The 72,089-nt window shown below is 36.3% G+C and overlaps 1 protein-coding gene across 1 annotated transcript; it reads right to left on the bottom strand.

Moving 5' to 3' along the window:
* Positions 1 to 14,166: 14,166 nt before the first annotated feature.
* Positions 14,167 to 38,667, bottom strand: ZSWIM2 (zinc finger SWIM-type containing 2). The gene is given in 11 exon segments (XM_036255070.1): positions 14,167 to 14,215; positions 14,217 to 14,311; positions 14,313 to 14,939; positions 16,485 to 16,638; positions 19,560 to 19,669; positions 20,069 to 20,153; positions 24,196 to 24,447; positions 25,444 to 25,651; positions 35,411 to 35,451; positions 36,974 to 37,050; positions 38,503 to 38,667. Coding segments are annotated over 11 exon segments (1,863 nt in total).
* Positions 38,668 to 72,089: the final 33,422 nt, after the last annotated feature.

The following is a 72,089-nucleotide window of genomic DNA, read 5'->3' as shown; positions in this document are numbered from 1 at the left end:
CATTTTTATACACCAACGATGAACTATCAGAAAGAAAACTAAGAAAGCAATTCCATTTACAATTGCACTAAAAAAACATAAAGCAAACTTGTAATAAATTTAACCAAGCATGTAAAATACCAGTACTTGGAAAATTACAAAACACTGAAGAAAGAAACTGAAGATGATACAAATAAATAAACATGTATACCATGTTCATGGATAGAATTAATTAATATTATTAAAATATTCATACTACCCAAAGCCATCTATATAGATTCTATACATTTCCTGTCAATTTTACCAATCTCTATTTCACAGAACTAGAAAAAATACTCCAAAAATTTATATGGAACCACAAAAGACCTCAAATACCAACAGCAATCTTGAGAAAGAAGAAAGTTAAAGGAATCATGCTACCTCATACCAAATTATATGACAAGACCATAGAAATCAAAACAGCATGGTACTGGCATAAAAACAGACATATAAATCAGTGGGACAGAATAGAGAGCCCAGAAATAAACCCATGCCTCTATGGTCAATTAATATTTGACAAAGGAGGCAACAACATACAATGGAGTAAAAGATAATTCATTTAATAAATGGTGTTGGTAAAATTGGACAGATACATGGAAAAGAAAAGAAACTAGACCACTTTTTCCATTATACACAAGAATGAACTCAAATGGATTAAAGACTTAAATCATAGACTTAAAACCATAAAAATCCTAGAAGAAAGCATAGGCATGAAATCTCAGACATTTATCATAGCAATAATTTTTTTCTGATATATCTCCTCAGACAAGAAAAACAAAAGAAAAAAAATCAACAAATGGCACTACATTAAACTAAACCATCAACAAAATGAAAAGACAACCCACTGAATGGGAGAACAAATTTTTCAATGATACATCTGATAAGGGGTTAATACCCAAAATTTATGAACAGCTTATAAAACTCAACACCAAAATTACAAACAATCCAATTAATAAATGTACAAAGAAAAAGAATAGACACTTCTCCAAAGAGGACATATAGTTAGCCAAGAGACATATGAAGAGATGCTCAATGTTACTACTCATCAGAGAAATATAAATTAAAACCACAATAAGATTATCACCTCACACCTGTCAGATGGCCATCATCAATAAATCAACAAACAACAAGTGTTGGCGAGGATGTGGAGAAAAGGGAACCCTTGGGTACTATTGTACTATTGGGAATGCAAAGTGGTGCAGCCACTGTGGAAAGCAGTATGGAATTACCTCAAAAAATTAAAAATGGAACTGCCTTATGACCCAGCAATTCCACTTCTGGGAATTTATCTGAAGAGACTCAAAACACTAATTTTAAAGAATATATGCACCCCTATGTTCATAGAAATGCTATTTACAACAGACAAGATTTGGAAGCAGCCCAAGTGTCCATCAGTAAAGAGTGGATAAAAAAGTGGTGGTACATTTACACAATGTAATGCTTCTTGGCATAAAAATGAAGGACATCTTACCCTTGGGACTGCATGAATGGACCTTAGTATTATGCTAAGTGAAATAAGCCAGTCAGAGAAAGACAATTACCATAAAATTTCACTTATATGTGGAATCTAATGAACAAAATAAACTAACAAACAAAATAGAAACAGACTCATAAATACAGAGAACAGATTGCCTTCTATCAGAAAGGATAGGGGTGGAAAGCTGGCTGAAAAAGGTGAAGGGATTAAGAAAAAAACAAAACAAAACACAACCGCATAGACACAGACAACAGTATGGTGATTATCAGTGGGAAAGGGGGTTGGAGGAAGTGGAAGAGGGGAGAAGGGGAGAAAACTGATGATAGAAGGAGACTGGATTTGGGGTGGTAAAAATACAATAAAATATATAGGTGATGTATTACAGAATTGTACACCTGGAACCTATATAATTTTATTAACCAATGTCATTCCAATAAATTCAGTGACGAGAAAATATTTTAAAAAAAGATAATTATGGAACACCAAAATATATAGAGTCATTAGTAATAGTCCTAGAAGTGGAAAGAGGCAACAACACAAGAATAGTAGGAGCCTTTACAAGCCCACTTATACCAATGAATAGATCAGTCTAACAGAAGGTGAATAAGAAAACTTTGGCCTAAGTCACACATTAAACAGATGATCTTAATAGATATTTCGAGAACTTTTCACCCCAAAGTAATAGAATAAATATAGTTCTCAAGGGCACATGAAACATTCTCAAAGATAAACCACATGTTGGGACCCAAAACAAGTCTCAATAAATTTAAATAGAAATCATAAACAGAAGAATACAAATCAGTTCTAGTACCATAATTTATTTTCAAAATCCATGCCTCATATATATGGCTTCATTATTTCATTTTGAAGTAATTATATAATTATCATTATAAAAACTGAAATAATTAGGATCAAGGTATTTTAATAATTTTCATTTTTCTTCAAAATAACTAATTTTATGAAAATTTGCATTGAAACCATAACCTTACTGTTTTATTCTATTTTTCTTCTGTAATAAACATTTAGAATCTTAGCACTTTCAAATCAGTATCCATAATAATGAGAAAAACTAGTAAAGAAGAAAATTGTTATTTTAATTTTATTTATTTTTTATTCCTCACTCGAGGATATTTTTCTATTTATCTTCAGATAGTGTGGGAGGGAGGGAGAGGGAGAGGAAGAGAAAGAAACATCGATGTGAGAGAGACACACTGATTGATGCCTCCCACACGACCCAGCCAGGGCCAGATGGACCACAACCGAGGTACTTGCCCTTGACTAGAATCAAACCCGGGACTCATTGGTCCGCAGGCCGATGTTCTTAACTGCTGAGCCAAACCGACCAGGGCATTATTTTTATTTTAAATAATCAGTAATGTGGTTACGTGAAACTTTGAAAGAACAACTATTGTATTTTAGTTTATAAATTGTAAAAACAACTTTTTTATTATTTTGCACATTTCTCTTAAAGTTGTAACTTATATTTTGGAAAGGAGGAATTTTTGTCAGTAGACCTTGATTGTCTTATTCAGATACTATTGAAATATTACTGAAACATACTTCTATCTCATTACTGACATTTTTCAAATAAAAGCAACTACTTAAAATATTTAATTTTCTCTGCTACTTTGCTCCTTTGTACTATAAAGATGATATACTAGCATATGACTACTATATTAAAGTTGTGTTTAAACACAATTTGATCTTTACTGTTACATCTTACAGTACTTATTCTCAGGATTTCAATTTTTTGGACAGGCATACATCTTAGAGATGTGTTTTGATTATGAAACAGATGGCCACAAAGCAGAACAATTTATTTACAAACTGAAATCCAACTTTCAAACACTAGAGTCTCTCCAGTGATTTAAACCTTTGCCATACGCCAAATTGTCTTTTATATGAATAAATGTTTTCTAGTCAAGCTTGATGAATGCTGACTCAGCCCCCAGAGAGATCAGTCACTTTCCCAATAATAGTGACATTTTAACTTAAAAAAATGATTTTCCTCTTCAAAGAACACATTGCACTGAAGTAGAACTTATTTCACAGCAGCCGTCACTTAGAAAAAAGCAGTTCTATCAGTTTTTAATCTTCTAATTGCTTTTGGAACTATTCCTGCAAACATGTACCTCTGAATATTTCATTATAATGGCTTCTTGGAATAAAATATTTACCACCATATGTACAAGCAGCACACATTATATATGTAGAAATCAATGATGATACTACTTTAAAGGTGTTCGCTCAGTATAATCCTTACTCTGTAAATGTTATTTATATAACACCATTGTTAAGAACAATATTTTGCCTATATAAACACCAGAAAATATTCTTTAAAAAATATTTTTTCAATCCTCATTTGAGGATATGTTCTTATTGATGTTAGAAAGCATGGAAGGGAGAAGGAAAGAGAGAGAAATATCAATGTGAGAGAGAAACATCGATAAACTGCCTCCTGTATGCACAATTTGGGTATGTGCCCTGACCAGGAATCAAACCTGTGACCTTTTGGTGTACTGGACAATGCCCCAACCAACTGAGCCACACCAGCCAGGGCTCCAGAAAATATGTTTTAGCCAAAAAAAAGTGTTTAAAATGGAATAATAGTATAATACTCCCTCACTAGAGAGAGAGAGAGAGAGAGAGAGAGAGAGAGAGAGAGAGAGAGACAGGAAGAGAGAGAGAGAGAGAGAGAGACAGGAAGAGACAGGAAGAGAGAGAAAGAGAACATCAGACTAGAAGCAAGGTAATGTGCATTTTTCCCTCAAATTCTGGCCCCTTATTTTGGATGAAACATTAAAACCCTTTAAACTTCATTCTTCTCATAAAGAAAACATGATCTCCAAAAATTCTTTCAGCTCTTAAACTCTGACGAAGGGCTAAGGGAAATTAAGAGAACACGGACCTTTATGCCATATGATTGGGCCTTGTGAATTTGCCCCTGATAAACTGAGGGTAAGGAGCACCAAGTGCTGAAACTCACCTCCACCTGTGGGTCTCTCCACCTGGCCACAGGGACTAATGCTCTCAACGCTCTGCCTCCAACTCCCTTTGCTTGGTCACTTTTCAAATTAAGTCCTGTCTTGTTTCCTCTTATTCTTAGCTCTACGCTACTTTGTATGTTCTTTCTTCTCCCCTAACAACTTGCTTTTTCACCCAACACACACTCCTACATTCTTCCTCTGGACTTCTCATTTCGCTACCATGAGTGCCCTACGCCTGAGACTTTTCATAAACTACTTCACTGCCTGCCTCCCCTCTTGCCTTAACCTCTGTTCCTCCACTTGCCTGCACCCGTCCGAAAAGCATGTATTTTCTCATACTGTCCTTACAGAATGAGCAGGATTGAGGGGTGGGATCAATTTTCCTTGTACTCCATGTTGCCATTTTCAGGTCACCGCTGCCAACATTCTTATAAAAATGCCAGTTCCCTCGAGGGGCTTGCCATTTCTTTATGCCTCTCCCTTTATGCCCCCTCCTCTGTAGACAATGTAGACACTCTCTCCCTGAGGATTTGGCAACAGGTTTGCCAACTTCTTCGTAACTCCTGCTGAAGAACATGAATGTCTGTGAGGCCCACCCACCTCCGGAATCTCTCCAGCCATTGCTTTCTCTGGCCCAAACTTCTCGTGCTGCAGCGCGCCTGCCTAAGCACCCTTGTTTGACCAATCTTTGTCCTCTGATTTGTTTACTCATTTATTTTGCCTGGTGTCAGCCTTCTCCTATATTTTCTTCTAATCTAGTCTAGATTTTGAATCTATCTCCTTGTTGTCTACCTGTTGAGGCCCCAAACTTTCTCATTCATGTTCCTTTCATTAAAACTGCCTACCCAAATGCCAACCATAAATGAATTCAACTCTCCAATTCTCCATGGTTGCACATAGATTGCTTTGTGCAGCTAAAAATCATCCAAATAAGTTGGATTGGTAACATCATACAAATTCAGAGCCAACAAACTTAAATGAACCTTAAAACTGCCTGGATTTCCATCAAATTCCACTACTCAGTTCACTTTCCATATCCCTGAAGAAAATAAGTTTCTTTAATCCTTTTCCAAAGACCTCAAGACCTCTATTCACTCTCTGCTGACCCAGCCTGTACCGTCACCACCTCTTGCCAGCCAAGATTCAAACCTGCCTACATCTGTAAGACTCCCCCTTCTTCCTCCTGTTTTAGAAGATGTGTCCCTGGATCCTGTCCCACCACATGTGCTCTAGATCCTTCTGTTGTTATCAATTCACACATACACCAGCTTACAGTGACATTTAAACATGTTCAAGTCTCAGTTTTTAAAAAATCCCTGAAACAAGCATCCCCTTCCAACTATTTTTCTCTCTCCTCTCATCCATCATCTCCTTTCTAGAGTTACGTATGCTCCGTGTTTCCACACCCTCCCCTGCATTCTCTCCTCAACCCATCCAATCTGGACTTTGCTCCCACCACTCCACTAAAACTCTCCTAGCTAAGGTCATGGAGGCACCCACGATCTTCAGTTGTGATCTTACTTGACCAATTCCTACAAGTTGATTACATTTTCTTTCTTTCATTTTCTAACACCACGTTTAAAAATATCCCCCTCCTATATGGCCACTTGTCTCCTTAATTCAATAGTGCAACATATAATGTAGAACATCCTATAAGCCAAGCACTATATGCTGAGGATATAACAATGAACAAGACAACAAAGTCCTTGCCCCCAAGTATCTTATGTTTTAAGGGACTAAATAATTCCATTTCATCTTGAAAAGAGTTATGAAGAGGGTAGAATAGTTCAATATTGTTAAATCCCAAATTAAAACAGTTCTCACTCTTTCTTGACCACATTCGCTAGCACCTTCTCCTGAGTTTTCAATGTTAAAGCTCTTCAGATTTCTGTCCAATGCCCTCTATTCTGTATTCACTCCTTGGTTGATATTATTTATTCACATGGCTTCTGTGAACATGCTTATGACCCCTAAATTTATACTTTCACTCAAAATCTCTTGGGAGCTCAAAACTTACATTTGTGTGCTCACCTCAAGGATGCAGGCTGCTGGAGTGTCCGCTCTTTTGTTGCTGTACCATCTGGCTTCCTAAGTCCTGTGGCTGGGAAGAGAGACTGGGTGGTGCAGGGGTTTTTCACCATGTCTGGCTGCAAGTGACGTTTACTTTTTCTCACATTTCACTCACCTGAGCTGGTCACAGAGCTCTACCTGACTACAAGGGGCTGGGAGGTTTAGTTTCCCAAATGCCCAGAAAAAACCCCAAAACTCAAATATTGGTTCCTTCACCCAAGTAATATGTACCACATAATGACTCATTTTAGACTTCCTTTTTTCTCTTTTCTCTTACCATTTACCTCCTCAATGTTTCCTTAATTTAATAATATTCTCCATCTATACTTAAACAGGAGATGTGTTGTCCAGATCAGCCAAGGAAGAACTTGTGGCTACAGCTTCTGGTGGGCATGTGATCGACAGACAGGCTGCAGGTGCGGGCTGCTTCCTCCCGCCTCAGCTGCGGAGCTGCCTGTGCCCAAACACACCCTCCCTGGGATGGCCACACCCCAGCACTGACCGTGTCATAGGATACGGCCAAGGATTTAAAGTTCTACTTCTCCTTCTGCCAATTTTGGTTTTCTTTTCCAGGGAAGGGACTTGGGTGAGGAAAGATGATGAACAAAACATCAACATACAGTGATACCTCGGTTCTCGAACGCCTCGGATTTCGACCAAATCGGTATTCGACCAGGAGATTCGAGAAACTTTTGTCTTGGAATCCGAACAAATATTTGGAACTCGAACTTCCGAGATGAGCCGAGTTGAGCCGAATGGCGTTCATTCGGCCCAGCGCGCCTTGCTTGCGTCGTCAGTGTGAGTGCAGAGAGAGAGTCACGCTTTGTGGAGAGAGTCACGCTTTACACTGAATTTAACCCTTAGACATACTGTACACTTTTATTTCTTGTTGAGACTTATGTTTTTCTACATATTATATACAAATTAGGCCAGTAAATAGGCATTTTCTGGGGCTTGGAACGAATTAATCCAGTTTCCATTATTTCCTATTGGTTTCATTGCTTCGGTTCTCGAACAATTTGGTTCTTGACCGTCCTCCTGGAACGAATTATGTTCGAGAACCGAGGTATCACTGTATAAATAAAGACAGGATCAGGCTCCTTCTCTGCACAGGTGTTAATGCTTAATAAATAGCTTGCACACCAAATTCTGTGGAAGCCTCTGCTTTTGAGACAAAGAATCTATACCTGTTAGTAATGGGAGGGGTCTGAGAAAGTAGGTGATAAATTGGGACTTGGAAGATGGATCACATTCAGTCCAGGTGGCAATGAGGACCCTGTTATTGGTAAGTGAAACACAGACATCTCCAGGCATAACATGTATGTCCAACTACTAAAACTCTCTTCATTGGTGAGTTAGGAGGATATACTACTGGGGGAGGGGAGTATACATTAGCTGGTGTAAAGTATCAGAACTTTGAGAAGTATAGGGAAAGCTATAAGGACAATGGGAATGGATGGATATTGTTGAAACCATTGCTATTCTAGGAAAAGATCATGAAAAGGTGTGGGCAATTGAACACCAAGCAAGACAGCCAAGAGACCTTCATGATAGCTTATAAAAACACTCTCCTAGCCCTGGCCAGTTTGGCTCAGCGGTTAGAGCGTCGGCCTGCGGTCTGGAGAGACCCGGGTTCGGTTCCCGCTGAGGGCACGTACCTCGGTTGCAGTTTGTCCCCGGCCCTGGTTGGTCGTGCGGGTGGCAGCCACTCAATGTGTCCCTTTCACGTCGATGTTTCTCTCTTTCTCTCCCTTCCTCTCTCTCCCTCCCACTCTATCTGTACAAAAAATATCCTCGGGTGAGGATTAAAAATAAATAAATAAATAAATAAAGCCAGAATCCTCTTTAAAAAAAACAAAAAAAACAAAACACTCTCCTATGGTAGGAAGGCAGAGGAAACTAAGGACCAGGAGTTAATGGAGTGGTAAAGCTCCAGTTAAGGTCAAATGCCTGATCAAGGCAGGTTAGTCATAACACGATCAGGGCCTTTTAGGGAAAAATTGGAATCCTAATATTTGGGAAAAGAACATCTGAGTGTATGACCTTGAACATTTCGAACCCCCAGCTCTTCTGAACTCTCTGAAAATGCAGAATTGAATCATCCCTTCTCCTTAAAGGCTAGCTTGCCTACCCTCTTGCTTGAAGGTGCTGCAGAGTCCTCTTCCGAAAAATCATGTGCCCCCCTTCAGGACCTGCATTACCTTCTGTTATGGCAGGTAGGTATATAATTAGCTTAAGTCACAGCATAACTCAGCCAGGGATATGCTTTTACCAATAAGGCCTAATATACTAAAGAAGCTGCAAGACCTAGTTATTGTAATTGGCAGGTACTGGGAGAGACCTGTGAGTGTGAATTCTGAGAGTGCTTAATCAAGGGGACCAGAAAATATGATTGGGCAAGGGAGTGTTTATGGACTTGGGAGTATTCTAATGATATTTGATTTAATTGCTGTTTGAGAACATGGATGTTGAGAACCATGCAGATGATGGTGTATGCTATTGAGATGACTCTTAGAGACATGGAAAAGCAATGGCCCATGCTAAGTGAAGTTGAAATACCAGAATTCCACAGTAGGTAGTATACCAAGAGATTAAAAAACCCATGGAAGCCAGTGTGCTGGAGTGAATATACTTTGGAGGCCAGGAGCCCCACCAGATGATTATGTCCCATGGGAAGGCCTGTGAAGTTCACCATTTACCAAAGCCGTACGCAGTGTTCTGCCATGAGGCACCAGAGTCACTAGCGCTTCAGTGGTGGCTCTCTTCTGTAACCCAGGGCTGAGGGTAGAGAAGATGTTATTACTAGGCTCTGTGATAGCCATGAGGATGATTGGACCAAGTAAAAATTAGGTGTAGGACTTAATTGCCAAAATCTGAATGAATGAAATTATAGTAATAAGTGGCAAGGTCAGAGTAGCAACCAGGAAGCCTGAACAAAGAAATGGAGATAGCTGCCCTGGCCGGTTTGGCTCAGCGGTTAGAGTGTCGGCCTGCGGTCCTGAGAGACCCGGGTTTGGTTCCCGCTAAGGGCGCGTACCTCGGTTGCAGTTTGTCCCCGGCCCTGGTTGGTTGTGCGGGTGGCAGCCACTCGATGTGTTCCTTTCTCACGTCGACGTTTCTCTCTCTCTCTCTGTTCCTCTCTCTCCCACTCTACCTGAACAAAAAATGTCCTCGGGTGAGGATAAAAAAAGAAAAAAAAGAAAAAAAAGAAAGAAATGGAGATAGCTAATCAGAGTGTCACTAGGGGCATAACAGATGGGAACCCAACAAGGGTATTCCATGACCAGAAGGCCAAGGGAAATTGTCTTAATTAAAATTCACAATCCAGTGCCAAGTTTCTGGACCCAAGGTAGTTTTTCAGAGCCACAATACATGTACCGAAGAAGTGGTCAAGTCCCCAATAGGAAGGAAATTGCAATAACACAGCAAATATACTCAGTAATGATTTCTCCACCGCTTCCCCCAAAATAATTTACTTGGGTAAATATTAGAGTGGCCAATATCTCAATATTCCCAGAACTAAGGGGTTTCTTGGAACATGGACCTTTTTTTTTTAATTGGGAAAGTCTTGAGTAAACTGGGATAAGTTGGACACCCTAATACTACCTGTTGGGGAAAGGAGACTAGTCAAACATTTCAGGGACTGTTGGACATAGTCTGAATTGATAGTAATACCCAGAACGTTGAAGCATGATGATGGTCCCTCTATTAGAATTGGGGCCTTTGGGGGCCAGGTAATAAGTGAAGTCCTGAGAAACATCTGGCTTGCGATGGGTCCTCTATTTCTTCAGATCCACCCAGCAATTATTTCCCCAGTCCCTGAAATCATAATTGAGGAAACCATACTATATAATTAGTATAAGTCCAACACTGAATCTGTGGGATATGGGTAATCAAACCTACACTAAAGCTTCTAAAACCATTCCCCAAACTCAGACAAGAAATAAATCTAAAATAATATTGCATCCTAAGGGACGTGGTAGAAATTAGTGCCACCCTAAAGAATCTAGAGGATGCAGGGCTATTGGTCCCTATCAGACTGTCATTTAATTCACCATGTGGCCCTTGAAAAAACCAGAAGGATCTTGGAAAGACAACAGCAGACTGTTGCCATCACAAACTCAATGAAGTAGTACTTCCAATTGCAGTGGCTGTCAGATGTGATGTTTTTGCTATAGGAGATCAACATGCCCTCAGGTACCTGATATAAAGCTATCGATATAGTGAATGCATCCTTTCTATTTCAGTGAGAAAAAGAGAACCATTAAGAGTTCCCATTCACATGGATAAGGCAATAATACACATTTATATTTTTGTTGTAGGGCTACGTTAACTCTCCTGTCCTCTGAAACCTACAGAAAGTTATTACATGGATTCACTACAATAATGCTGTTATGTTAATTGGGTCAGCTAAGCAAAAAATTGCTATCAGGCTTCTTGGTAAGATGCATGTGCTCCCTAGGTTGGGAGATCAACCCACAAAGATTCAGGTACTTCTCATTAATAAAATTTCTAGGTTTCCTGTGGACAGAGGCATGCCAGGATATCAACTCTATAATAAAAGACAAATGATCACATCTGCACTTTCCACAATAAAAAATGAAGCTTACCACGTGGTTAGTATCTTTGAGTTATGGAGGCAGCGTGATTCACTATTCCACACCTGGAAATATTGCTGTACCTGTGTGCTGGATGACATTATGGCTGCCAGCTTGGGTGGGACCTAGAGCAGAAAAGACCTCTGTTGTGGTCTAAACATGGTGTAAGAAGCTCTGCAAGACCTTGTGGTATTAGAGGTAATGGGTAAAATGACCTGCAGAGCTTGTGGCGAGCCCAACTGGGGGAATCACATGTGCATTCTTGAGGTTAAGGAGCATGAAATTTTTTTTTTTTTTAAATAACTCATGCCCTGATTGAGAGGGACCCACTGACCATGGGAATACCAATTGATTGATCATGTATCCACAAATGCCTATCAAGAGCTGGGGTCTGTCAGATCCATCACATCATAAAGTTGGTTGTGCCCAGCAGCAATTCATCATAATATGGAAATGGTATATCCTGCACGAGCAGTGTCAGAAAGCAAGACACATGAGCAGAGAGCCTAAATCTCCATCTTATTTACCAAACTTAGATTAATGTTGAACAATTGCCCCTCTTTCGGCTAATACCTATGATCGACTGAGCTTAGTTTCTGATCAGGTCAGCTGAGTCTGTGGGTGCAAATTGAAAATGCATGGCCAACTACCCTGTAACCTCACCAGAAGTGGCCTTAAAAGACAGTTGTGAGAGAAAATTTTCCCAATGGGTGGAGCTTTTGTCAGTGACTCCACTCAAATGTCCATCCACACCTAACCTGCTTGTCAGCAATTTTTCAATTTATCTTTTTTTCTAGGCTCCTGACCAGCCTGCCAGGTCATTCACCACTGCCCTTGAGTCTGTATTACGTAATCTCAGGCCATTTTTTCTTCCTCATAAATAGGATGGTCTTTATTTTTAGAAATCAGGCACCTTTTGTGAAATTTATTTTGTCTAATGAATAACAAACCAAATAACTATTTAACTTCCCCCGCACTGAGTCACCTACTTCATATCATCTACTCTTTCTGGGTAAAGCTTGCTCAGAAATTGTTACTCTACTAGTTAATATCTACTCTCCTTTTGCAATCATGGGTGGAATATTTTATTTATAGTATACTACTGTAATAATAAAACTCAAGTAGAATTATTAATAACTTTGACTAGTATAGGAATAGTGTCTATATCTTTCTTTTAGCTGAAAAATAAAATTTACAGCATTACTGTTTTTCTTTATCAGCATCCCAATGTATTATTGTTCTTTTATAGCTCTTTCATGCTTTGCTTTCCAAAGCATTTTCCTTTTTTTTTTTAATCCTCACCCAAGGACACTTTTTTGCATTTATCTTCAGACAGAGTGGGAGGGAAAGAGGGAGAGAGAGAGAGAAAGAGAAACATCGATGTGAGACAGACACATCAACTGTTTGCCACCCACACAACTCCAACCAGGGCCAGGGTCAAACCACAACCCAGGTACATGCCCTTATCAGGAACCGAACCCGGGACTCTCTGGTCCACAGGCCAACCATCTAACCGCTGAGCCAAACCGGCCAGGGCTCCAAAGTATTTTCTATCCTTTTTTGAAGAATTCTTTTAAAAAGAAAAGCACAGTATTGATTAGAAGATAAATAATATTTGATTAATTGGGAAATTATTTTGCAGTTTCCTTCACTCCACCTAACAACAAACAACAACAACAACAACAACAACAATAAATAGGCTGATAAAATTCTGTATTGCTTCTCTGGCCGGTTTGGCTCAGCGATTAGAGTGTCAGCCTGCAGTCCAGAGAGACTCCGGTTCGGTTCCCGCTAAGGGCATGTACTTTGGTTGCAGTTTGTCCCCGGCCCTGGTTGGGTCGTGCGGGTGGCAGCCACTCGATGTGTACCTTTCATATCGATGTTTTGCTCGCGCTCTCTCTCTTCTTCCGCTCTATTTGAACAAAAAATGAAAGAAAAAAAAAAGTCCTTGGGTGAGGATTAAAAAAAAATATCCTGGATTGCTGACAAATATATTTTGCTCTCCAATTATACATCAGAAATTAGCCCAACTTCCCATTCATTTTAAAAATGCAGCTCATGTTCTAATTAACTCTTAGTTACTGTTTCTGAACTACATTTTAGCAATTATTTTCTATTTGTGATTAATCTTAATTAATTAATCTTTTCATTAAATTCAAATGCTACTTTCAAAGAACTTTCTCTGCTTGCTATCTTCATGATTTATTTTATAGAATTATGTATATTTCATTACCACCATGTGAGTTTTTCCTTGTCATAGATAATAAAAAGCAACAAAATTATCAATGTTTAAAAAAAAATTTGAAAAGCTACTGAGCAATAGAATTAAAATAATAAAATAACAATTTAAGTGTTATATTTTTCAAGCAAACATTTTAAAACAATGGTTAATTATTTTGGAAATAGAGTTGGTTTTTAAAAATAAATATTTTAATATTGATTATATCAAGAAATTTGGTAGTACTGAAACACTTATAAATGTGCATAGCATATAGTATTATAGGCATATTTTAATTTTATTTAATGTATAAGAAAACTACTTTAAGGAAATAAAAAAGAAAACTACCATCTGGATTTTCTTACAGGTTTGTGGTGATTACTGCTATAAGAAAATGCAAAAATTATACAAGTACGTGGAAAGAATCTCATTATATGTTATCAACTGGAATGTTTGAAAACAGTGATTCCATACAAGAAAAATCTGTTTCCTTAATTTAAGTAATAATAATAATTTTAATCAGTGTAAAATCAGATATAAAAGTTCAAAAATTATTCATAATTCATAACATCCTGAACATACTCATCAAGACACCTAATACTTTGAGTCTTATAAAGGGCTAATTTCCTTTAAGTGTAGTTAGTTATTCATAGACAAGTAGGCAAAATGACAACAGAAAATTTTATATTCATCTGTAAAGAGTATACAGTGTTTTTTTATGTTCTACAAATAAAATATTTTATGTTCAATATCCAAATATTAAAAAATTCTGATGTTAGTCGAAGTATATTTTCATAACTAAACTCCTTCCAACATTGAAGATGGCTCAGGACTTTTTTATTTAAGGGTGAGACATAGGCGTTCTTGATAGATGATGACATTTATGTCTAATTTTCCCCATACAATTATCATGCATTTTAGACAAACTAAATTTAGTTGTACTTCCAGTTGTCCTGGAAGTATTTGATCTCTGGTTTTCCTCTCATTTTAGTATCAAGAATCTTCTTTAGATTGTGGTTAACATGTTTATAGTGTTTGGTCATCTTCTGGCTTTGACCAGTATCATTGATAGGTGGGCTTTCCGTTCCAGTGGGACCTATAATATTCTTGTGAGTAATAGAAGGAAGAAATGTTTGAGATGATATTTTCTTAAAGGATCCATTGGGTAAATCGTGAAAATACCTGGGGAAATGTTGCCTAATTTTATATTCGTAGATTAATTTTCTTGAATTTAAATCATCTAATTTGATAGAGTATAGATCATCTGTTGTTATTTTCTGGTTGATATCTGCAGAACTTTGAGGTGTATTCAACTTTTCAGAATTACACTGATGGATGCTAGGCAAAATTCCAAGTCTATTTTGTTTTAAAACTAATCCAGTACCAGGAATAAAAAGTCCTCGTTCTTCCTGTTTTGACAAATGAGTGCTCTCGGTGTTTGAAATAGAGGGATGTACACGTCCATTAACTGCTGTTTCTTTCCAGATTAAAGGATTATATATAACTTGTCCATCAACAGGGCATGAATTGCACTTGTGGAATAACCAACTGTCAATACATTTCCTATGAAACTTAAAAAAAAAGGTTATAAGTTAATTATCTTGTTTATAATGTATATTATCTATGTAAAATTTCCCATTTCATTATCGTTACCATTAAAACTAGAAAAAAATGAAAGGTATTCTAACTTAGCAAGTTTTAAGAAAATATTTTGAAGAGGTTCTTTTAAAAATGTAATTGGGCCCAGCCGGTGTGGCTCAGTGGTTGAGTGTTGACCCATGCACCAAGAGGTCATCGGTTCGATTCCTGGTCAGGGCACATGTTCATGTTGTGGACTTGATCCCTAGTTGGGGGCATGCAGGAGGCAGCCAATCGATGTTCTCTCTCATCAATGTTTCTCTCTCTCTCTCTCTCTCCCTTTCTCTCTATAGAAATCAATAAAGAAAAAACATTTTTTAAATGTAATTGGTTATGAGTTATATGTTTCTTGAAAATAAAACAGAAAACTATTATAAATGTGACATAGTTTATATTTTTATAAAATATAATATACCTATATTATTATGTCCATTTTCAACATTAAAATGGAAAGCCTACTATGTATATTATTTTTGTAATTTTGTTTAAAACTATTTATTCAAGCCATTAATTTTATTGTTTCCAATGAATGCAAAATTTTAAATAATAAAAAAGTCATAACCAATAAGAGTTGAAAATTGATCTGATAATGGTAAGATACAAAATTAATCACATTCTTGGGAAGAAAAAGACATTTCAAGTAAGGATGCCGCTACAGCTATAAATGTTTATTTATTGAAACAATTTTGTTTCACCAATTTGTACTTCTTACTCCCTTCACCTTTTTCATCTAGTCCTCCAACCTCCTCCTCTCTGGCAACTATTAGTCTGTTCTCTGTATCTGTGAGTGTGTTTCTATATTGGCAGTTACAAAATAGACACAGGGATATAAAGTACAGCATAGGGAATATAGGCAATAATACTGCGATGACTATGTATGTTGCCAGGAAGGTACTGGAAACATCGATGGGGAGCACTTTGTGAAGTATATGATTGTCTAACCACTATGCTGTACACCTGAACCTAATACAAGTAATACTGAATGTAAACTGTAACTGAACAATAAAATTAAAAAAAGAAACAAGTTTATTTCAGAAAAAAACTTGTTACCAACTACATACACAGTGATCAAGCAACATTAGACTTTGATTCCAGTGAGCTCATTTAAAATAATAATTAACTATGTCAAATCAAGCATATGTTTCATCCAAAGAAACCCGAAAATACATTAAAAAGTTAGTATTCTATAAGCTTTCCCTTTTTACAGATAACTAAAGTAGATAAAAGAGTCTTACTTTAAGGGTCATTTTATCTTTCCTAGGTAGTATATACAGATATAAGACCTAATCAATAGGAATCCATTCTTTGGGGGCAAAGCTGCCTTTTCAATAATCTCTACCACAGCTCCTCTACACAAACTGCTCAATTCAAACATCTGCACATAATACAACTAAAAAAATGAAAGGAGAGACTTTGTCACTTTATTTGTGAAAACTGGCCCTACAGGGAAAGCCAAAGTAAACTGATGTGACTTTTACCTTGTGACGACATGGGAGCAATCTTGCATACTGACCAAGGCAAAATGCCTTCAAACAAAGACGACACTGGTAGCCTGGACCAAGCAGCTTACTATTCTTTGTGATCACTAAGAGAGGCAGCGACTTTATCACATGTTTTGGTGTATAAACCTGGCTGAATGAGAATAAACAGAGACATGAGTGTTCATATCAGGAAGTAATCAATAGCACAGGTAATAACCTCCATATAAATAATGCAAATAAACACAACGTTTTCTTGAAATGAAGATAATAAATCTCATACATTATAAAGTTAAAAAAATCTATTGTATTGATCCTGAACAAGATGGAGCGAATTTTAACATCAACTTCATAAAAATGTAGTCACTTCAAATAAAAATATTAACCTGAAACTTTTGATTTGTGCTTTCTGATGTCAATGAAACCAGAACAAATTTTGATGAGAACCATATACTCAAATTATTTTAGTCTGAGCCAATATTTAGGCTTTTTTAAAGAAAAATACAACCCTATTTACTCTGCATCTGGTAGGAAGTAAGGTGCACAGTAAGCACATTAAATATTCCAGGCCACTATGATAAATTGGTAGGTCATTATCTATGAGGAAACTTATTTCCTTATAGGGCATATGCTTACTACATTAGTATTATTAGACCATGTTTATGTGACTCTAAAAATACCAAGTCCATTTTTGTACTCAAAGTCACAACCAATATAACTAAAATCATACAATGTAAATTAACTACTATTTGATGCCATTAGCAACTGAAAAACCATAAAGCAGACATTTAAAAACAAAGGCATGGAAGCATGGAACAGAGAAACAGATCTCAGAGAAGAGAGGGGTGAGGGAATGGGAAGAGATTAACCAAATAATTTATGTGCCTATATGCACAACCCATGGACACAGACAATAGTGTGGTGAAGGCCTGGGGTAAGGTGAGGGCTGGGCGGAGGGGGAATAGGGTGGGGAATGGGGGACATCTGTAATACTGTCAACAGTAAAAATAAACAAACATACATATAAATAAATAAAATAAAAACAAAAGCCTGGTTAAAAGGTTAGATGCATTTGTATTATTCAAAAGCCGTTTAGAACAAACTTCAAATATATTCTTCAGAAAAGCTTATACTTCTCATTACTCTACAGATACACTTTAATCATGCTACAGAAACTGTTTTTACCAAAGTCGTATAATTGTCAACTAAAAAAAGTTAACCTATATATTTTTATTATTTTAGATTGTTAACCACTCTTTTTAATCTTGAAACTCCTTTTATTACACTTTCTCAGTCTAGAACGTCTGTCTACATCTAATGTTCTCTGGCCTCCCCCCACAAATCTCCTAAACCTTTAGTTATATAATTTATCATTCTAATAGGTCGAAGTGTGATACCTAGCCAGGGCTAAGGGAATAGGAGATAGAGTGCCTTTGGATAGGCTTATTTTATACTTATAGGCATAAAATGCTCCACAAGAGCTATGGTCTTCAAAGCGTGTGAAGTACCCACAGGGCTAAATATTCACTGAGTTGAATACATATATTCTCACACACACACACACACACACACATATTCAACCCAGTAAATATACACACACACACACACACACACACACACACACACACACACACAAGTACAAATTTTGTTTGGTTAATTCACTGAAATTATATTTTAAAAATTATTTCGATTTTATCCTATCCTTTAAAAATGATCTTTTGTATATATTTAACAATGTACTTAATATGTTAAAAAACAACAACTTTAATCTTTAATTTTTTTAATTGATAAGGAGTATGACAAAAGGTCTGGAGGTCTGGCCATTCGTAAATAGTCCGATCTGTGTTCTGAAATACGATCTGTGCGCTCAGCACTCTTCCTCAAGGAGGATGGAGTAGAGGGGGAATGAGGCAGAAGGGACTTCCTTGTCCTTAGAGGCCAATTACTTCAAAGAAAAATTTCAAATCCCCCTGTATTTTTAAAATATAATTTATCAGTTTTAACTTTATATTTATTAAGATGATCATTTAATCACTGAGGAAACTGCTGTTTCCCTAATACCTAGTACAATCTCTGGCAGAATTAATAATAATCAGACATTTTAAAAATATTTACTATGTGTATTAACTCATTTCATACTCACAAAACTCCTGTGAGGCTGGTTTTATAATTATCCTCATTTTAAAGATGAAGAAAATGTGGCAGAGAGAAGTGATGTCATACTGTTATAATAATCTGGTTATTATTGAACAGGAAAGGAACAAAGGGAAGACCAGATAACATAGGCATGCCATTTATACAGCTTTGCCAAGAAGCTGCAATTAACACTCTTCAGGTCTACTCCTCACAGATCCAAGATTGAAGATTGCTGGGGGAAGGGTCTGGGAGAAGTGGGAGGCCTCTACCTGTCAGTCACACCTGGGAACAAGTGGCATAGCCACTGCAAGAATGCAAAATCTGACATACGTAGTCTGAACAAGGGAAGTTCCCTCTCTTGTCTCTTGGTTCTCTTGGCCCTCTTGGGACTCCTGTTGCAGGGGGACCGCTCCCCTACATTTGCCCACATGGCCCACGGCCATGTAGACTCCACACAAGGGACTAATGGACTGCAGCCAGCCTGATGCTGAACTGGACCCGGCTTCAACATGGGAAGGAAACTCTGGACCCTGGCCCTACTTTTGGCTTTGCTAAAGCTCCAGCTACCCCTCTTTCAGGTCTGGCTTAAGAAAACTGGGACTTTACAACCCAAGAAATATAACTCCACACAAATAAAGTCTTTTAGCAAATCTGATTCTCCAGTGGGAGTCTCTGAAAATGCTTATTCTAGTGGTACCCCAAGAGTGGCAGGGAAATTTGACCCACTCATTCCTCTGCAACAGTTGTACCAGGATTAGATTTAAGCAATCTGACTCCAGAGCCTTGCTCTTCACTTGCATACCATAATGTCGCCTAGTATATAAAAAGTGCTCAATGCACGTTTATTGAATAAAGGAATGAATAAAACTTATCAAACTTAAAAATTATATAAAACATCACAAGTCCTACAAGAAATGTAAATTTCACTGAGAATCTCACCTTTGCTTTTCTTGAAAATGTGGTTTTTCTTCTATGTCATTGTTACTATCTATATATTTTACAATTTCATCTGATCTTTTTTCTAGTGATTTCCATCTTTGATTTCTCTTCTGTAATAGGTAAAAGGTAAATGTTACTTTGCAAATCATAAAAATTTTTATTTTGTGGATTAAAATTAATAGGCTGCATATCATTAACAATGTGATAAGTCAATTTGTAATGTTGAGATCTTTTTAAAAATGAATTTTAAAATTTGATAACTGCCCTTATAATTTATGTATAATGTTATCACATTTGTTATTGTGTTGGATTTTATAAATTACAAATATAAGAACTGATTGCTTTGTATATCCCTATAAAAAAGAGTTCTCCAAAAAGTATGGTCTTTAGGTTCTGTTAAAACTCATTTACCTTTACTCCAGAATTATCTATTCTTATTATTCTTTGATTTATTTTACTTAAATTTACAGTCGGACAAACACTATAAAAATTCAAGATGGATACTATACCTCACGAAATGTAAATGAATGAGACAGATGGCAGCAGCTATCAAAACATTCCTGGCATAAGTGATATTCTATGCACTGGGTACACCTAAAAATGCAAAACATAAAAGAAAAAAATCCAATTATTTTGATAGTTTTGGATGAAAAGTTCTGGCCAAAATTTCCTGGGAACTATGCAGATATGATACTCTGACCGGGGACCGAACCCGCAACCTGGGCATGCGCCCTGACCTGGAATTGAACCAGTGACCTTTTGGTGCATGGAACAATGCTCAACCAACTGAGCCATGCAGGCCAGGGTTATGCAGATATGATAAAGCCAATCTTAAATGTCTTACCTTTTATTAGTTTCCTATTGCTACTGTAAAAAGCTACACAAATTTAGCAGCTTAAACAGTACCTATTTATTATTTTATTCTTTTAAAGATAGAAGTCTGACATGGTTCTTAATGGACCAAAATCAATGGGTTCACATCACTGCATTTTTCGGATGTTCTAGAGAAATGTCTTTCCTTGTCCTTTCCATCTTCTAGAGGATGTGCATCTTCCTTAGTTTACCTTGGGCCCTTTCCTCCATCTATAAAGCAAGCAATGCAGCATCTCTCTGTGTCTTTCTTCCATAGTCATATTTCCCTCTGACTCTTGTCTGTTTTCCTCTTTCACTTTTAATTGGGCCCAGGCAATCCAGGGTAATCTCTTTATTCCAAGGTCAGCTGACTAGCAACCGTATTTCCATTTGCAGTCTTAATTGCCCTATAACGTAAGCTAACATACAGGTTCGAGGCATAAGAATGTAGACATATTTTGCCTACCACACATCCCTTCCATGTCTCCCTGGAGAACCTTAGCTTTCATTATCTCTTTCTCTAAATTGCCACAAAATCTACAGCTTTTTAGATATTCTCATTCGATTGTCCAGTGTTTTCCAGTTGTTTCATAAGTACTAGAGTTATACTTAGCAGAATACTTCTTGAAAACAAGAATTGTATTATATTCTCTCTCCTTACAAACTGGTAAAAGGCATATATATATATAAAGTTTTCAATAAAATCTACTGACAAATTTATTAGTATTATTTTTAAGTTTTATTTATTAATTTATTGGTAATTTTACCCGAGGATATTTTTTTCATTGACTTCTAGATAAAATGGAAGGAGGGAGGGAGGGAGAGAGAGAGAGAGAAACATCAATGTGAGAGAGACACATCGATTGGATGACTCCCACACCACCTCAACCGGAGCCGGGGAATGAACCTGCAACCCAGGTATGTGCCTTTGACTGGGAATTGAATCCGAGACCCTTTGGTCCACAGGCAGACACTCTAACTGCTGAGCCAAACTGGCCAGGAAGCTATTGACACATTTAAAATGAACTTCTTTCCTCAAAAGCTCAATCTCAAATTTATAGCATTTATAAAAATTTTGCCACAGCAGAGAATTTTAATTTACTTGTAGCAGTATTCACCAATAAAGTAATATTCTGAGCAAATAAACTTATTTTCTTAAGTTACCTAAGATTTAGAAGACTATTTCTATAAGAAACCTGGGGAAATATGTCCTTCAGACATATTAGAAGCAGCAAGTACTAATTATTCATCATCACTATTTATACATACAGGGAAGCATATTAATAATTTAAATTAATCAGAGCAATGGTGCAATTAATTCAATATATCAAATTATGCTGGGGTAGCAAAAGTTAGGCATTTCTATATTATCATACATCTATGATATTTTGGAATTACACTTCTTTAAAGATAAGTATCTATATTATATAACTGTTAGAAGGAACTGAAAAGTTTTCCAGTTTATCTCGTCTCCTATTCAATCCATTCCAAAAACTACTAGTAATAATTTTTTAGGCCAATGACTGAAATGTTAATATTTGAGGCAATAGAAGGTGGTGAATTAAAAATGTTAGAAATTCGTCCTGGCCGGTTTGGCTCAGCAGTTAAAGCGTCGGCCTGCGGTCCTGAGAGACCCGGGTTCGGTTCCCGCTAAGGGCGCGTACCTCGGTTGCAGTTTGTCCCCGGCCCTGGTTGGTCGTGTGGGTGGCAGCCACTTGATGTGTCCCTTTCACATCGATGTTTCTTTCTCCCTCTCCTCCCTCCCTCCCACTGTATCTGAACAAAATATCAAAAAAATGTCCTTGGGTGAGGATAAAAAAAAGTTAGAAATTCATTCATTAATTTGTGAAAGAGGATTGATATAGAGTTTGTGAGCCAAACCCATGGAGAAATTATTCTCAAAGGAGAGTGTAAAGCAGCAGACAAGGAGCAGAACAGTGGAGATATCTGTATTGCAGGGTAGTAGGAAGAACCATCTATGAGAACAGAAAGAGCAGTCAGAAAGCTCAGAGTGACAGAGGAGTACAGAATCATTAACAAAAGACTCAAAAGCAAAATTTAAAAGTATCTACCAAAAACCACCCATTAACCATTTGAGGAATACATGACCAGAAGGACTGAGACTTTTACATTGTGGCTTTTCTATGTCCTTATCCCTTACAGTTATTCCTCTCAACTCCTTTCCACCTGTAACCTTAGCTTCTTATTGTTCTTATCCACTCTTCTTGAAATAATTTAAGTCACCCAAATAAAGGCTGCTAATACCATATATCAAGTCTTTCATTTTTCTAGGACCCTTTCTAACCAACATTCCCCAAACTAGCTGAACACTTCCTGCTAAACCTTTATAAACATTCTGCCCTTCTTCCTCAAGTGAAAATGCTCCTTTGGAGCCTTCTCAGGCCAGCTGTTTTCCAATAAGGACTTAAAAAAAATTTTTTTTTTCTTTATTGATTTTAGAGAGAGAGGAAGGGAGAGGGAGAGAATGACAGAAACATCGATGAGAGAGAACATCGATTGGCTGCCTCCTGCATGCCCCCCAATGGGGATTGGCCCCACAACCTGGGTATGTGCCCTGATCAGGAATCAAACCAGTGACCTCTTGGTGCGTGTGTCGACGCTCAACCACTGAGTCACACTGGTTGGGCAGGACTTTTTTTTTAATATAGATTTTAAAAAGAGGGGAAGAGAAGGAGAGAAAGAAACATCCATGTGAGAGCAGAACATTGATCGGCTGCCTCCTGCACAGTCCCCCACCAGGTATCAAGCCTGCAACCCTGGTATATGCCCAACCCGGAATGGAACCAGTAACCTTTGATGCACAGGACAGTGCTCGACCAAGCCACACCAGCCAGGGCAAGGACGTTTGCTAATGGAGCTCTAGCTAATTTTCTTCTATGTGACACATAGAGAAAACAAATGACTAAAAGAGTTCAAAGGAGAAAAGTTGAGGGGGATAAAAACATTTTTATAATTTTATCAGGAGGTTTAAAAATATATTAATTGGACTGATAATGTAATTTCAGGAAGACTAAAAAAATAAGCTTATTTTTAATAAACTGATGCATTTTAGCAAAGAATTTAAGGTTGAAATAAAATATTTTCTTCTTAATAGACAGGTAACCCAAAATTTTAATTAAGAAAGCACAATTTCCCAAGCAGATCAATTAACTGATGTTTTATGTGGCAACTGTGAGAAAGTTTGGGGATTACTAATGAAAGTATTAGAAACTTTTTTTTTATTAGTAAGTATCTTGTTGTTGAGGTATAAGAGGCAAAGAAAACAAACAAACAAACTAATGTACTTGCTGCAAATTTGAAATAGGGGAACTTGATTAACTATTCAATTTAGTCATTATTCCTCTGGCTCAATCCTAGGAGTGTTTGGCAATGATCTCAATGGTGGTTCAAGGGAAGTTAAAGAGGGTGAGAAGCCCATCTAGCAGGGCTCTGAGCATGGAACTTCATTTAGGACAAATTAACAAAGCCTGTGTCCAGAATTTCCAAGACAGAATACTACTTCAGGTTCTCAATCTAGACTGGAGTGAAAGCCAATACTCGTGTCAGTGAACAAAATAAAACAACGGAAGTTCTGAGGTACTGGATTGACATGCATAGGACTCACCAGTCTGGAAATCCTAAAGCAACACCCACCACTTAAGGAAAACACACTGTATAAAGGAGGAAAGGAAGAAGGCTGGCTAGATGACCGGTACTCTAATGCACAAAGTTTCCTCAAGTAAAAAAGAAAATACTTGTTCACAATTTTACTGATGACACTTACTTATAACACTTTCCCTCAATTGGAAATTGTTTACAGTTATTACAGGGAATTCCAAGTTGTCTGTCCAGTCGCTCTTTCTCAGCTATAGTCACAAGTTTGTTAGAGTTTTTGAATTCCTCCAAAATAAGTTTTAATGGTGCAAAGTCTTCCCTACATAGAGGACATTTCAGCATAGGAGTGTCTGATATTGTATCCTGATAATTAGCTAAGATCTTCATGCATTTTATATGAACATTATTGCCACAGCCAAATCTGTTAGAAATAGAATTAGATTACAGTTTACATATAGAAAGTTATATATTTATATAAATAAAATTTTCTCTGCTACCATCTTTGTTTCCTATAAAAATATATTCTGATTTTCCATACATACATAAACACATACCCATCTTCTCTTATCTGTCTAATCTATCATCTTTTATTTAATTTAGTACATCAGAATTCCAAGCAAACTCCCCACTTTCCAATGAAATGGTGGTAAAATATTTTGCAGTATTAAAATATTTTTTATTTTAAAAATGAGAATGTATATAGTCTTAACAACAACTAAAGGGAACATTATAACAGTAATTATTACTTTTGAAATAAAAAGCATCACTGAGAGCAGGGGCATCATGTTATTTTTCTAGAAATCACACAATATGTGGTAGTATCCAATAAATACCTTCTTAGAGAAATAATATTTTTGGAAATAGTTAATACATTTCAAATATACAAAAGCAGTCAGATGAAAAACTACAATGTGGATACAAAGTTTGTCAAATGAGCAGAAGGAAAAAAAAATAAAAAAGTTCAATAGCAAATGGTTGCCCAAATTTTCCAAGTCCAACTGCCTTGAAGAATAGTTGATAATGACACTCTCAATAAACATTTGTGTGAAATTATGAATTCTTTAGGTTTAAAAATAGAGCTCTGAAACACCGAAAAGAATTTTTATTATTTAAAATAAAATAATCTTTACCTTTAAAAAACGCTTTGTAACTACTCTAAACCATGGCACTTATTCATGTGTTAAAAAATATAAAATTACTCTAATAAACTTAAAGTAAAAAGGGGAATATAGAACTAGATTTTAATTTTCACCCTTTAAAATGTAGCCCAGAAATATTTCAATAAGAACAGAACCTCTCACAACATATATGTTAGGAAACAAAAGAGAACCAATGAAACAATTGTTTCATAATGAATCAATTACAAACATATTAAATTAGAATGTTTTCATAAGGTTTTGATGTAAAAAAAAATCACCTGCAAAAGGTGACAGGAAGCTTTTTCTCTAAAAGTACTTCTTGACAGATAGAGCAAATATCATCTGAACAAATTGCCTTCTGTTCAATGTATCCGTCTTCAATATGTGAATTTTTGTCATTTGTTGGTTTTTGGGGAATTTGAACTTGATCTATTCCCCGAAGCAAGTCATTAATTTCTCCTTCCACGAGACCTAACTGCAAGGCATCTAGTGAAACATCCCAAAGTATTAAAATTTAGTAGCAAATTAGAGATAAAAAAAAAAATGTAACAACTTGTGCTGAAAGCATTTTCTTTCAAATGTCAGAAAGACAGTTTTGGTTAAATTATTACACTCACCTTTACCACTTTTTAATATTCCTTTCAGAGCCAAATGGTCAGAGAAGAGTCACTTATAAAAAGAATGGAAGTTATCTTACTAAAAGATTCAGTGCAACTAGTGCATTAAAAGGGTTTTTGATTAATTTTGTGATAGTGTTCATCCTTGGATTGTTGTTGTAATTATGTCTTACATTTTGATCTGTTCACTTTTCCATAAACAAGTACTTTATCAACATTCAGGAATATTTAAAGAAATGGGGCATAGGTACATAAAGGGGACATAGGGGTATCTGAGTAATATCAATGTAATTAGTATTTGTTAAATGAATAAATAACAGAACAAGACTCAGTGAATTGTGCCTGTGTTTTATATCCCTAGAAGAGTGTTTTGGTAACCACATCTTTCCCAGTTTTGGAAACTAACTATCCCTCAGGACAATCTATTAGAAGCTATATTGACTGTACCCGTGGGATGTGTATTCTTTGAATTCTGAAACTTCTCCATCCTGCTGGGCTGATAGGAGATTACATTCTAAGTGCATATAGTTTTGATCAGGGCATCCTAGATTCCTTTATTCCCTGGGCCATCCCTATGCTTCTTTCCGTTTCCCTCTCCTAAACATGCTGTAATTTAAATGCCAACTGCCATTAGTCCTCTTGCGTTCTGATATTCATTTTATACATTCTTTAATACATACAGATTAAAATTATTTACAAGATCATGAAAAAGCTCTATTTCCTGAAAGCTCAAACACGGAAAACACCAGTTACATTTCAATCCAGCAATCTCTGTTCCTTGTGTGAGGTGGGTGGCAGGTGGAATGAAGGAGGTATGATACTTTAATTAACCATCACTTTGGAGGATGAGGGCTATATGTCATAGAGACACAGCAATATCTGCTCCTTAAATAAATGAGAAGGAAAATGAAGAACAAAAGACTGTGCTTTTGGGTACAAAGTTTCTATGAGTCAGAAGAAATACTGAAACATAAAATTTACAAGAGAAGCTGGCCATACATTGTTCTATGTGATCTAACATGAATTAGAGGGGGAGAAAAGGAGGAACAAACTCTTCTGACATTAATTTGGAAAAATTAATGTATGAGACTATGAAAAAAAATATTCATAGAGAAAAGCAAGGCAGCTAGCTTTATCAGATATCACAATGTATTACAAAAACAATAAATAATAGAATTCACTAAATAATGGCCATTATGAAACAAGGATGAAAAGAAGCACTATTCAGTAATTGTTATTGAGATAACTGGGTAGCAATATGGAGAATATTTAATTAATTCAAGCCAAATACCAATCTCCAACTTATCCCAACACAACTACACATGGATGCCATAATAAAGAATGAAAATAAAATACAAAATAAGTAAAAAAAACTTGCAAAAGACTATCAAATCTATGGAAGAAGGACAACTTTCAAAGTATTGAAGCAGTACACATGGAGAGTAAAACTGGTCAGATTTAATAATTAAAAAAATACATATGTATAATAAAAATTATTGTATTAGGAAAATATTTGCAAAGAGGAGTAATCTCTATATTTAGAAAGAGTTTGTAGTTTTATCCCAATAAATAGCCAAAGTTCGCACAATTTACACATTAAGCACAAATAGTAAAAAAGGCAATGGAGGACATTCAACTTCATTAATATCAAAGAAAGGGTGGGTTAAAACAAAAATGAGGTGCAGACACAGAACAAAACCTAATGAATAACCACTGGACCAGATACAGTTGAAAGGACAGGAATTAGGGATTCTAAAAATACTACAAGCATATCTCTTTCATCAAAAATTAGCTTGGTCCACTACTCTTTATGATGCTGAGAAATATGATCACTAGCCCATGGCCACTGTGTCTTCATTTCCTTAATACCACTTGACTCCTCAAGCAGTAACCTCTCTTTCTTTTCCTTTATATTGATCTTCCTTTTAGAAACCTAGAGATACTTTAATTAGGGATTCTGAACTGTGTGATATCTCTGAAAAATAGAAGATACTATGACTGCCATCCCAGTTTGCCTCCCATCTTTTTTCAAACACCAACAGTAGCAGGCTGAGTTGTGAGGTGGCACAGGTATAAAGTATAAAAAATATATTCTAATGGTGTTGAAGAGAACAATATGATGACTGGGAAAAACTGTTGTCAGTGAACAAATGTTTTTTAAAATGTCTGAAATTCAGAAAAGATAGAAATGAGTTTTGAAATGAGACAATGGGTAAAATCAGCCTAAAATATGTTACCGGAGAGTGAGGAATTATCTGTCTAGTGGAACCTCCAAGGGCCCCTTAAGTTTGAATTAGATGATGACCAAGTGTAGGAAAGGAAAATGAAGTTGAAACAAGAGAGACAATAAAGATCCTTTATGGGACAAAAAATCAGAAACAAACAAAAAATCCCTAATGAATAAGCAATAAATAAATAGAATGTTATGTTTTATTTGCGTATGCTATTTTGTTTTGCATTTATAAAAGTTATTTCAAGCCGCTCTAAATCTTCTATGTTAGATGTATGGGACAATGAAAATAATTTTTTAATTTAATTTACTAGGTATGACTAGATTACTATGAACCTTGTATCTGGAATTTTTCCCCACTTTGTGGTAATTTTTTTTCACTACTATAGAAATATCATTAACTTTTAAAAATATTTCTATGTATCTTTAATTATTTTCTCTGGAGACTTAAATATGTTGTTTATGTCTTTCATTATATGCTAAGTAACATGGTTAACTGTAGCCCCCCCCCAAAAAAAAACTAGCAGAAAATTGATATATTACTGAAATTGTAAATCAGCAAAAGTATTTTAAGGCCAACTTGGCAATACATATGACTAGCATACTTAAAAGTATTAATACTTAAAAAAACAAAACAAACAAAAAATTCCCAAACTTAGATACAGAGAACAGAGTGGTGGTTGCCAAAGGTAGAGGCTGGGAGGTGAAAGTAATGGTGAAAACAGTCAAAAGGTACAAACTTCCAGTTATAAAATAGATAAGTTATGGTGATTATAGCGAATAATATTATATTTATATATGAAAGTTGCTAAGAGAGTATATCTTAAAAGTTCTCATCAAAAGGAAAAAACTGTAACTCTGTGTGGTGACAAATGTTATCTAGACTTCTCGTAATTATTTTGCAATATTACAAATATTGAATCATTATGTTGTACACCCAAAATTAATATAATGTTAAATGTCAATTATACCTCAATGAAAATGAATACTTTTACTCCAAGATCCTTTTAATAAGATTTTAGACTAGAGAAATAATTGAAAGAAGAAAAAGCTTCATTTACAAAGAAAATAACAGGTAGAAACAAAAAACAGAACACAGAATTCCCACAGACTATTAGGTATACACAAAAACAAAGTCAAAAAGAAAAACAGAAAAAAACGTTTATTATATATTTGTGGTGGGAATTTTAAAAACTTTCCTTTAATACTATTTTTATTTTACCTATAAATACTTAATTTAAAAAAGGAACAAATGGCATTTATAGACATTTAGAAAAAACTACCAGGTGATAAACCCAAGTTTTGCTGGGAAATAACTTGTTGGGTAAAGGAAAAGAATATTCAGTGTTCAAAAACTGATACAAATTCCTGTGTAGTCATCTTTGTAGGTCTTCAAAAATAAGAATGAGTCTCAAGTTTCTGACATGCAACACTAGGGTGCAAATACTTGTTCCAGATTTTTTTTAGAAAAGAATCTATGAATGATTTTCAAAACACTCCTCCTTATTTACCAGTAACCATATCTTCTACACTTATGTATATACTTTGCATAATTCTAATGAATAACTATTTATAGCTTTCTTTAAATTACCTTAATTTTCATGTATGTTTGTTCTAGTTTTCATTTAAATGATAAATTTCAAGGTCATTAAGACTTCTACCCTCTTTGAATACTTGTCCACAAAGAATTTTCTCATTGCTGCCTAATTAAAACTTCTTTTAAATATAGGAGATATGAAGCATTTTCTATTTTAGAAGGAAGTATACATTTTCAAAATTAATATATAGAATTAATTTTAAACATTCAAAAACCCTCCTACTGTGCACTGGTATTTATAAAAAGAATAAGACATGGTTTCTGCTTTCAAGAAGTACAAAGGGCCCTGGCCGGTTTGGCTCAGTGGTTAGAGCCTGCGGTCTGGAGAGACCCGGGTTCGGTTCCCGCTAAGGGCACGTACTTCGGTTGCAGTTTGTCCCCGGCCCTGGTTGGTCGTGCGGGTGGCAGCCACTCGATGTGTCCCTTCACGTCGATGTTTCTCACTCTCTCTCCCTTCCTCTCTCTCCCTCCCACTCTATTTGTAAAAAAAAAAAAAAAAATGGAAGAAGTACAAAGGATCATAAAATATAAATACATTGATTTATATGAAATTGCTATTTTTATAGATGAAAAATGTCTAAATATTCACAATTCTTATGCTTCAATCTATAAAAACCATTTAGTAGAGCTTCTGAATAATATGCAGTACAATAAATATTTGTTAGCCATTAGCCATATGTGGCTAATGAGCACTTGACATGTATGACTGTGTATGACATGTAAGGCTAGTATGACTAAAAAACTGAATTTTTAATTTTGTTTTGTTAAATGTAAATAGATAATTGATCATCTATGGTTGTTGGAAAATTTATAAGTACATTTGTAACAATTTGGGTATTATGTGAATCTATTTTTCTTTTCTTTTTTTTTTTATCCTCACCCGAGGACATTTTTCCATTTGTTGTTCAGATAGAGTGGGAGGGAGAGAGAGGAAGAGAGAGAGAGAGAAACATCGACGTGAAGGGACACATCGAGTGGCTGCCACCCGCACGACCAACCAGGGTCGGGGACAAACTGCAACCAAGGTATGTGCCCTTAGCGGGAACCGAACCTGGGTCTCTGTGTACCGCAGGCCGACGCTCCAACCGCTGAGCCAAACCGGCCAGGGCGTGAATCTATTTTTCAAGTGAATATCTTATGAAGTGTAAATGTAGATCTCAAGTATTTCCAATGAAAACATAGTGTCTGAATTGACATGTTGTAAGTGTAAAGTACACACTAGATTTTGAAGACAGTATGAAAAAAACATTAAAATATTTCATAATGTCTATATTGATTACATGATAATATTTTAATGTCTGGGTTAAAATAAAAATGTTACTAAAATTAATATCCCATTTCTTTTCAAAATAATATATATATGGTTACTAGAAAATTACATATGTGGCTCACATTATATTAATCTTGGACAGGCTTACCATGAAAGGCTTGTGAAAATGCTATGGAGAATAGTGTAGAGAACAACTGACACTTTGGAGAGGACATGAACATTTAACTTCAGATGGATAAAATGGAGAAACAGAGGGAAAAAATAATATGTATGAAATCATTGTGTATGAAGGGAGTAGGAGAGAGTATGAAGTGGAGAGTGACATTTCAGAAAGAACTTTTTGTCTATAGTACGAAGGAGGAAGCAACAAAGTGAAGGTGCTGGAAACAAGGAGGGCACAAAGAATAATACTAAGGGCTGATGAAGGCCGAACGAACAACGGTGGGACTGAGGATGGAAAGATAAGAACACCACTGAGAAGTATGTAGCATGTCAACATAAACAGCATTTGTTTATGACAGAAGTACAAAATATATAAGAGAAGAAGATGGGAGAGAAAAAATCAAGGATAATCCCAAGGTGTCTGGCTTTGGAGATGAAGAAAAAGGAAAATTATGTGAGATAGGGATGCAAGAGGGAAATCTAGTAGTTAGAATGCCTCTGGGACCTCAAAAATTGAGCTGCCCAGAAGGCAGCTAGAAATACCAGTCTGTTGACAAGATGTGGAAATCAGTGATTACTATGGTAACAGCTGGAGACATAAAAATAGGAGACATTTCTAGGAGACTGTGTAGAGTGAGAAGCGTATAAAAGACACTGAAAAGATACAAATAAGTGGAAGCATATACTGTATTCATGGATAGAAAGAAGCAACATGATTAAAATGTCTATACTACCCAAAGCCATCTATAGATTCAGTGCAATTTCTATCAAGATAACAATGAAATATTTCACAGAACTAGAACAAATTTTCCAAATATTTATATAGAACTACAAAAGACCCAGGATAACCACAGAAACCTTGACAAAGAGGAATTATGCTACCTGATATCAAACTATACTACAAGGCCTTAGTAATAAAAACAGCATGGTACAGACCTATAGATCAATGAAAATATTTAATAGAGAGCCAAGAAATAATCCCATGCCATGGTCAATAAATATTTATTAAAGGAGGCAAGGATATACAATGGGGTAAAGATAGTCTATTCAATATTTGATGTTGGGTAAATTAGACAGATATGTGCAAAAAATGAAAGTAGATCACTTTCTGTCCAATTTTCCCAACACCATATAGTCTATTTAATATTGAATAGAATAAACTTAAAATAGACTAACGACTTAAATGTTAGACTACAAACCATACAAATCCTAGAAGAAAACATAGGCAGTGAAACTTTGGACATTTCTCATAGCAATATTTTTTTCTGATATATTGCCTTGAGCAAGAAAATAAAAGAAAAAATAAACAGATGGGACTACATCAAATTAAAAATGATTTTGCATAGCAAAGAAAATCATCAACAATATGGAAAGACAACCCATTGAATGGAAGAACATATTTGTCAATGATATAACTCATAAGGGCTTAATATCCAAAATTTATAAAGAACTTATAAAACTCAACACCAAAAAAGCAAACAAACAAAAAACCCCCCAAACAATCCAATTAAAAAATGGGCAAAGGACCTGAATCAATACTTTTCCAAAGAGGACATACAGATGGCCAACAGACATAATGAAGAGATGCTCAATGTCATTAATCATCAGTTGAATGCAAATTAAAACCACAATGAGATATCACCTCACACCTGCCAGAATGGCTATCATGAATAAATCAACAAACAGGTATGGTTAAGGATGTGGAAAAAGGGAATCCCCTTGTACTATTGGTGGGAATACTGCTTGGTGCAGCCACTGTAGAAAGCAGCATGGAATTACCCCATAAAATTAAAAATGGAATGGCCTTATGTCCTAGCACTTCCATTTCTGGGAATATATTTAAAGAAACCTGAAACACTAACTTGAAAGAATATATGCACCCCTATGTTTATAGCAGTACTATTTACAATAGCTAAGATCTGGAAACAACCCAAGTGTCCATCAGTAGATGAGTGGATAAAAAAGCTGTGGTACATGCACACAATGGAATACTATGCAGCTGTAAGAAAGAAAGATTTCTTATCCTTTGAGATGACATGGATGGACCTCGAGAGTATCATGCTAAGCAAAACAAGCCTAGTAGAGAAAGACAAATATCACATAATCTCACTTATTTGTGAAATATAATGAACTAAACAAACTGATGAGCAAAATTGACCCAGAAACATAGAGGTAGGGTACAGACTGACAAACCTCAGAAAAGGGAGTGGTGGGGGCGGGGGAAGAGATAAACCATAGAACTTATATGTATGTATATGTATAACCAATGGACATTGACAACAAAACTGGGGCTGGGGCTGGGGTGGGATGGGGAGAAGGGTATCAATGGGGGAAAAAGGGAAAACATCTGTAACAAAAACAAATTAATAAAAATAATTTAAAAAATCAATGATACATTTACACAGTGGAATACTACTTGGCTGAAAAAAAAGAAGGAAATCTTACCCTTTGGAACAGCATGGGTGGACCTGGAGAGTATTATGCTAAGTGAAATAAGCCAGTCAGAGAAAGACAAGTACCATATGATTTCACTTATATGTGGAATCTAATGAACAAAATAAACAAACAAAATAGGAAAGACTCATAGATACAGAGAACATACTAACAGCTGTCAGAGGGGAGAGGAATTGGGGCACTGGGTGAAAACGGTGAAGGGATTAAGCAAACCCCTCCCCCCCAAACCCCTCATAGACACGGACAACAGTATGGTGATTACCAGAGAGAAGAGGAGGAGGGCTGGGAGGGAGAGCTAAAAGAGAGTAAAGTGGGATAACTTGTGATGGAAGGAGACTTGACTTGGGGTGGTGAACACACAATACAATATACAGATAATATATTATTGAATTGTACACCTGAAACCAAATAGTTTTATTAACTAATGTCGCTCCAATTAGTTAAAAAAAAATTAAAATAGAAATGAAGCCCTGGCTGGTTTGGCTCAATGGTTGGAGCATTGGCCTGTGCACTGAAGGGTTGCAGGTTCGATCCCTGGTCCCAATCAGGGTCATGGGGGAGGCAACCAATTGATGTCTCTCTCTCTCACATCAATGTTTCTCCCTCTCTCTTCCCCTCCCACTCTCCTTCTTCTGTGTCTAAAAATTAATGGAAAAATATCCTTGGGTGAGGATTAACCAAAAAAAGAAAAAATTAAAATTAAAATTCAAAAAAGAAGGCCATGTGAAACACTAATATTAATATATTATCCAGTACAACTTTTAAATAGCTACAGTTATTGTACTTATATAATAATTAGGAGGGCCCTGGCCAGTTTGGCTCAGCAGTTAGAGTGTTGGCCTGTGGACCAAAGGGTCGTGGGTTTGATTCCCTGTCAAAGACATGTACCTGGGTCGCAGGTTTGATCCCCAGTCCCAGTCAGGGTTGTGTGGGAGGCAACCAATCGACGTATCTCTCTCACATCCATGTTTCTTTCTCTCTCTCCCCTCCATCCATTCCACTCTCTCTAAAACTCAATGGAAAAAATATCTTTGGGCAAGGATTAACAACAACAACAACAAATAGTTGGGAGGAAATGAACTTGTCTGAATAGAACCTATATTCTTTGAATTAAAAAAATTGAAAACTGTCACTTTAATGCTTTATATGTATTTATTAATACATTATAAAATGCTATTACAGTTCTTAGAAGGGTCTAGTATAGGTCAAATAACTCATTGACTGCAGGGAACACTGCAGTATCTTTATTATAAAATGTACAAATTTAAATGACCTGTACTAAAATTATTTTTATTTTTGAGGGCTGTAGAATTTAAAGTTACAATACTGTTTGCCTGATTCTAAACTCAATTTAAGTACTGGCATAAAAACTATTTTACTTTAAAAATATGTATATATTTTGCATAAAACTTCAGTCAGTAAATATTTTTGAATGAAATTATATGTCATGTCAACTCTGTTTCTGAGATCTAAAAATTATGTTATTTTTCTCATAATTAAAAGAATTTAGATACAGCAACTACTGTGAATCTTTGCTTAGAACAGCTAAGAAATTTTTTCTACTGAATACCTGGCCATTGTTTCACCTCTTTATTTTTTTTTTTATTAAATGTCTTTGAATTTGAAAATGGCATATAAAGTTACTCTTTTTTTTTTTTTTTTAAAGAGGAAGAAAAATGTTCTAATTGATGTCTAGTAAATCGTCGGGAGTGCCCCTCGATGAATGTGGTACTGGAGTTTTTATGGCCAGCCACTTTGACAGACATTATTGTGGCAAATGTCGTCTGACATTGCTAGTTTTCCTACTGTCTAGAAAAATAACTGTCTAAATTGAGAATATGTCTAAATACAAATTATTAAATTTGTTAACTTCAAAATAGTTTTTTAAAAAGCACAATACGACTTAACAACTTACATTCATGATTCCTTGGAAGCTTGAATTTTTTCAACAAGACCCTAATATTCACAAGTAGAAAAATAAAATAACAAAATAAAACAATTATTTCTAATATAACCTCAAAAGATATTTCATTTACATTTTAGAATAGAAATGGCATTATAGAATTTATACTACTGAATGTATAGTGATAAACATAAAATTCTCATCAGTTTTCTGTTATAATAGTAGTTAAATTTATGTTTTAAAATAAGCACATGTGAAAAAAAGTATGATAAATGGAGACAAAAGACATTTACTATAAAGAAATTTGCCAGAGTCCATGTATTTCTTCATGATGTAAAGTCTTTCACAGAAAGAGGTTAGTGAGAAAATTTAGGTATTCATAGTACTTTATTTAACTTTCCCAGAAGTTTCCTACTTTTACAATGGAGTAATTTTCTGGACAGAGTACCAAATAACTGTTTTCCTACATATACCATTATGATGTATAACAGAAAAAAATATTTTCAAAATCACTAATTAAAATGGAATATGGCTATTTTTTAAAAGTAGGAAATATATATTAAATTCTTACTGAACACATTAAATATATTTTAGTGTGGATTACTTGGATTATATTTCCACCCAGTTTATAGTTAATATACAGTAAAAAATAAGTTACATCACATAAATAACAGAACAGAATGCCCTTGTCCTGAGGAAATGGGCATACAATAAAAATGGAAAAAAAAACACAATGATTTTAAGTATAATAAAACCAAATAGCAAGTTTTGAAAGAGCCATATATTTTTATGCTAACTAGTGCAAATAACTTGTAAAAATTGATCAATACAAAAAAAATTGGTAAATAAAAGCATTAGAAATAGCTGATATTATACTGTTTTTTAACCTGTAAACAAAAGCATTTGAAGCATTTGAAGTATGAGATACACATTATTTTCTTAATTTCTTGTTGATTTTTTTCTCTCAATCACAAATTTTCTAGAATAATATAATTAATGATTTGTTGGTATAAGTATAGTAGGTAAACAAAATGAACTGAGTTAAACTAAATGCAAAAAACAAAAAATTTTTTTCATTTCTGGGATTCCCTTACAAATAAATTCTGACACTAGAGAGAAAATTTCAGATTTGATAGAAGGAATCTGCCGATAAGTCCTACTTTTATCTTGAAAGGCTTATAGTCAAATACTTATTGAAAAGGAAAACAATAAATTAAAAAGAAATATAACAAACAACATAGTTATCAATGATGTGAATCAGGGAGTTTTTTCCTGTCTTATGAATTAGATTTCACATATTATATAATGAGAATATAAAATTTGATTTTTTTCTTATTAAAAACATAAACATTCAAAACATGTAGAGGTGATAGTATTTTTCAACTTAAATCTTTATTTTCAGAATGAAATAAAATACCCTAAAGTATATAGATAAGCTACGACCATTTTACCTCTATATTTTCCCAACACCAAATTTCTTTCATCTTGCAGTACTCAAACCATGAAAAAGTCAAAACATGTAATATACCAAGATGTTCCTTTGTGGAAGATCTTCATTATTACAAAGTTACTTACCAGCATATATGCTTACAAAGTTCCCCTTCTATCTGAAATGTGGGACAGTTACAAACATGAGGATTTCCTAGAAAAACCTTTAAAATAAAAATGCACACTTAAAGAAAAACAAACTCCAGTTAATTTTTAGAGTTAGAGTAAAACTAAATTAATAGGTAATTAGATTAAGAGAGATTTCAAAAGGTAATTTCATTTAGGTGACTCTGAAAGGTTGAATATCATCTACAAGGACATCTTAATTCTTGCCTCCAGTCTGACTTTTTTCACTTTCATATTCTTTGGCTTGGTCAACAACTTGCAATTAAGACTTTATTTTTTAATAAAATTTTTTTCTTTTTTTGTTAATCCTCACTCTAGGATATTTTCTCCAGTGATTTTGAGAGGGGTTAGGGAAAGGCAGAGGGGGAGAAAGAGAAACAAGGATTAGTTGCCTTCCGAATGCTCCTGGAGTGGGATCAAACCAGCAACCCAAGTATGTGCCCTTGAACGGGAATTCAACTAGGGACCTTTCCATGTGCTGGGAGGGGGTTGGGGGTGTGGGTGTGGGGCATGCTCTAACCATTGTAGCCACTGAGCCACACCGGCCAAGGCAAGACTGTTTTAAAATGACCTACACTTAGGCAAGTGGAATGAAATCTAAGTTCAAAAGCTTACATATAGATTTTTACTAAAAGGAAATTCTATCTTGCAGGAAACGAAAGACCTTTTTTAGATTTTGGATTTATTTTTTTGCTTGGTGCACTTTAAGTGATGAGTTTATTTAATTTTATTCAAGGAGACTAATTTTATTCATCAAGTCTATATTGGCTAAACATATTAAATGCAGTGTTGTAAGCAACAAAGTGATAAAAAGATATATTAAATAAGTACAGGTTAGTAGTCTGTATTCAGAACTTAAAATGCGTAATGACGCTGAATTAAAAATTTCCAAGTCAACTACTGGGAGACAGTGTGGTGGCTGATTTTTGAGAGGTGAGAGAATAGGATATGTGAATATTTGAAATATCTGAGGTCTTTCAGCAAAATTAAAAAGCATTTTTACTCATTAAGATATTTCCAAGGCACCATCATTTAAATACCCTTTTTTTAAAAAAAGGGTCTTATAGCTTCAGAGTGACTAAAGAGGAAAAATCCCCAATGTTTAATATTTAGCAAACATATACCATAGGTAAACAGACTGTGGAATCCTCATTTCGTTTCAGTCGCAGGGCTAGGGACTGCTAACAACGGATCCCAGAACCTGGGTAACGCAAGCCCCATAGTCAAATGAACCGTCTCACTTTTTCAAGCCCAGAGATCAAAGGGCCATCATTTTACGAGAGCTGGATGCAATTTGGAGCCCTAACCTCCACTAATGAACCTTCCCCACTAAAGCATGTGCCTCTGCGACTTGCACGTCTTGGAGTGCGGGACCCTGGCGTGGGCGGCAGCGAGCAGCCGCGGGGACTGCGGGGGGCCAGGTTCAGGGTGGGGCCGGGGCCGGGGCCGTCCGCTGGGCGGAGCGCGGGCGAGCCGGGGGCGGTAGTTACTCGGAAATCCCGGTTCTCCGGCTCCTCCTCCCTCAGCAGGAAGCCGATGGGGCCCGTCTCTCGGACGAGGTAGATGCTGCTGCTCAGCGCCTGTTCTTGTCGCCAGCTGAGGCGGTGGCTCAGGTGTCTTCGCCCTTTACAGGCCTTAGAGCCCCGGCGAAGCATCTCCCGGGGTGCGGGCGTTGGTGGCCCGCGCGAGGCCCCCGTAGCCGCCATCCGCTCCCCTTGACAACCGCGTGCCCGACGGTTGCCTGGGTGACGGCGGTGGAGACCCACGCCGTCCAGCGCGCCTGGTGCCGAGCTGCGGCCGGCGACGCCGGCGGGTGGGTGCGGTCCGCGGCTGGCACCGCCTCCACGCCTGGCTGAAGCGACGCTCCTGACTGCGGCGTGTTTCTGAGGACCCGCTTTCCAAGCCGGCGGCCGAAGGCACACTGTCAAATCTCTCGTGTTCTTTCTGCCGCTTCCTCGCAGGCAGGGCTCTTGAATTGTGTTAGGACAGCCGCACAACCCGGGTACAGTTGGGGCTCTGGCTGCCCAAGCTGGCCTGTTTGTTCATGATCTTTATCAGAAAGCCCAGACCCATTGTTGACGTTCAGCAGTATTCCACAGACTCGTCCCAGCTGCTCACCACGTGCACGATCTGAGCGGGTCCCTGGGGAAGATCAAGGAGGAAGACAGGAATCTAACCTAGGAAGCAAGATCCTTAAATCGGGGTGTGTGTGTGTTTGGGGGGGATTCTCTAAATTGCATGTTTGGGTGAGGATGGGTTTGGGGGGAAAGTGCGGAATCTTGACTGTATGCCTTGTAAATTTACAAATCCCTACTTAGGGAATAAGACAGCCAAGGCATGCATTGTTTTCCCAGCACTTCAGTGGGCCTATGCGCTTTGTCACTAGTTCTAGGGGGAGAGCTGTAATAAAGAATGAGTCAAGTAAAGAAACCACGTTACTGGAACCCATCTAAGAAATTGAAATCAGAAAATAGCCACTTGGTAACATAAAGATGGAGGATATTTGTCCCATTTTATCATGGGAGGAAGCCACAACTAGATTATGTCAACAGCAGGAGAGGAGAAAATGGCCAAAAGCCATGAAATGAAAGAAGGCGATGGAAATGGCAGTTTTCACATGAGATACCCAAATAAACTCTCTCCAATCCTCGGTCTAAGGTTTTAACTTACTACATTTTATTTCTACTATCCTATTCTGACTAATAACAACTAACATATGTACTCCCATACTCCCAATGTTGCCATCAATTTAATGGTGCTAGATGTTAAAGTAAATCGTTATACATTAGGAAAATAAAATATTGAAACCAAAAGAAATTGTAAATGGAATTTAGTTTATTAATAATTATAATTTTAAAAATTCAAAATAAATTAGTGACAATCTACATTTTTCTATATAACAAGATGAGTAAGGTTTCGGAGTGAAGGCACTTTGTTCAACCACCATTTATTCTCTCTCTCTCCATATATGTGTGTATGTGTGTGTGTACAATATAAATCTCATATGTATTTCCATATATATTTTTATCTCCATATATATTATATATACTATATAGTTATTTAAGAATGACATTGAAGACAGCTTTAAAAACAAAACAATAGTAAATAATTGGTAAAACTGTTATGTTTTTTAATATAATCAGATAATGATACTCCATGTGCAAGTGATTTTCAGAAAGGTTGTACAGGTTTAAGACAATAGAGTCATTATGTAACTGAATATAGGTTAATAAATTCCAGTTTGGAGGATGATAAAAGTAGCATTATTCATGCTTTCACAAAAATTAAAAAGAGAAAGCGCAGATTGCTAGACAGAAATTCAGTCTAGCTGTAAGACATTTGTTTTTTTATCTGTCAGTTAAGACTTTAAAAACATTTTAAAAGCCAGGTGACTATCCCATATGTTTACTTCATTTCTTAAGCATGTGTGACAGGGGTAATATTTTGAAAATATTAAATTAGGGAATTAAATTCTTTAAATTCACAGTGTTCCCCTTTAACTTACATTTTGAAGCATATTGTCCCAGGGAAGAGGAAAGTGGTTAGTGCTAGAAGCAAGTCATTGATAAACTTTGAATTTCACAAATTATGTTTTAGCCCCCTTAGCAATACAGTTTGCTCATGGAAGACAAGAATTAAGAAATTACTACTGCTCTAGATTAAGATATAAAAAACTGGGTCTAGAATATTAGACTTTGGAATTGCGTGGAAGAGAACGCTCTCAGGAGGTGGAAAGAAGAGTAATGGAAGTCAGTGGAAGAAGTCAGCTGTCAATCTCAACATGGGTGTGTGTGTGTGTGTGTGTGTGTGTGTGTGTGTGTGTGTGTTGGGGTGTTGGTGGGAGTATGTGGAGGATGGATTGAAACACTGAAATGGGTTTGGGAAGTCTAAGAACACCTGGAGTGTGTGGGGAAGCGTATGCTTACTTTTGGAATAGTGTTAGGGAAGTGCAGGCTACTAGGAAACTTCAGCTTTTGGCTTAGTGCCATGTCTAACGTGGGAAGCAATACGCAGAGGTGCCAATGGAAGATAGGTAAATGACTGGATGTAGTGCTCTTCTTAAGGATTAAAGACATCCACATGAATATAGGAATTTGTGTTTACTTCTAGACTCTAGGGAATGGGCACAAAAGAAAGGCGCGGTACTAGTGTCTGACAAAGAGGATGCCGAACTTGAACTCAGTGATCTCAAGACTGGAAGCAAATAGAACCAGGTTCTTATTGGTGACCAAGGAAGTCTTAACATTTTTCTCAGCTTGACTACACTTTGGACAGGTTTTTTCCTGATTTTATGTGTTTCACCTTCCTTTTGGGGGGGGGGGGGGATTTACGTTAGAAAATTTTCAATGTGAATTCTTTCTCTGCCCCTCTGAAATGGAAATCTTCTCCCCGTCTCTTACCAGTTTTACAGCCTAGTAATGTCTTTTTCAAGAACCTGGGAGCTATCCTCTCACTGAATGGGGACGGGGACCCAGGCGGGTCTGATCCAGTACTGTCTGGAATTTGTGGATTCTTGACTTTGTGTAAGAAAGATTTCACGACATGAGTCTAGGTGATTTTGAGAGTACGTTTATTAAAGCTGGGAAGAGTGAAACAAAGGAGAGGCTTCAGATAGAAGAGCAAGCTCACAGCAACAGGAGTGAGCCTAGACTGGGCTGCCTAGACTCAGGAAAGGAAGTTAGAGGCGAAAGGAGAGTCCATAGAGACAGACTTAGGGGGTTAGCCTGGGACAAGCTGCCACTGCCCATTGCTTCCCTGGTTGCAAGTCTCTTGGGGACCCTTAGAGTTTAGGACAAAGAGAGCAAAAATGTGTGCCTGAGTAAAGGTGGGGCATGGGTGTACTCTAGGGTTCTTACCTGTTTCCTAAAGGCAAAAGTTTAATGGAGGTCTCAGGGGAGGTTCTTAATAGAATATTCAACAGCTTTCTAGATGTATTCTTTTAATATGGTGATGCATCAAAAATAAGCATATAGCCCTGGCTGGTTTTGTTCAGTGGTTAGAGCATAGGCCTGTGGACGGGAGAGTCCCAGGTTTGGTTCCTGCTAAAGGCATGTACCTCGGTTGCAGTTTGTTCCTGGCCCCGGATGGGGTCGTGTGGGTGGCAGCCGCTCTGTGTGTCTCTCTCACATCGATGTTTCTCTCTCTCTCTTCCTCCCTCTCTCCTCCCTCTCTTTCTGAAGATAAATGCAAAAATAATAATAATAATAAAAAAAAATGTCCTCAGGTGAGGATAAAAATAAAAATTAAAGAAAAAGAGCATATATGAGAATTTGGGATCATTCTCTGGTCAGCTTCACTGCTTTACACTTAGTTGAGGTTTGTCTGGGTCTAATTAGGTTTTTGTTATTTATTCCCGACTTCATCCATCTAGGGTTTGGCTGGTACTAATGGCACTAACTGAGTCTCTATTATTTTTCTCTTTGACTACGTTGGAGGAGGAGAGGTATAAACCATCAGCTCCTAAGTGTCCTTGGTTAGGAAAAATAAGATCTTATGATTTATTAGCAGGCTGTCAATTGCTCAGCCTTGTTTAATGATCTTGTCTCAGTTTTCCTCATTTTACTTGCCAAGGCGTTCTCTTAGTTTCTTACTCTCCTGCTTCAATCCCTTTGAAATGGAATAATCAAATAAAGATATTGTCCCTGTCTCCCGGTCTTGGTGGCAGCGGGAGCCGAACTGTGTGGAGTCTAACTTCCACAGCCACCAATCAGCAAACACAGACGGCCGACTCCCATTGTCCTCCAGTGCTTTTCCACTCCCCTCTGCTTGCTGCAAAACTCCCACCTTTGAAAAAATCTAGTTGAGGTCAATCTCTCTTCCCTACTGCAGTCATCTTCAATAAAGGTTTTTTTTTGGCCAGTTTAACCCTGACCAGTGAAATTTTTCTTTGGCCATAAATACCATTTATTTAAAGAGACTTTAATTATTAAATCAGATTAAACTTACAATTTACCAAGTTTTTTTTCTCTTTCTTATGATCAAGGGGAGTTGGCTAGCAAAGATGATTGGATCAAACATATTTCAATATTATGCACATCAAAGTGTAACATAAACAGATTTGCATCTCACTACGAATGTGATTAGAACTTATAGTTTAAGATGCCAGACTGAATAGATAATGTTGGTTCCTCCTTCATCTAAAAAGCCTATGAAAATAATAAAAAAATTTAAAAATTGGAATCTGTGACATTGAAGAGAACTAGATGGAGGGACCACATGACAAGGAATACTTGGGGCCTCGGGAAGAAGACAGCAGCTTGTGGTTAATGGCCAGAAGGAATTTGGAACCTTAGAGCTATAGCAACAGGAACTGGATTTTGCCAGCAACCCGAATAAAGGTGAAATTAGATTCTTCCCTAGAGCACCAGATAAGAGTGCAACCTGGTTAATACCTTGATTTTTAGCTTTATTTTCTGAGCAGAGAACCCAATCAAGCCTGCCTCCACTTTTGACCCACAGACCTGTGAACTAATAGAAGGGTTTAAGCCTTTAAGTTTGTGGAAATTTTTGTCACAGTAGTAGAAAATAAATATGGGGGCCATTGGCAAATGAATATGGGGCCATGGACAAATTTCAACAAACTACTAGTAGAACAAATATAGATGGAAAGTTCTGACAGATGAAAGGGGGAATAAGTCAAGGTATGAATATGGAACCGTTTACTCCTTGTTATCTGTCAGCACTGAATTGGACAATGGAATCACTCTGGCTGGTTCTATGTACATAGAAATTTATTATAGGATATAAGTTACCTTATTTGAAGATGTAGACATAAAAAGGAAAGAATCAACTAGAATAATTTACAGTATTAGCCCTCTGGGGAAGGAGAAATGCATGTAGAAGGAGCAGAGAACATTTTCTGTCTTAATAAACACTGAGTCTTTAAACTAAGTTTATTTAAAAGTTCATTAAAAACTTTGATTAAATAAAAATAAACTGTATAGCTACTTTTAAATAAGCTAATTTTTACAGAATTTGGCGAGTTATTACTATTTGAGACCCAATAGCATCTACTTTCAAATAATTTCTTACTAAATTGGCCCCAATGTTATATTGTCTTTGGCATATATTTACATGTTTATCGTGTGTGTGTGTATGTATTATTTAGTCTACAGGTTAATTTAAGTATGAAAAGCTTAAAAATGTAAATTCTTTGGCAGCACTGAAAACTTTGATTCCACTAGGTGTCAGCACAGCACTGTGAATAATAGGGTGAACGATTATAAAGTCATTGCTTGTTCATACCATGTTTTGCTAATCTTCCCAAGGAGACTGATGGAAAATTTAGATTTAATAATATAATCAGCTCATGTATTATAGTAATCATTGTCTATCCAAATGTTCATTTTTACTTTACCTATTCAAATTAATGTCAGCTGCTTAAAGTGATCAAGCTAATCTACATTGAGGGAATAAAAAAAGAAAACAGTCATATACAGAAATGACAATAATGAGGATGTTTCCTGCAACTGTATTTTGGGTTTTCAGTCAGTGGCTTTTTTCTTCAATAGATTATAAAAGAATTTGGACATCAGTGAAGATCAAAAGCATAACATTTCCCCTTTCTGTTATCTGCTTTATAAATATGCTTTAAAGGATATGAGCAATAATTGTCTAGCTTAGTGTCATGCTAAATGTAAGTGGACATTCTTGTTAAGGGGACATGTTGAGTAATTCATAATTTAGATATTTTTCAGTTATTTATTTATTTATTTTGCCCTCTGACTACCCAATGCAGCATCATTAGTTTTGCCTTTGTGTTGACCCTGATTCATCAGCTTCATCTTACATTAAATAGTACCAATTGATTTCACTCATGTGGAATCTTATGAATAAAATGAACTAAAAAGCAAAACAGAGACAGACTCACAGATAGCAGTCTGACAGTGTGTCTGGGAGGGTGCTGTGCATGGGGATGGTGGTGGAGGAATTGAGCACAAAAGAGAAAAGCCCGATGGACCTGGACAACAGTGTGGTGATTGCAGGGGGAGGAGGGTGGAGGGAGGGGGAGGAGGATAGCGGGGATAAATGGTGATGGAAGGAGACTTGACTTGGGGTGGTGAACACACATACAGTGTACAGATGATGTGTTGTGGAATTGTGCACCTGAAACCTGTATAATTTTGTTAACCAGTGTCACCCCAATAAATTCAACAAAAAGGAAAACAAAACAAACAAACCAACCACAACAACAAAAAAGTATTCTTCCTGTAGGCAGCATATAAAAAAAAAAGATCAGTTAGTATGTGGCAGTTTGCCTGCTTCATACCGCTTAATTTGTGATGAAGCTAATATAATTACATTCACAGAGCTAAAACGAGGCCTCCCGATAGTAAGGCATCCCAGAAGAGCAATTTTCAACCAGTGTGCCAAAAGTATTTTTAAAACATGCAATACCTGACTATTTAGTCAGGGGCACTGACCTCTTTTCCCTTAGATCGTCAAATAAAAAAATGACAACAGCCAACACAACAATAGCCATCATGTGTGAGTGAATCAAAATTATACCTATTTTTTTTGTCAGATTAGCAAAAATATATATATTTTTTGGTGTGCTTTAGAATTTTGGTAATTAGTTTATGAGATGGAAAAGGTTGAAAACTGCTGCTCTAGAACAAGGAAATAATGCTGTCATCACTGTTAAATAGTAAACTTTATTTAGTGTTACATGGAAGTTCTCTAGGGATTTTGTAAATTCATTATTCCAAGTTTAGATTGTTAACTCCAGGTACAGACTTTTGAGGCACAATTTACATAGATTATGTAATAATAAAATGCATGGGTTTTACATATGCAGCTGGATAAGTTTTGACAACTGTGTAAACCTTCCAATAAAAATATTAAACATTTTCATTATTGCCCTCTGCCTCGCAAAAAAAAAATTACCTTAGGTCATCTCTTCATAGGCCAGAAATAGCTAAATATTTCTATTATTTCATATTGAGTCCTGTTTTACTTAGTACAGAAAATTTTGGTCATTTTGCGTAATACTACTGTTACTACATTTTAAAGGAAAGAATTACATGATGTATATTTTTCATATAACAGTACATATGTATCAACAACAGAATCTACAAGCAAAATGAACAAGCAGAACAGAAACAGACTCAGACACAGAGAACTTTTTGTTGGTTACTGGGTGGGAGGGAGGTTGGGGGGATGGGCAAAAAATGAAGGTGTTAAGAAGTACAAATTGGTTGTTACAGAATAGTATGGGGATGTAAAGTACAGCATAGGAAATATAGTCAATAATATTCTAATAACTAGGTGTGGTGCTAGATGGGTATGGGATTTATCGGGGTGATCACTTAAATTATGTAAGTCTGGTGACTGGGAGTACACCTGAAACTAATATAATGATATATGTCAACTGTAATGGCAAATCAAAAATGATTGAAATAAATACAATATTTAAAAAAAATTAATTAAAATGTACCATTTTGGGCGCTTTAAAAAAATGTACTCAACATTTTAATATTTTTTCCCATGGGGGGAGTGGGTAGGGGTTACTCAATGTCAGTGTAGTCTCATTTTAATAAACTAATATAAATCTTTCATTAATTTGTTTACAGTTATAATGTTTAAAAAAATTTTCCTCAGAATTCACAGGAAATTCCACTCCTGCATGCTATTTTTCATAGTAAAATAATTATTTTCAGTGTTGGTTTACTCACAATATCAACCAAATACATATTAAAAAGCCAATATCAAACAATTTAAACTATAGAAATTTTGGATATTATTCTATGCTATAGGGAAAGAATACAGAGAATATTAGGTAAATTGATATCCCTAAAAAGCTTTTTTTTTTTTGCAAACTATCTTTTAAAAATTTAGGTTGAAGAAACATTATATGGTACAACTCTAAGATGATGATATACACACACACACACACAATTCTAAGATGAGGATATACACACACACACGTATATGTATATATCTATATACATATGTGTATATATTTATAGATATATATGTGTATCTATAAATATACACATGCATCTAAAAATACAAGAAACATATCTAGCTTTATCTTCTGTCCATTATTATTAGAACGGTATCTGGAACATAATGAGTCTGCAATAAATATTTGTTGTAAGGATAAATAAATAGAGAAGATATATATCTAAGAGACTTGATCAATAAGACTTGGTCACTTATGAAAGCAGAAGGTTGAGAAATTGAGAAAAACTCTTGGCATATTGTAATTTAAAAGGCTTTGGGTTGGCATTCATTAACATTTGATACTCCAGGAAGAGTACAAGTTTGGCAGGAAGGATGAGTTCAGATTTTGCCATTTGAGGTAGTGTAAGCAGACAGCAAAGTGAAGCTGTCTGCTAGGAGTTAGTTATAAAGCACATGCATCAAGTGGACATGTTTGAGCTGGTAACATAGAAGTTATCTTGATATAGGAGGGGTCAGAGAAGTAGATTACATCACTCAGCAGCAGTTCAATGAGGACAGAAAAAGGCCAATGGCAGGAACCTAGCAGAACATTTTAGGATTGACAGTAAAAGAGGGTGTTGCAAAGCAGGCTGGAAAGGAAGAAATGAAGTGGTAAATACAGAGAATAGTGAATATCAAAAAAAATGGAGGGGTCTTTAGGGTCACATGCTGCAAAGACATTCAGCCACTTGAGAAATAAAAGAAGTTCATAGATTTGTAAAATGAAGTTCATAGGAAATTTTCAGTGACTCTTATATGAGCTATTTCAGCAGAGTTATGAGAATGATTTACTGTTTACAGAAATTGAGGTTCCTTCTGGTCTGTTGTTTCTTGTTTCCTAGTGCTGAAGCTAACTCCTTGGAAGAAGCCCATAGGTCAGCGGAAAGAGCACATAGAGGAAGAAGGAAAAAAAGGAGAAGCAATTTCTGTTTGAGGAGATAATCCAGAACTGGCATACATCACCCTTGTTCATACCCCATTGGCCAGAACATAGTGGTATAACCATTATGGTGGCAAGGGAGGCTGGGAAATATGGCATCCAGCTGGGCAACCATATATTGAGCTAAAATTCAGGAGGATCTATCGTTCAAAGGAAGACGATGAGACTGCATAATGGGGCAATTGTGGTCATTGCAACTCTTCTTTTAATTTTTAGATATACTAACTTAAATAGAGTAAATTTAAAAAATTACTTTCACTGTGAAAAACTTAAAATGTGTCCTTATTTAGCCCTGGCCGGTTTGGCTCAGCGGTTAAAGCGTCAGCCTGCGGTGCAGAGAGACCCGGGTTCGGTTCCCACTAAGGGCATGTACTTCGGTTGCAGTTTGTCCCCGGCCCTGGTTGGTTGTGCGGGTGGCAGCCACTCGATGTGTCCCTTCACGTCGATGTTTCTCTCTCTCTCTCCCTTCCTCTCTCTCCCTCCCACTCTATCTGTACAAAAAATGGAAAAATATCCTCGGGTGAGGATAAAAAAAAAAAAAAATGTGTCCTTATTTATATGGGAAAATGGGAAAGAGGATTTTTGTTGCTATACTGAAAGAAAAATTTGCAGTGTATGTGTTTAGTCCATTTTAAAGTCCTTCACAAATGGTGGTACTGTTGAGGGCAGCTTTAATTTATGATATTACTATGCACATTTTAGAAATATTAACACATTTTTTAATCTTTAAAAGAATGGATATTGGTGCTTTCAAAAGAATTACAAATATTTAGATTTTTGAACTTTTTATGTCACTGGCCAGCATATGCACATTTCTAACATGGAATTTACTATATCATTTTGTAGAGAATTAAATTGTTGTAATATCCACTGTAAGAGTACATTAAAATTTCAAGTCAAATTGAATTGCAAGATTGCATTTATTTCTAATGCTAAAAACTTACTGAACTGGAAAAAAGTATAACTTAGCACCATTCACATGCCAAAAAATAAAAATAAAAAAAAATGCCTGGTTTGGACTTCATCCAGGAAGACATCTGTTTGCCTTGAACTAATAATAGTACAACCTAATGATGTGCCAAACAAGTTATTTTAATAGAAATGCTTTGTTTGAGAGGTTAAGTTTGGTTACTCAGCAGAACTGCTGTGTTTATAAGAGTATTATGTTTGAATTTTCAGCGAGGAAACACATATTCCACTAAAGGCAATCCTGGGAAATTTAGTGGGAGCTGCTGCACATTTAAAGTTAAACTAATGAGTACTCTTGATTGCTAAATGTCCTCTCAAGACTAACCACATTAAGAGAATGTATGAAAGTAGTAGATCACTATTCACATTTTCAAATAGATACTGGAGATTGTCCATTGTTCAAAAAGCACAAATATTAACTCAAATGCCTGTCAACTGTTCTTAAAACTTACTCAAAAACAAAAATCTGTTTGGTTCATTTTGACCCCACTATTTCTCACTCCTAATTTTTTTTCTAAAATGTCAAAACGTTTAGATAAAATGAAGAAGAAATATTCAAATATTTGAATCTTTGGTCTATGTGATTTTAAACATCTGGATTTTAAAATCATAGAAATGATGGAATTTATCAAATTTTATTCAAACTGTCTGCTGTATATACGCAATACATTAGTAAAAACACTGCCATGTGAACTTAACCAAAAGGAATAATGTAAGGAAAGTCATTTGTAAGTTTTTTAGGCTTGCTGCCTGGTTTTAGTGATTGCTCTGTTCAATTCTCATTGTGCCAACACTGTTTTTTTTTTTAAATCCTCACCTGAGGTCATGCTTAGAAAGAGGAAGGGATAGTGAGAGAAAGAAACATCGATAGGTTGCCTTCCGTATTCACCTTGACCAGGGATCCAACCTATAGCCAGCAACATTTTGGTGCATAGGACAATGATCAACTGAGACACAGAGGCCGGGCTCAACACTGTTTTGATTTAAACATTAGAAGAATGATTAATATTCACTTAGAAATATGTCTAGAATTTTATCCAGCATGACGTTCATCATTAATTCAGAAGCATCCTCTACACCAAAAATAACACATTAAAGTCTCTATTTTAACAAGATTAAGTTCTGAGGCTTAACTAGTGCAAGAAAATATTTAGTATTTTGTATTTAACATTCTTGAACTACAATATTAATGATGTAATTCAAGAAGTATAAAGAAGCTAACACCTTAAAATTAAAATAACGTTTTCTATGGAAGAAATTTCTTTTGTAAGACTAATATTTTCTAAAAGTTTTTATACTGAAATGTGACCACTATTATGTGTAATAGATCACCATGTTTCAATATTAATTAGCCATTTCCGATTCTGAGTGCTGGGCACAGAGAGTATAGCCAAATGAATATTTTCTGGCCAAATATAACTCCACATGTCGCTCACAATGGCAAATAAATTTTGGCTAAAATAATGCTATGATTATTCCAGGTACTTTCTGTTACACCTGGATTTCTCCCCCAACTCCCCCTTAATTAACCATTCTCTTCTGAAGTGATCTTCCAGGCCTAGGCTACTTTTGGGCCGGGTGTTAATTTTTTTGTGTATAATTTAATTCTAGATGTCCATGTAGAGTTTTAGAATATGCTAAGGATCTAAGGAAGAAATAGTAATAGAAGAAGTTATAATATACACTGTTAATCGTCTTTATAAGATAAGTCTTTTTTGTTTATTCAAGTATAATTTACATATAATAATAGTGACCCCTTTTAGATATACAGTTCTATGAATTTTGACAAATTTAGGTAATAGTTTAACTATCACCACAATTAAGACAGAGAACATTTCCATTACCTGAAAAATCTCTTTCATGCCTCTTTGTAGTCAGTCCTCTTCTCCTAACTACAACTCCTAAAAACCAGTGATCTGATTTCTGTCCCTGTACTTTTGCCTTCTTAAGAATTTCATAAGTTGAGTAACACAGTATGTGGGCTTTTGAGTCTGGCTTCTTTCACTTAGCATAATGCTTTTGAGATTCATTCATGTTATTGCATGTATCAGTAGTTTATTCCTTTTTTAATTTGCTGTTTTTGAATCTCACCCCCTTTTAATGCTAATGGAATCCCAAATTTATTTGTACAGGTTCAAAAGGGTCTACTCATTCATGGCAATCACATTTTCCTTAGCCAAGTAGTCTCTTTCCCACAATCCTTTGCATCCAGGGATGGTCACCGGGCTCTGTTGAGACAAATAAGAAGGAGAAATCTGTTGGAGAAAATATAGGAAAGATTTTCCCCTTTCTTATAAGAAGGAAGGAGGAACACAAATTTATCACAGTCTAGTGCCACTGGTTGCTCCCCCCATTTCCAGATTCCTGCCATTAGACAAATATCTGGAGCCATGGCAGCATTTTGCACACATGAAGGAAAGGCCTCCAAAGACTGTAGAGATAAACTCCTAGAACCTTGTCATTACCTTGTCAGCAAACCTTGAACTTGCCCACCTGATATTATTTGACATAACTGAATGTGTCTGTTATTTAAGCTATTTTATTATGTTGCTTGCTGTTGATGGCATTCCTTGCTGAGAAAGGATCATCCAGTGTAAAACTGGTTCAAGTTCGAATTAGGGCTTACAGTTTTAGAATTCTGACAACTATAATGAGAAAATATCCAATACTACTTTCTACAGGATCATCATGTTGTACAGGAAATGATTGGCACCTAAGTATTTTCCTGAGGAATTCTAACCTATCAGTTCACTTACATGATTACAATTTTACACTTTTATGATTTGCCTTGGGATCCACTTACTAGGCTTGCTCTGGTGCTTTCTGAAATAGTTTCAGAACTGTAAAAACTATGTGTTTTACGGCTTAGAAGTTTGCAATTCTCTTCTAGAATCAAATTTAAACATGGTTTTCAGATTATTCTCTTAGAATTAAGAGAGAATTAAGCAGGATATTTAATGAGTATCAACAGGAATGTATTACTCATGATGTCCATTAGTGAGGTCTCATAATGCTTAATTTAGAGTTGCTCAACTGATATATTTTATTATTTTAGACATATAATCTTAAAACAAAAAATAGAATATATCATTTACTTCGGAGAATTGAAGGAACACAATGTCTTTAAAATAAAATAGAAAATGAATGAAAATTATTTTTCTAGCTAGACCCACATTATTATCAAGGATCTAGCAAATATATGCTTTTATTAATTACTATTAATTACTTGACTCAAAGTTATTGCAAACCAAGATCCTTGTAATTTTGTAGCCACTGAACAGGAAATCCTGTGTTTAAAGAATTGTTCTCTCTGCCATTAACATAGATATGTGCCCACTGGGAATGGGCCCTGCAGAAATATTGGAATAATATAAAACTATGGAATGTTTTTGTTAATGAAACATTTTTATTCTAATGATTTATAAGAAAGATAATTTTAGATTTAAGTCTACTGTATGTCAAAATTTTTTTACAAAGAGGGCCAAAGGTTTTGACTGAAGGAAGTACTCATACACAACTACAACTCAAAACTAAACTTGCAAGATGTTAGATATAATTATTCTTTTATATATAAGATATTCCATGCATTTTAAAAATTAAATTAGTGCTAATAAGAAAGTAGACTTGGTTTGGGATTGAATAATCTCTATATGTCTTTGTCAATATGTCATAAAATAATTATCACATGTAAATTGTACCTCAATATACTCAATTTTTAAAAAATACAGGCATGTTTTAGGATTCTTAGGATATATTTCCAGAAGTGTGTTCAATGGGTTAAAAGGCAGATCTGTTTTTAAATTTTTTTTTTTTATCTTCACCCGAGGACATTTTTCCATTTTTTTGTTCAGATAGAGTGTAGGGAGAGAGGGGAAGAGAGAGAGAGAGAGAAACATTGATGTGAAAGGGACACATCGAGTGGCTGCCACCTGCAAGACCGACCAGGGCTGGGCACAAACTGCACCTGAGGTACGCGCCCCTAGCAGGAACCGAACCCGGGACTCTCTGGACTGTAGGCCCATGCTCTAACCATTGAGAAAACTGGCCATGGTGATACTAACAACTTTTCAATTTCTAAGTGTGATTTGTTCCTTACACACAAAAAAAGTCTTTACTAAACGTTAGGAAACCATGAGCTGAGAGTAGAGACTGAAGAGAGATTTACCAAGGCTCTTGACAATATTTACTACACGGCATGCAAAAAAACAGACATGATAGTGTTTTAACAAAGTCACCTCTACCTGAAGGATTACAGAAACAATGCAAATATAGAGAGAATAAGGATTGATATGTAACCTGATAATGTTGAAAATCTAGAAATTCTGGGAATGGATGTATGTTACATTTGGGCTCAGAATAACACACTGTTCTGGAATCCAAGAGCTGGGAGTAGAGTGATATATCAGTTGCAGGGACTTTCCAATAAAAAAGGGCTGCACTATTATTTCACACAGGGAAATGGTCAAAATATATTCAGTACTATATATCATATGACACAGAGAGAATTATATCTTATATGAGTAATTCTTTTTTTGTTGTTGTTTTTTGTTTTTGGTGGTACGTGCCCCTAGTGAAAACCGAACCTGGGAGTCTCTGGTCTGTAGGCTGACGCGCAACTGCTGAGCCAAACTGGCCAGGGCACGAGTAATTCTTTTAAGGAAGAAATGGACAAGTTAGTATCAATGCTATTTTAATGATTATTCTTTGAATTACATCTTTGGATTGCAACCATATCATCAAGCAAAGTGTTTTATATGCTACACATTTTTTTTTTTTACTCTTAAATTTTTAAGTGTAAAGTACAGTATTGATAACTATGAGCACAATGTTGTACATAAGATCTCTAGAACTTTTTCATCTTGCATAACTGAAACTTTATATCTATTTAACAGCAACTACACATTTCTACCCCCACCCCCTAGCCCCTGGCAACCACCGTTCTACTTTCTGCACTAGCCATCTCAAATAAATAAAATCATGCAGTATTTGCTCTGTGACTGGCTTATGTCAGTTAGAAGAATGTCTCAAGACTCATCCATCTTGTAGCATAAGACAGGATTTCTTTCTTTTTATGGCTGAATAATATTCCATTGCATGCACATACCATATTTTCATTATGCATTCATCTGTTGATGAACAGTTAGGTTGTTTCCATCACTTAGCTATTGTAAAAAATGCTGTAATAAACATGTAAGTACATATATCTCTTTGCAATCCTCATTTCAGTTCTTTTGCATAAATACCCTGAAGTAGGATTGCTGGATCATATGGTACTTCTATTTTTTCATGCTCGAAGAACTTTCATATTGTCCTCCATAATGGCTACATCATTTTACATTCCCACCAACAGTGTACAAGGGTTTCAATCTCTCCATATCCTTGTCAACACTTATTTTCTTTCTTTTCCCTCCCTCCCTTCATCCATCCGTCCCTTTCTCCTTCCTTCCATCCCTCCTTCTTTTTCCCTTCTTCTCTTCTTCCCTTCTTCCCTCCGTTTCTTCTCTCTCTCTCTTTCTTTTTTCCCTCTTGATGATGGCCATTCAAATGTGAGGTGATATCTCCTTGTGGTTTTTATTTGCATTTCCCTTATGATAAGTGAGGGTGAGCACCTTTTTATATACCTGTTTGCTATTTTTGTCTCCTTTGAAGAAATATCTACTCAAGTCTTTTGTTCATTTAAAAAGCTGAGTTACTTTTATGCTTTGCTATTGAATTGTAGAAATTCTTTTTATAGTTTTTTTGGTGATGAACCCCTTATCAGATGGATAGTTTGCAAATATTTTCTTAGATTTCATAGGTTGTTTGTTCACTTGGTTGATTATTTTTTTTTTTGCTGTGCAGAAGCTTTTTAGTTTGACATAGTCCCACTTGTCTATTTTTGATTTTGTTGCCTGTGCTTTGGTGTCACATTCAAGAAATCATTGCCAAGACCAATGTCATGAAGACGTTTTTCAATGTTTTCTTCTAGGATTTTCACAGTTTCAGGTCTTATATTTAAGCCTTTAATTTATTTGGAGTTGATTTTTGTGTATGGTGTGAGGTAAGGGATCAATTTAATTCTTTTGTGTGTGGATATCCAGTTCTACCAACATCATTTGTTGAAGATTATCTTTTCAGCTTTGTGTAATCTTGGCACCCTTGTTGATGATCAGTTGACTGTATATGCATGAGTCTATTTTTAGGCTTTCTAGACTGTACCATTGATCTTTAGTCTGTCTTTCTGCCAGGACCATGCTCTTTTATTCACTCTTTTTTTTTTTTTTTTATCCTCACCCGAGGACACCCTTCCATTTTTTGTTCAGGTAGAGTGGGAGGGAGAGAAAGGAACAGAGAGAGAGAGAGAAACATCGACGTGAAAGGAACACATCGAGTGGCTGCCACCCGCACAACCGACCAGGGCCGGGGACAAACTGCAACCGAGGTACGTGCCCCCAGCGGGAACCGAACCCGGGTCTCTCAGGACCGCATGCCGACGCTCTAACCGCTGAACCAAACCGGCCAGGGCAGGACCATGCTCTTTTGATAACTTTAGCTTTGTAATATATTTTGAAATCAATAAGTGTAAGATCTCTAGCTTTGTTCTTTCTCAAGATTATTTCAGGTCATTTGTGGTTCCATATTACTTTCTTGATTGTTTTTTCTTTTCTTTTATCTTCATCAGAGGACATTTTTGCATTTATTTTCAGATAGAGTTGGGGAGAGAGAGGGAGGAAGAGAGAGAGAGATAAACATCGATATGAGACACATCCACTGGCTGACACCCACACAACCCCACTGGGTCTGTGGACAAACTGCAACCAAGATACATGCCCTTAGTGGGAACTGAACCCGGGTCTCTTTGGTCTGCGGGCTGACGCTCTAACTACGGGGCCAAACCGGCCAGGGCTAGGGTTGTTTTTCTCTTCTTTAATTTAATTTTTAAAATATTTTTATTTTTCTTAATTAATTAATTTATTTTTGTTACAGATGTTTCTCCTTTTCCCCCTACGGATTCCTCCCTCCCCCTCCCTTTCTGCCCTCTCCCCAGCTTTGTTGTCCCTGTCCATTGTTCATGCATACATGCATATAAGTTCTGTGGTTCATATCTCCCCCCTACCCCTTCTTCTGGGAATAGTATGTACCCCACTTCCATGTCTCTGGGATTACCCCATTCCTCAGACTGTTATGTTCATTATATTCCACAAATAAGTGAGATCATATGATACTTGTCTTTCTCTGTTTGGCTTGTTTCACTTAGGATGACACTTTCCAGGTCCCACCATATCTTCTCAAAGGATAAGAGATCTTTCTTACAGCTGCATAGTACTCCATTGTGTATATATACCACAGCTTTTTTATCCATTCATCTACTGATGGGCACTTGGGCTGTTTCCAGATCTTAGCTATTGTAAATAGTGCTGCTTTGAACATAGGGGTACATATATTCTTTCTGATTGGTGTTTCAGGCTTCTTAGGGTATATTCCTAGAAGTGGGATCAGTGGGTCAAATGGAAGTTCAATTTTTAATTTTTTGAGGTAACATCATATTGTTTCCCATAGTGGCTGCACCAGTCTGCATTCCCACCAGCAGTGTACTAGAGTTAGGGTTGTTTTTTTCTATTTTTGCAAAAATGCCATTGGGAGTTTGACAAGGATTGTATTGATTCTGTAGATTGCTTTAAATAGTATGGACATTTTAACAATATTATACCTTCAAATCCATGAACATTGTATGTCTTTCTATTTATTTGTGTTTTATTTTTTTTTTCTGTAATGATTTGTAGTTTTCACCGTACAAGTCTTTCACCTTCCTGGGTAAGTTTATTCCTAAGTATTTATCTTTTTGATACTATGGTAAATAGGATTTTTTTCTTAATTTCCTTTCAGACTTCTTGCTGTTCGTGTATAAAAACAAGTAATTTTATATGTTAATTTGGTATCCTGCAACTTCACTAATTTATTTATTTTTTGGTTAGGTTTAACAGTTTCCTTGTATATGTGAAAGTGGAGATTGTTTGGGGGCAAGGAGATTTCAATGTATGACCATCAATATTCTGCTTAATGTAATCTCCTGGGAGACCGAATAAACTTAGTTAGGAATAAAGCTATTGCAACTTACAGTAAAACATGTTTGTATTATATAAACACATGCATTAGTTCCTTATCCTTTAAACACTTACTGGATTTTAGACTTAATTTCCAATAATCCCAGAGAGTACATTTATTTTGGCAAAGAACATTTGCCATAGTGATTGCACTAGGATAATTTATTGCCTGTTATGCTTTTCTTGTTACTTTCTTCAGTTTATCTTGGTATAGTTTCATTGTCTGAAAGGAGTGAAATTTGCAGAAGTGATTTTCTAGTGCCATGACAAAAATGATTAGCAATGACAGTTTTCTAAAATATATGTTTCCTACCTAAGGCAGCCTTCTTAGCCCATTTCCTTTAATGATATCTGGGGAGGATCTGATAAGCTTTCTTCTACTTTAGACAGGTTAAAGAGCACTGCCTCTCCTTTCCCTCCAGCAGCCAACAACAAAGCCAGGCATATGTTATCACCATCACACGGGAAGCTTGGGGCTTGCTTGTGTTAAACAGAGCACAAATACAGGAAAAGTGTCAGGCAGGTTAAAAGCTGGTAGAGCTGTGCTATGAGAATATTATGCTAATAATATTACAGACAGATCTAGAGATATGTGATTAGATTTCAGCATAAAGTAGTTAGGATCCTACTTTCAGTTAAACACTTGAAAAAACTACAACAAAAGCAGCCTTTACGTATTTCTATCTTCGGAATGATGATTCCATTTTTTAAAAACAGAAAAATAACAGTTAAATTAAAACAGTTATGTTGGAAAATAACACAATTTTTAAAAACATACACACATTCTCTTAATAATTTAAAAATTGTTCCCCTTTGTTTTCTGTAATAAAAAATTCCAATTGCATTATTTTATTTCAAAAGAAAAGAGGATTTCCATTTTGAGGCTAAAGTTTTGTCATAAATAAAGGATTTGTGCCTTTTGGAAACTAAAGAAATGTCATTCAGGGATTTTATTTTTTACATTTTAATTAGGTAGGCATCTGCCTTTACAGAGTTATCTGAGTTATAGTAGATGTATTTTAGAGATACATACCAATGTAGTTTTATGTGTCATGGTGGATTTGTTTTAAAAAATGATCGGGGGACATACAGATGGCCAATAGACACATGAAAAAAATGCTCAATGTTACTAATCATCAAAGAGATGCAAATTAAAACTACATGAGGTTTCACCTCACAGCTGCCAGAATGGCTAACCTCAATAAATTAACAAACAAGTGCTTGTGAAGATGTGGAGAAAAGGAAATGGAACACTGCTGGTAGGAATGCAGACTGGTACAGACACTATGGAAAACAGTATGGAGTTTCCTCAAAAAATGAAAAATGGAACTGCAGTTTAATCCAGTGTTTCCATTCCTGGGAATATACCCTAAGAATTCTGAAACACCAATAAGAAGAAACATATACACCTCTATGTACATAGCAGCATTATTTACAATAGCTAAGATCTGAAAACAGTTGAAGTGCCCATAAGTAGATGAGTGGATAATGGAATACTACATGGCTGTAAAAGAGAAGGATCTCAGGGCTTTCTGTCAAGACGATGGCGTAGATAAACACAATACTCACCTCCTCCCACAACCACATCAAAATTACAACTAAACTAAAGAACACCCATCATTCAGAACCACCTGATATCAAGCTGAATGGAAGTCCTACATTGACAAAATTAAAGAAGAAGCCACAGCTCTGGCCAGTTTGGTTCAGCGGGTAGAGCGTTGGCCTGTGGTCCAGAGAGACCCGGGTTCGGTTCCCGCTAAGGGCACGTACCTCGGTTGCAGTTTGTCCCCGGTCCTGGTTGGGTCGTGCGGGTGGCAACCACTTGATGTGCCCCTTTCACGTTGATGTTTCTCTCTCTCTCTCTCCCTCCCACTCTATCTGAACAAAAAAATGGAAAAATGTCCTCGGATGAGGATAAAAAAAGAAAAAAAAAAGAAGCCACAGTGAGACTGGACAGAGGGGCGAAGGAGGCACAGACGAGCTGGTCCCACTCCCACATGTGGAGGATAAAAATCAAGAGGGATACATTGGCTGTGAAGGTCCTCCTTGAGGAGCAAGGGGTCCCTGTCCCACACCAGGCCCCCAGCCCAGGGTTCCAGTGCCAGGAAGAGAAGTCCATATAACTTCTGGCTATAAAAACCAGTGGGAAGTGAGGCTGAGGTTTCTGGAGACCCAGGCAGCTCCTCTTAAAGGGCCCATGCATAGATTTACTTGGATTCACCACCTCCAGGCTCCAGCATGGGGGAGGTAGCTTGAAAGGGACTAGAGACATATGAGGAAGAACTGAATTGTTTGGCATTGGGGCGAGAGCTGGAGAGGCAGCTTTCTTCCAGACAGATGGGCTGGCAGAGGTTGTCGTTCCTTTGGTGATCCCTTCTCCCAATGGGGCAGGCAGGTAGCTGCCACATCTGGGACTCTAGTGACCTGGCTCACACTATTTTCTCCACCCTGGTGATTCCCTGAGGCCCTGCCCCACCCAACTGTAAGGCTCACCGAAGCTGTTTCTAGTGGCTTTACCATAGGATTGGCCTGCCTTGGCTCCTGCTTCAGATTTTCTTGAGTTCTCTCAAAGAAGCAGCATGTAGCCTCAGTGAGCATTATACCTCTCCCTAAGTGGCCCAGGCCTGACACTAAAAGCAGCCAGCCTTGGTTCACAGCTTGGCTTTGCCTGGGCACATCCATCCAAGCCCAGTAAAAGAAGCAGTCATCTGTAGATCGCTTTGTAGATTATTCCTGGTGGCCCTGGGTAGAACACAGGTAGTGGCTACTTTGCCCCAGAGCAAGCATACCCAGTGGACAGTTTCAGACCATGTTGAAGCACCACCACTCAACCATCTCTACAATCAACACACTCAAGGGGTGGACTCAGTGGTATCAGAGCCCTCCTGAAGTAAGTCTTGCTCTGTGTGGTTGTCCCCTGCACAGCTGATACTCCAAGGTAGTCAGTGGGCATACCCAGTCATTGCAGCTAATCAGCCAGAGTAAATCCTTCCCACTGACGTGCCAACAGCAATCAAGACTCAATTACAACAAAAAGGTGTACATGAGTGATGCACCTCGAGGACCAAGCTGGAGTGATCAGGGAGGCTGTGTCACTGGACCCCATAAGATGCCTACTACAATAGGCCACCCTATGAAGCCTAGGAGACATAGCAACTTTACCTAATACATAGAAACAAACACAAGGAGGCAGCCAAAATGAGGAGACAAAGATGTCCCAAATGAAAGAATAAAACAAAATTCCAGGAAAAGAACCAAACAGAATGGAGATAAGCAATCTACTAGACACAGAGTTCAAAACACTGGTTGTAAGGATGCTCAATGAACTTAGTGAGAATTTCAAGAAACTTAGTGAGAACTTCAAGAAACTTAATGAGAACGCCAAGAAACTTAGTGAAAATATCAACAACATAATAAAGGACCAGTCAGAAATGAAGCATGCACTAACTGAAATAAAGAATAATTTATAGGGAATCAATAGTAGAGTAGGTGAAGCCAAGAAACAAACCATCAATTTGGATTATAAGGAAGCAAAAAACACCCAGTCAGAACAGCAAAAAGAAAAAAGAATCCAAAGAAAGAAATGAATACAACCCCTAAGGCAAGAGAAACAAAGGAAAAAATGAACACGTGGGACTACATCAAAATAAAAAGCTTCTGCACAGCAAAAGAAACAACAATCAAAACGGAAAGGGATTCCACTATATGGGAGACCATAATCACCAATGATGCATCAGATAAGGGGTTAATTTCCAAAATATATAGAGTGCTCATACACCTCAACAAAAGGAAGACAAAGAACCCAATTAAAAAATGGGCAGAGGGACTAAATAAACACTTCTCCAAAAAGGCATACAAATGGCCAAGAGGCATATGAAGAAATGTTCAACATCACTAATCATTAGAGAGATGTAAATTAAAACAACTATGAGGTATCACCTCACACTTGCCAGAATGGCCGCCATCAACAAATCATCAAACAACAAGTGTTGGCTAGGGTGTGGAGAAAAGGGGACTCTAGTACACTGCTGGTGGGAATGCAGACTGGTGCAGCCACTGTGGAAAACACTATGGTGTTACCTCAAAAAGTTAAAAATTGAACTTCCATTTGACCCGGTGATCCCACTTCTAGGAACATACCCTAAGAAGCCTGAAACACCAGTCAGAAAGAATATATGTACCCCTATGTTCATAGCAGCACTATTTACAGTAGCTAAGATCTGGAAACAACCCAAGTGTCCATCAGTAGAGGAGTGGATTAAAAAGCTGTGGTACATGTACACAATGGAATACTATGCAGCTGTAAAAACGAATGATCTCTCATCCTTTGAGATGTCATGGAAGGACCTGGAGATATTATGCTAAGTATTAAACAAGCCAAGAAGAGAAAGGCAAATATCACATAATCTCACTTATTGTGGAATATAATGAACTAAACAAACTGCTGAAAAAAATTAACCCAGGGACATAGAGATGGGGTACAGACTGACAAGACTCAGAGAAGGGGTTGGGAGAAGAAGAGATAAACCACAGAACTTACATGCATGTATGCATGACCAATGAACATAGACAACAAAGCTTGGGAAGGTGTGGGTGGTGGGGAAGGGGAGGAGGGTGTCAGTGGGGGAAAAATGAGAAACATCTCTAACAAAAACAAATTATTAAAAAAAAAAGAAATATAGAAATGAGAACAGTGTAAGGAGCCTCTGGGACAACTTCAAGTGTACCAACATTCGCATCATGTGGGTACCAGAAGGAGAAGAGAGGGAGCAAAATATTAAAAACCTTTTTGAAAAAGTAATGACAGAAAACATCTCTAACTTGGTGAAGGAAACAGACATACAAGTTCAGGAAGCATAGAGAGTCCCAAACAAGATGAACCCAAAGAGGCCCACACCAAGACACATCATAATCAAAATGCAAAAGGTTGAAAATAAAGAGAGAATCTTAAAAGCAGCAAGAGAAAAGCAGTTAGTTACTTACAAGGGAGCTCCCATAAGACTGTCAGCGGATTTCTCCAACTTTGCAGGCCAGAAAGGAGTGGCAAGAGATTTTCAAGGTGATGAAAAGTAACGACCTACAACCAAGACTACTCTATCCTGCAAAGCTATCATTTAGAATCGATGGACATATCAAGAGTTTCCCAGACAAGAAAAAGCTAAAGGAGTTCATCACTACCAAACCAGTATTATAGGAAATGTTGAAGGGTCTTCTTGAAGAAGAACAAAAATATGAACAATAAAATGGCAATAAATACATATCTTTCAACAATGGGATCTATGAACAAAATGTACAAGCAGAACAGAAACAGACTCATAGATATAGAGAACTTTTTGTTGGTTGTCAGATGGGAAGGGGGTTGGGGAACAGGTGAAAAAGATGAGGGATTTTGAAGTACAAATTGGTTTTTAGACTGACAAACCTCAGAGGGAAACAGGGAGGGGCTGGGAAGAGCTAAACCAAAGAATGTACATGCATATATGCATAAGCAATAGACAGAGACAATAATGTGGGGAAGGCAGGAGGGGAAAGGGAGGAGGGTGGAAGTGGTCAATAGGCCACAAAAGAGAGCACATATGTCATACTTTCAACAATAAAGCTAAATTAAAAAAAAAAAAAGATCTTTTACTATTTGTAACAGCATGAATGGATCTGGAGATTATTACGCTAAGCGGAATAAGCCAGTCAGAGAAAGACAAATATCACATGATCTCACTTATATGTGAAATCTAATGAAAAAAATGGTCCAGAGGCATGGATGTATGGAATAGGCTGACAGATCTCAGAGGGGAGGGTGGTGGAGGGGACTGGAAGAGATTAACCGAAGAATTTATATGCATGTATGCATAGCCCATGGACACAGACCATAGTGTGTGTGTATATATGCATATATATTTACAATGTTAAATGTCACTTAAAAATGGTTATTATATCATATACATTTTCATGTTTTTGTATTCTTCATAATCCTTATTTTTAATGAATGCACTCAGTTTAATTGATTGAACAAGTCATAATTTATTCACTCATTGAACAATTCTATGGGATATACAAATATCTTTGCTAGATTCTTTTAAATTTTCTGATTACTCAGGGAAAGTGCCTCCCTATAACATATCTTTTTATTGATATGATCAGGAAGACCTATGTTATATGGCTCAAGAACTGTATTTAGTGGACCTATTATACTACCTATGTTCTCAGTACAAAGTAACTAAGCATTAAAATATTATGTTAACTGTTTCTAGGGGATAGTTAATAGTGTTAAATAGGAAGTGTAGTGGTTTTGTGCAAATACAGGAGCTGTTTCCAGTTTGAATTCAAGCAGGAAGAGGTTATAGACTACTGAAAAGGATTAAAATATCTATCATCCAGGGATCAGTTAGAGCAGAATTATGCTGGTCCCCAGGTAAAATACAGATAGAAAAAAGTCATGTTGGAGACGATAAGTAAATCAGTAATAAATAAATAATAGTACCGAATAAGTTAATAAGTAAAAATAGTATGGAAAAAAACAGTCTTACAGTGCATTTTTGTGTCTTGAAGTGTTAACCACATCAGGATCATATGTGCTATCTGTATAAGTATTTGTGTTAGAAAAACTGTGCTCGTTGTGCAATTTTCCTCTTAGGATTCCAGAACAATTCTAATAGTCATAGATGGATTGAATGTCTTTTCTGACAATTGCTTATGAAGAACCAAACACAAAAGTTCTAATACATACCACCCTTTATCAGAGTACTTGTCATCATCCCCAAGAACATTACTATATGCCTCTGACACTGAAGAAAGAAAATTTTATTATTACGTTTCACTTTCTCTTTTCTTCTTCTTCTTTTTGTTTGCTTCTCTCTCCCCTCCTCCAGCTCTTTGTGTTTAAAGGAAAGGACTTGACAACCAGATTTAAAAAAAATAAAATATAGCCCAGCCAGTTTAGCATCAACCCATGCACCAAGTGGTTGCCTGTTTGATTCCTGGTCTGGGCACATGACCAGGTTGTGGGCTAAATCCCCAGTGGGGGGCATGCAGGAGGCAGCCAATCGATGTTCTCTATCATTGATGTTTCTCTCTCTCTCTCCCTCTCCCTTTCTCTCTCTCTAAAAATCAATAAAAAATTTTTTAAAAAATCAAATACATTAAAGCTATTGAATATCTTTTTCTATAGAGTGTATAATATGGAATAAAGGGTCATTTCTTATCTTCATGAGAATAATATTGTTTTAAAAACTCTTATATCTCGCCGGGGACAGGGTGGAGGGGAGGTGGGGTGGGGGGTGCCAATGGGGTAAAAAGGTAAAATATCTGTAACAAAAAAATAAATAAAAATTCATAAAAAAACAAACAAACAAAACTCTTATATCTCTAAGTTTCTGTCGACCTTATCAGGTTTTTACTATTGAAGAATTCCATTTTTCTTATTTATTATCAAGTTTTAAATAGATCACTGTATTTTTAATTAATTTCAGAGAGAGGAAGGGAGAGGGAGAAAGAGATTGATTTGTTGTTCCACTTATTTATGTATTTACCGGTTGTCTCTTGAATGTGGCCTGACCCGGGATTAAACATGCAGCCTTGGCATATCAGCACAATGCTCTAACCAAGTGAGCCACCTGGCCAGGGCCACAAATAGTGCACTACTGAATAAGTATATTTAATGTTTTTTTTAAACAATAATTTTTCTTTGAAAAACTACAATGTAAAGAAAAGAGAAGCCTACTACCACAGCTTGATTTAAAAACAGTCTTATTTTTATTTAGCAAAATCACATGGAAATATCAAAAGAAAGAGCAACTATTATTTAGTTAGTTTATTTTGTGTTGGACTGAGGCTGGACATGACAACAAAGAGCAGAAAAGTCTCTGCTGCAGTCCAGATGTTACAAGGCTGTTGAACTTGGGTCAGCTGCCCCAGGAGAATCAATTGGCTGCTAGAAGGGCGCTGCTTCTGGCTCTGTGGAGTTCAAGGAAAGCCCTTTCAGCATGTCTTAGAGCCAGATCCAGGGTGTCTCAGACAAGCTGGGGAGCACTTTGGCAAAAATCTGCTGAATTGTGCAATTCTGACTTTTTTTTTTTTCCAACTTTTTCCTCTCAAGATCACATGCCTAAATTGGGCCATGCAGCTGTGTGTGGGTGGAGTGCTTATACTCAGAGCTCTTAGTTCTGATGGGTGTGGGTCAATGGTACACTATTTTTTCCTCCACCCCCATCCTGGGAAACTTTAGAAATAATTTCTTAAAGTTAGTTGGTAACCTGATCAGTTCACCTTAAATATTAAAATAGGGCTTACCTTTTTTTCTTATTGGTAGTTTCTTGGTAAATGAGATTTAAATGACAGCTGTCTGATAGTTTGAAATATGTGTCACTTGTTTTTAAAAATTTAATGACAAATGTTGTATCAATAGATTTAGATTGAAGAAGAATCTTAAACTTACTTATAAGTTTAAATAAGTCTACATTTCTGCAATAATAGTTTTTAAATGTAAAGTTTTATAGACACTGTATCAGAGCACTGATTATTGTGATTGTAAACACACACACACACACACACACACACAAACAACCACTCATACTATATTTTTTTGGTTAAAAATACATTTTGAAACACTTCTAATTATACTTGCCACTGACTTTCTTTGAATTATGGAGGACATATTGGAGCATACTTCAAGAAGGACTTAGACCTTAGGACAAAGTTAATATTGCTAGTTCAAAGAACAATTTGTTAGAAAGTAGTTATCATGGTCCCCAGAAACATTATTCTATGCCCCACTGGATCCAAACACACTATATTTTATTATGGCAGAATCTACTAGCCTCCTTGTCATTTTCCTCTTCCTCATGCTCTTCCTCTTTCTCTTCTCTCTTCCCCTTCCACGCCCTCGTCCTCCACTCAGTTAAGGAAGAGAGTTGTCAATCAGATGAAAAATTTCACTATTGAGTTTTCAAGGTCTTTCACTAGAAAAAGTAGAATATAGCATAAGAATAATAAAAAACTCAACAGGAACATCGATGACACTTATGAAACTATTGTAGTGAATATGATTTAATGTAAGAGAATGCTAATTTTATAACTATAAACCAAGCTTTATCTATTCTAGCAATTCATGTTATATTAATATATATCTGTCACGGATAAACGGAAAAAGTCATTGCTTCAATTGTGTGTTCAGAATGGTACTTAAAAATTTACTTCATTAGTGAAAATACCTTCTCATTTGAAACTATCTATGTAATTTAAAGTAACTTCTCATTTTTTAAATGAATGTATTCAATTCAAACCAGACGGGAAACATGAGGGGAAAGATTCATCCGAACTGATTTACTTCTTAACTTTAAAAAAAATTTAATGAATATCTGGGCATATATATGTGTGTAATACAATTAACAAGCACATTAACTCTCATTTGTTCATTAAGTTTTTAGTGAGCATTCATTAAAGAAATATTGATGGGCCACTTAGTAAATGCCAGGCACAGAGATGCTTCAAAGAACTAGAAGTATTTTGGAGGCACTCTCATTTTCACAGCCCTTTGAGATCCATAAATCCTCTCCGTAATAAACAATGATAGTAAAGTTCTAAGTGGGTGAAAATTGATGGATCTTAGCAAAAATTATGCCTTTAATTTAATTTGGGTTTTCCTTAATTGACCATGTTCTTCATATTTGAAAAGTAGCTATAAAATAGGTAAGGCAGTTATTATTCTTGATGAAAAGAAAGGGGGGAAAATAAAGAAATTACCTAGCATTTGTTGAATACCTATTTTAAGCTAGGTCTTTATAAATGTGTCATTCAATTCTCTCCACAGCTGTGAGAAACATATATTATTTGCATTTTACTTTGAGAAATTTAAATTGAGCATTATTTAACTTGCCTGAAGTCACAAAGTTGAAATTTATTGGAACCAGAAAGTGAATCGCACATTTTTAAAATGATAAATTCTGTGACTGCTTGTTCCCCTCACCATACACTTTCTTTTTCTTTTTTGGATCTCTCTTTCTCTCTAAATGCAAATGTGAGAGAAATTATAAAAATAAAGGATAGAAGGGGAGTGACATCAGCATCAAGGAGGCAAGATGTTCCTTCTTTTTCTCTCCCCCTTTTAACAACGAATTAGATATCCAGCCACAAGCAGAAGCACTTTTGTGGGATTTGTGGGATCCAGCACCATATGCCAGTAGACCTGAATGAAATCTTTACTACTTGTGTATCTGCGTATTGCAGACAGACTGCTCACTGCATGGGCTGCCAAACCAATGGAGCCAGCAAACCTTTCCCAAACTCTCTTGCCAGAGTAACCTGGAGAGTGCTAAACTGGGCAGATACCCGCATATAAGAGAGAATTTGCAGAAGTCCAGCATCCCCGAGGGTAGATTCCAGCACACCACTGTAGGGAAAAAAAAAAAAGTTTGGCCATAACAGAGATAAGAGGAATTTTCCCTACACTGTCCCTCCCACCTCTAGGGTAACACTGCATGGGGCTGAACCATTAAGTGAGTGGCAATTTCTCTCTTAGGGTAGAGGGAGAGGGGTAGCGAGAGTGGTGAATGAGAGCCCATCTATTTCACTTGTGTGGGACATGGTTGATGGTTGGAAAAGTTCATTTCACTACAGAGGCACCCGGTCCTGGGGCAAAATCTCCATGACTGGGAGAAGGGAGGAGACCAGGAAAGAGGCAGGAAAGAATATCAGAGAGCAATAAAGAAACGTGGTTTCTGTAGAATCAGGACTTTAGCAGGAAGTTTATTCATGAGCATCTTGGAGTACCTCACTTGAGAATCTCCCCACTGGGCCCAAAAGCATCTCTAACATCCTGGGTGCTCAGTCCATACTTTCCTCTACTCTGTGTGTGCTCTGAGTATAGCAGCAAAAGCTAGTCTAGTAAATGGAGTGCTATCAGAAAAAAAGTCCAGGATGTGGATAAGGGAGAAACCACAACTAATGAGTTAAAGTGTTACCTTCTGGAAAATTCAGAAGGCAGAGGAAACCCCAGATATAACTGCATCAATAAACAGTATATCTAATCTGAAGACAGTAAAGATTTAAGGAGGTGTCTGATATCTCAAATATAACAATGTAAAACTACAGGAACATGAAAAATAAAATAAAATCATCACAAAAAGATAATAATTCTCCTATAACTGAGCTCAAAGGCATGGAATATTGAAATCTAGCTGGTAAAGAAGACAAAATAGCTGTTTTGAAGAAACTCATCAGGTTACTAGAAAATTCAGAAGGACACATCAATAAGATCAGAAAAATAATGCATAAACAGAATGCAAAATGAGGTATTTACCCAAGAGACAGAAATCATAAAGAACCAAATAGAAATTCGCTGAAGAATTCAATGAATGAAATAAAAATTCAATAGAGAACATCTTCTTCAGAACAGAGCAAATAGAAGGCAGAATAAGTGAACCATAAAACAGGAATTTTGATATAACCCAGTCAGAGCAGAATGACAACAACAACAAGAGGAAAAGACCAAAGGAAGCCTACATGATGTATGGGATTTCATTAAAAATAATATTAGAATAATTTAAGTTCCAGAAGGAAAAGAGAGGGAGAAAGGGGTAGAATGTTTATGTAAAGAAATGATAGCTGAGAACACTCCAGATTTGGGGAAAGACTTGGACATCCCAGTTCACAAAGCTAACAGATTATTATATTATATCAATGCAAAAATACCTTCTCCAAGACACATAATGCAACTGTGAAAATCAAAGATAAATAGGGAATCATAAAAGCATCCAGAGAAAAAAATATTAACACCTACACAGGATCCCCCACAGGCCAGGAGAGAATACAATGACATATTCAAAGTGATCAAAGAAAAAATTGTCATCCATAATACTCTATACAACAAAGTGATCCTTCAGTTATAGACTTTCATAAACAAACAAACAAACAAACAAACATAATCTGAGGGAGTTCATCACCATTAAGCCTTGCAAAAAATGCTGAAAGGAGGTTTTTAAGCTGAAATGAAAAGATATCAATCAGTGACATGAAAACACAAAAGTATACCACACATTGGCAAAGGTAAATATATAGTCAGACATAAAAAACTCTAAATCTGTAATAGAATGGTGTGTTAACCACTTAACTATAGTATAAAGGTTAAAGGGAAAGAATATTAAAAATAATTATAGCTATTATTACTTGTTAACAAATACAAAGTGGAACAAGAGGTAAATAATGACATAAAATCATGAAAAAGAGAGGAAAAATATGAAACTTTTGTAGGAAATCAAAGTTAAGTTGCTGTCATCTTCAATACAATGTTTTGTTTATGATATGTTTTACATAAACTACAGGGTAACCACAAAGCAAAAATCTACACTAGATTTCTAAAAGATAAAAAAAGAGAAAAACAGCATACTACTATAAAAAATGACCAATTTGCAAAGGTAAGGAGAAACATGAAGAAAAAAACAAACAAAATAAAAACAACCAGAAAGTAATTAATAAGATGGGATGAGTAAGTCCTTACATATCAATAATAACTCTAAATGAAAATGGATTGAATTCACAATCAAGATGAACAGTGACTAGATGGATAAAAAAATAAGAAACATCTATACACTGCCTACAAGAAACTCACTTCAGCTTTAAAGACACATATAAGTTTAAAGGAAAGGCAGGGAAAAAGATATACCATGTAAGTGGAATCCAAAAGAAGTGGGGATAGCTATACTAATATCATTTAAAATAGACTAAGCCAAAAACATTAGCAAAAGACAAAAGGTAATTACATCATGATAAAGTGGTCAGTACATCAAAAAGATATAACAATCATAAATATGTATGCACACAATATCAGATCACCAAAGGAAATACTAACAGATTTGATGGGAGAAATAGACAACAATACAATAATAGTGGTGGATTTCAATACCTTACTTTCAGCAATGGGTAGATAATCCAGACAGAAAATCAATAAGGAAACATTGGACGTGAACCATAAATTAGATGAATTAGAACTACCAGACATTTCTAGAACATTTCAACCAACAGCAACAGAATAAACATTCTTCTCTGGTGAACATGGAGCATTCTTAACGAAAGATCATATAATAGCACATGAAATGTTTTAGCAAATTTATAAAGATTTAAATCATACCAAGTACCTTTTCCAAACTTAATGATATGAAACAAGAAATCATCAACAAAAAGAAAAGCTGCCCTGGCCGGTTTGGCTCAGCGGTTAGAGCGTCCGCCTGCGGTCCGGAGGAGAAAAGCTGACCCAGCCAGTGTGGCTCAGTGGTTGAGTGTAGAACCATGCACCAAGAGGTCACTGGTTCGATTCCCAGTCAGGGCACATGCTCAGGTTGTGGGCCAAATCCCCAGAGTGGGGCATGCAGGAGGCGGCCGATTGTTCTCTCTCATCGATGTTCCTATCTCTCTCTCTCCCTCTCCCTTCCTCTCACTCTAAAATCAATGAATAAATAAATTTAAAAAAATCTGAAAAAAGTACAAATATGTGAAAATTAAACAAAACACTTCAGAATAACCAATAAATCAAAGAAGAAGCCAAAATAAAAATAAAAACAAATGAAAATGAAAACAAAACATATCAAAATCTATGGTATGCTGCCAAAGCAATTCAGAGAGGGCAGTGTACAGTGATAAATGGATATATTAAAAAATAAAAAGGTTTCAAATAAACAACTTAACTTTACAACTCAAGAAACGAGAAACAGAACAAACAAAACCTAAGCTTAGCAGAAGGAACAAAATAACAAAGATCAGAGCAGAAACAAATAAAATAGAGGCTAGAAAAAACAATTTTTAAAAAGCAACAAATCTAAGAACCGGTGTTTTAAAAAGATTAACAAATCTTTAGCTAGAATAATCAAGAAAAAAAGAGAGAGGAATCTACAGAAGAAAACAAATAGGGGACATTACAACTAATAGTCCAGAAATACATAGGATTGTAAAAGATTGTTATGAATAATTATATGCCAATGAACTGGCCAACCTAAAAGAAATGGATGCATTCCTAGATATATACAACATACATCAGCAAGAAAGAGAACATCTGAGTATATGACTAATGAGTAAAGAGATTAAAACAATAATCAAAAACCTCCCAGTAGAGAAAGCTTCAGAATCAAATGGTTTCACCAGTGAATTCTATCAAACTTTTAAGAATTAATGACAATACTTTTGAAACGCTTCCAAAAAGCTGAAGAGAGGGGAATACTTCCAAAATCATTTTATTAGGCCAGCATTACATTGACGATAAAGCCAGATATAAACGCTATATGAAAAGAAAAGTATAGACCAATATCCCTGATCGATTTAGATGCAAAAATTCTCAACAATATATAGTGGAACCTTGGTTCTCAAACTTGATTTCTTCCAAAGGTTGTTCAAGAAGTGATTTGTTTGAAAACCAAATCATTTTTTCCCACTAAAAATATTAATTGAATTAATTCATTTCAGGTCTCTATGTTGTTCTCACAACTCTCCCTTTCACTTTGTTGCTATAACTAACCTTCTTAAGGCCCATGATGACTTATTTTACGTATTTAATAATAAGCATCAATGGATCTCCTCAAGGGGCCCCCTGACACTGGATGTCTTCTGGCCTATATGATTGTTGTCTTTAATCTTACTGCAAAGCTGAAGGAGGTGGGGCTGCATCTGCAGGCCAATGACTGGGGTGGGGGTGGGTCCTGGAAGTCCCCTAGGTGGGTAGGGGGAGGGGATGGGTGCAGTCACAGGAGTGGGGTAAAATAAAAAAAAGCCAAAAAACATGAAAACATTCACAGAAAAATTTCCTGAGATGTTAATGCGAGGTTTAGTGGTAAACTGACTTATACTCATGCAGTCTCTCCTTTTTCACCCAAGGGACAAAGGAAAGGATCATACAGGTATCGGCATGAAAGGACTGTAGGGTTATAAACCAAAGTTTTGACAACTGAGACACTTTTTTCTGTGAGAACAACTTTGTCGAGAACCAAATTGTTTGAGATGGGAGATATTAAAAAACAAAGGTTTGACTGTATTAGAAAACTGGATTCAACAACATATTAAAAGGATTATACACCTTGACCAATTGGGATTTATCCCTGGGGTACAAGAATGATTCATCACACACAAATCAAGAGATGTGATACACCACATTAATAGAGTA

The sequence above is a fragment of the Molossus molossus genome, unplaced genomic scaffold (assembly GCF_014108415.1).
Source record: "Molossus molossus isolate mMolMol1 unplaced genomic scaffold, mMolMol1.p scaffold_m16_p_11, whole genome shotgun sequence".
Taxonomy (NCBI): Eukaryota; Metazoa; Chordata; class Mammalia; order Chiroptera; family Molossidae; genus Molossus; species Molossus molossus.
This window is presented reverse-complemented; position numbering and strand designations above follow the sequence as displayed.